Source organism: Gossypium hirsutum, chromosome D10 (genome assembly GCF_007990345.1).
Source record: "Gossypium hirsutum isolate 1008001.06 chromosome D10, Gossypium_hirsutum_v2.1, whole genome shotgun sequence".
NCBI classification, from domain to species: domain Eukaryota; kingdom Viridiplantae; phylum Streptophyta; class Magnoliopsida; order Malvales; family Malvaceae; genus Gossypium; species Gossypium hirsutum.
In genome coordinates, this window is record NC_053446.1 from 22,368,688 (window position 1) to 22,440,776 (window position 72,089).

At 34.4% G+C, this 72,089-nt stretch overlaps 4 protein-coding genes and 2 long non-coding RNA genes across 8 annotated transcripts; 1 reads left to right on the forward strand and 5 right to left on the reverse strand.

Moving 5' to 3' along the window:
- Positions 1 to 1,272: 1,272 nt before the first annotated feature.
- Positions 1,273 to 5,446, reverse strand: LOC107914642 (conserved oligomeric Golgi complex subunit 5). Of its 2 annotated transcripts, XR_005919243.1 has the most exons (4): positions 4,078 to 5,446; positions 3,351 to 3,824; positions 1,389 to 2,466; positions 1,273 to 1,301 (listed from the first exon to the last, which is right to left on the reverse strand). XR_005919243.1 is itself a non-coding variant. In XM_041102205.1 (3 exons), exons 1-3 carry the CDS (start codon positions 5,188 to 5,190, stop codon positions 1,528 to 1,530), a joined length of 2,526 nt encoding a protein of 841 aa, XP_040958139.1. In that variant the 5' UTR covers positions 5,191 to 5,385; the 3' UTR covers positions 1,273 to 1,527. The 2 variants fall into 2 exon arrangements, 1 of the variants encoding a protein (XP_040958139.1); XM_041102205.1 differs by having other exon boundaries at positions 1,273 to 2,466; positions 4,078 to 5,385.
- Positions 5,447 to 7,958: 2,512 nt separating this feature from the next.
- Positions 7,959 to 17,403, reverse strand: LOC107915397 (flowering time control protein FPA). Its single transcript, XM_041102206.1, is given in 7 exon segments — positions 7,959 to 8,220; positions 10,692 to 11,858; positions 11,861 to 12,012; positions 12,868 to 13,760; positions 13,875 to 13,964; positions 14,376 to 14,621; positions 16,888 to 17,403. Coding segments are annotated over 6 exon segments (2,808 nt in total). The 5' UTR covers positions 17,170 to 17,403; the 3' UTR covers positions 7,959 to 8,220; positions 10,692 to 10,713.
- Positions 17,404 to 20,117: 2,714 nt separating this feature from the next.
- On the reverse strand, positions 20,118 to 21,601 carry LOC121222178 (uncharacterized). Its single transcript, XR_005919244.1, has 3 exons — positions 21,444 to 21,601; positions 20,933 to 21,106; positions 20,118 to 20,410 (listed from the first exon to the last, which is right to left on the reverse strand). It is a non-coding gene; the product is annotated as an uncharacterized lncRNA (long non-coding RNA).
- A 9,557-nt stretch (positions 21,602 to 31,158) lies between these two features.
- LOC107914644 (3beta-hydroxysteroid-dehydrogenase/decarboxylase) lies at positions 31,159 to 44,369 on the reverse strand. 2 transcript variants are annotated; one of them, XM_016843612.2, is made up of 12 exons: positions 43,935 to 44,369; positions 42,638 to 42,727; positions 42,411 to 42,544; positions 42,141 to 42,311; positions 41,656 to 41,772; positions 41,483 to 41,562; positions 40,933 to 41,119; positions 34,519 to 34,636; positions 33,816 to 33,990; positions 32,847 to 33,003; positions 31,848 to 31,914; positions 31,159 to 31,702 (listed from the first exon to the last, which is right to left on the reverse strand). In XM_016843612.2, the coding sequence occupies exons 1-12, from the start codon at positions 44,194 to 44,196 to the stop codon at positions 31,548 to 31,550; spliced, it is 1,713 nt and encodes a 570-aa protein (XP_016699101.2). In that variant the 5' UTR covers positions 44,197 to 44,369; the 3' UTR covers positions 31,159 to 31,547. The 2 variants fall into 2 exon arrangements, with proteins under 2 accessions (XP_016699101.2, XP_016699100.2); XM_016843611.2 differs by having other exon boundaries at positions 31,159 to 31,753; positions 43,935 to 44,366.
- Positions 44,370 to 52,955: 8,586 nt separating this feature from the next.
- Positions 52,956 to 57,274, reverse strand: LOC121222179 (uncharacterized). The gene is made up of 2 exons (XR_005919246.1): positions 57,213 to 57,274; positions 52,956 to 53,223 (listed from the first exon to the last, which is right to left on the reverse strand). It is a non-coding gene; the product is annotated as an uncharacterized lncRNA (long non-coding RNA).
- An 11,293-nt stretch (positions 57,275 to 68,567) lies between these two features.
- LOC107915398 (uncharacterized) lies at positions 68,568 to 69,089 on the forward strand. Its single transcript, XM_016844561.2, has one exon. The coding sequence runs from the start codon at positions 68,568 to 68,570 to the stop codon at positions 69,087 to 69,089; it is 522 nt and encodes a 173-aa protein (XP_016700050.2).
- Positions 69,090 to 72,089: the final 3,000 nt, after the last annotated feature.

The window sequence follows — 72,089 nt, forward strand, 5'->3', positions numbered from 1 at the left end:
CAATTCATGGTACGAGAATAGCGGAGAAGTTTGTTTGGTTGAAAGCTAGGAATTCAATGATCCGTCTATCCGAAAACACATGTGCGAATTCAGTGTAGGTTTTATTGCTATAAATATCACAAATCAGGCCGGTGTTTAAAATTTTTATTTTCCGTTGTGCAATAAAACCTTTTTAGAACCGAATTTTTCCAACAATTAGTATCAGAACGTCAGGTTGTGCTATGTTTATAGTGTAAATCGAGACCAAAATTCTCTCTTCTTCATGTATGATTATATTTAATAAGATGTGACATTTTTTTAATTGTATGCATGCTCAGGGAAATGTATGCAAATGAATGCATAATATATATTTTTTTTATAGATGATAAAGTAAATTTACCAAAATTTTGCAATAAAAAAAATACTCATTTGATAGTAATATAACTAAAAAAAATTGACATTGTAATATACATGAATTTAGCAAAATAATTTTAACACAATTAATAGTTGAACTTAAATTTTGAAATATAAAAAAATAAAGAAACTAAACTTTAAAAAAAAATAATACAAAGACTAAATTTCAAAATTTTCGAGAAATACATAAACATAGAGGCATATTCTAACCTTTTATACGAAAACTAAAAAAATATTACACTTTCCAAATATTTACATTTTCCTATTTTCTCAAGTTTCTTTGTTCTTTTTTCTCTAATACTGATTTTAGTCCTAATAAATTGCTATACGAAAAATGATTAACATACGGTATAGAATATGATGTGATAATACAAATATTTTAAAATCTATTTATGTATGCATGTAACCCTTATAATTAACACAAATACATTGCAAACATTTTAATGGTGACTTCTTTAGAAAAGTCTGGAGTTTGTTTTAATAGCTTTTACATTGTTGTGATTTTGAATTTTGACATTCACTCCATCCATCATATTTATCATCCATAACGTTCATGTGACCCGCCAAAACAACTCAACCAAAAAGAAAGGGTGGGGGGAGGAGAGAATCCAAACAACATAACTTCCAGAACTAGTCTGATAGATTTTCATCTGATTTCAGTATCCACTAATTTTGCACAAAAACAAAGAATAGATATTATTCATATAATAAGTTTGTCAAAATGTGGTCTAAAAGTAATGAGAAAAATCTGGGAGGGAACTGTACCATATGACAAAATGATGTATAAATTGAAACCACTAATGAACATTGCGACAACAAAATTTAAAAAACTTGAAAAGGTCGAGTTGAGGGCATTCAACTACAACCAGCTCCGTAATCTGCCAAAAGCTCAATGTAGCCATCGATCCCTTTATTTCCAAGTGAGAAGTTAAGCAAATTGTCAGTTCATCACAACTACAAAAAAATCCTAGTTATGTTGATGAAACCATGCTTACCTAAAGGTTTGAAGTAGATCTAGCAACACTTTTGAAGCTTTTTTCCATAGATGCTCATTGTGCAATATTTTGATTTAAGGCAAAAACATGGCCACTGCTCGTTGATTTATAGTTTACACGAAGCATTGCAGACGATTGGTCATTTTTGAGATGCAGCTGCAGTTTCACTCAACGATGAGCCTAATCGAAGCATAAGAGGATACACAGGACTGAACTCCTTGTCTCCCCTAACCCTAACCTTTGTAGCATAATCATCTAGAGTTGCCTTGATTCCTTTCCAGATCTGATCTTCCCCTTGAGAATCCAGCCACAATGAATATTGCAAATGAGTAAGCTTGTTCCTCTGGAGTGGTGATTGCAAGTCATCAGGGCCTCGGGAATAAAGATGATGAAGTATAACACTTGGAGGTAAATCTTGGAGAAGAGGAGATGCCCCTAGTTGAGACGTTTCCAAGAAGATAAGCGGTCGGAATGCTCTAAGAGCTCGGTATGGTGCACCTAGTTGTTCTACAGGGAACAAATTCTGGCCCACAGCTAATTCTAGCTCAGCCATGTCTCTGGCCATTCTCAGCTTGCCTGATTCTGAAAGGGGTCTGACAAGAGAAGCATGCCTGATAAAGAGTATCAAAACCCTTGAAGCCATGCTCCTAACAAGCCTAGTGCATATGGTTTCTGTTCCTGCAGTTGTAGCGTTGGCTGAAGATGGCAACAGCCTTGATAGGAACTCACGACGAAAGGGAAGAATGCACTTTTGCAACTCCTCCATGTAAGGCGAAGCATTGTTGTCCATAGCAGCATCCATGCCAAGGGCAGAAAAGTTCTGGTCATGGATTTGCAAGATGCAAGACTCCAGCCGATCAATCATTGCCTGGAACAAGGATGTTATAGAATCACAAGCAACGCCATATATTGCACCAAGTGAAGGTGACAATACATCTGCAGCTATAGTTGGAAGCCCCATAATCATAGAAGTTACGCGAGTATGAATTTCTTGTAGATGCTGACATAATGCAAAATTCTTGACCTGAGCTGCCGTAGCAGGACCAGATACTTGGCGTGCTTCAGGACCAGTGGATATCTGCCAGTATAAAACGTAACACACACATTATTTATATGTGTGTTTTCATAGTGAAATTTATGTACTATGTAACACAGGCACACAGTTCTACTAGTTGATATACTCCTATAAGATTTGTAAAGGCTTGGGTTTTGAGGAAAGAAAACCTTGAGAAATTAAAAAATGGGATTAAACCTGTCACTAACAATCAAATCAAGTCCTTGATTACATCAAATAGTGTTCGAGAAAATGCTAAAGGCTTATTATGCATTACTATCACTTCATGCCTATGATATATGCCTAAACAAATTACCACACAAAACAGAGAATTTTGTACTTGGAAGACACAGAAGACATGACAAACAGTCAGAAAAGCTGAAAAAAAGAAAGGGAAATGTTTTAACCAGTTAGCTTCAGTAGATAATCCACCGTAGTATTGCATAAAACATTATTGGCAGAAACACATTGTATGCTATATATATTTCTCAAGTTCAGACTTTAGAAGTAATAATATCAAATAGCATTGTAACTTTTAGTGATTTTTGTTTATTTGATGATATGAAATTTAAACATTGCCCCATTTAGTTAGGTCATGAATTGCAAAATAAGATGCAATAAAATCACATTGGGACTGTATTTCCCAAATATAACAAACTACTTCCTATGACACTGCAGGGATGAAATACTAACAATAAGTTCTTAGGCATAAACTTGTTGTATATATAAACCATAGCAGATTTAGGTAAGGCAATGAGGCAGTAACCTCCTTCATCCTCCTCTGTCCTGGTACCAATTCCAAATCAAGGCTATAATGTATTTAGTATATGCTAATGAATAATTTCTCACATAACAGATATTCTATTCAGTAAAGACAAAAAGATTTTGCACACAGAGAAATGGGATACCAGATATTCAGCTCGTTCTGCAATCAGCAGCAAAACTTTACTAATTTCACGCAGCACAAGAAGCGTTAATCGAGCATCCAACTGCACAGCTTCGATCTCTTCCTGAATGCGAGAAAGAATTCTAGAGATCTGTTCCTTGGAGGGAACACTACCACGGCTGGAGACTGGAAAAACAGAATTAACAATATCTGACAGCCGGCTTAAGCAGCTACCTAAGAAAGCCATCTGGAATGTTTCAATAGCTGCAACCATTTGGGCTTTTCCTTCTAAAGTTATTGCTGGTAACACCCCCTTGACATCAGTGTCACGTGAAATTCCATCAAGAAGGTTTTCCATCATAGAGTAGAGCTTCGGATAACCATTTGTGAATATCTCTTTGACAAAACTTGATGCAGTAAAAGCAGACTTCATTTGAGTAGCAAAAGCCTTAACAAGAGCTTCCCAAACTCGATCAGTTGGCATGGGATCACCCTCCTACACGGAACAGCATAAATAATTACAGTCAGGCAGGGAACAGCAGTTTCATGATGTGCCAATTCCTGTGTTGTTATGACTCTTCTTTTTCATGAACGTAGAGATATACACATAGAAAGACTTGGAAAAAAAAACAGAACATACCCATGTAGGACTCATAATAGTATCTAACTCTAAAGTAGTCTAATTCAATTATGAATAGAATTACCAAGACAGAGAATAAAAATGAAATGAAATTGGGGGGGGGGGTTACCTTAATGACTTCATCAAGCAGCAAGACATGTGTAAAAGGGTCTCTCTTCTTAGACAAAACCCTCTGCAAATGCCAAATTGCGACCACTATCGAATGCAACTGATCCATACAACTTGCCATCCTCTGCCACAACGCCTCTCTTGCCTTCCCACTGCCCCCAATCTGTGGTGTTCCACTCCCTCTAATACCTCCAGGACCAAATCCGCCACCTCCACCACCAGCTGAAATGGCCTTCATATCCAACGCCACACTCACACTCTTCACACCCATTCCCTTATATTTACTCACCAATTGCTCCACCGTCGCTCTCAACTCCCCAAGATTGTAAAACACTTGCAACCCAGTTCCCACTTCAGCCTGATTCAACCCTTCCATCCCCTTTTCCAAAACTTTCATAGCTTCACTTCTTAACTTAGTCCCTATCTCTTTGACCGCATTGATTTCCTCGTCGATCATATCAATACCGCCAAGATCATATTCCTCGTACAAGGTCAAGATATCATTATGCAACTGAGCAGCCTTAGCAAGATCCAACTTATCAGGCTCAGCTTCAGCAGAAGCCATAAGGTCCCGTAGCTTTTTGGAAAGGCGAATAGCACGTATGGAGTGGGAGAGAAGCTCGGAAATCCTATGCAAATTGGAGAGCTGGACAGTTTTGGAGAGGATTGAATTATGGGGTTCAGAGAGCTCAGATCGGACACGACGAACCGAAGATTGAAGAGAAGAGATGGAGGATCTAAGAGTGGAGAGGGAAATCTCAGCGTTGTTAAGAGAAGATAACTGTGTGAGGAGGAGAGGGTGGTTGGAAAGGACGTGGGAACGGATTTGGGAATCGAGTTGGCGGATGGCTTGGAGGAGGTGTTCGGCGGTGGAAGCAGGGGATCCTGAGGACAGTGCGGCAGAGGAGAAGGAGGTGGAAGAAAAAGAAGGGGAAAGGAAGGGGGAAAGGATTGGATCTTTGGCGAAAGAGTCAAGAACGGAAGATGGGGGAGGAGGAGGATGAGGAGAAGCGGCGGTGGAAGAAGCAGGAGGGGGTTTGAAAGTGGAGAGACGGTGGAGAGGGAAGGAGGATGTGGTGGTGGGGGATCTTTGGAGTGCGGCTGGAGAAACCATTTTCGTTTTTCTGGGGGGGGGTGGATCTATCAAATGAGAAAGGAAATTTAGGAATGGGTGGCAGGAAAATGCAGAATCAGAGTGAAAAACAACGGCCGTCGAAACGTATCTCCGTTGGCAGTGGCCAAGACACCACTTTCATGTAAAACGAAACGAGTCGTTTATTTCTTAAGTAGGCTTAGATAACCACCTCACTCCTCACTTCTGCCTTCATATTTACCCATTTATTCAATTTTATTTTACTAAAAATAAATTCAATCTTATAAATTAAATTAAATCAATATATATAATAAAACTATTGAGCCTTATTGTTATTACAATATAATTACAACTTTCCTACTTTTTTTTTAAGTTATTTTCAATAAATTATTTTTTTTTCACCGGATTCTAATATTTATTTATTGGTATCATTTTCGTAATAATCTTTTGTATTTTGAGTGATATTCTATTACAACCGTCTTATTATTTTTATACGAAATTAGAAGTAGAGAATGGGGTCACACAATTTAAATTCACATCAAGTAAGTATTTGACAAAAGTTTTAACTATCACCCCATATAAGTTGGGGTTGGGTAAAATTATTTTTTAAAATAAAATTACAATTATAATTACAAATAATACTATCCAAATTAATTATAATCAAAATTAAACATTACAGTGATAAAACCAATCATGTCGTATGTGTTTTAGCTTATGTCTATATATCACTCTAAAATAGGATTTTTCCTATTTTGCTCACTCTAATTAAGATAATTGTTTAAACCAATTACCGTTGTTAAAAATTCTATTAATCCACTAACAGATTGCTGACGTGGCACATGAGCCAATTGAATAACATGTGACACTTCTGACTGAACTAACCAGGCCACTCACTCTTTGTCACCCCATCTGACTGCTTTATTTCAATTTTCAGTTTTTTGAACATTTGTAGGTTGGGTTATATGTATTAAACATGTAGCTTAACTTCAATCACCTTGAAATTGGTTATCTCCCCTTTTCACTTTACAAGTAATCTCACCATCTTTATTTCAATCACTCAAACAACCTCATTTGTAATAGTATATATGTTGGGTTCATTATTGTAGTATGCTAATTCTCACTACATCAAAGGATTGATTCTTATACTGCTCTACAGTGTTTTTGGAGCTTGCTTTTTTATATCCAAAACTCCTCTAACCAAGAATAAATTAGCATATCACTTCAAACTTTCATTTTTAACTTCACATCACAAAATTAACAATTAACTTCAAAGTCTAGAAAAGTAGGTAAATTTTTTAGATTTTTTTTCTTCTTTCACAACTAGATTCCAATATTACGGAACTAAAAAGTTAATGAATACATGATTTACTAGAATATGATAAATTATTGTTTGAAACTTTCAATAGGGATGTCATCATATACATTTTATTTTGTATGAGGTGTTTGCTTCTTGATATGAATAAAGAAGGGAGTGGAGAGTGATGATAAGCTCTGAGATAATCTAAATAGAGAGTGGCAAGACAAAGAAAGAAAGAAAAAATTTAAAACAATTACAGAAAGCATCTTAAGCTTTAGTCAAAAGTTAAAAAAAAAAAAAAGGTCACGAGTCATGACTCAATTGCTTAATGTGTCACATTCGCAATCCATTAGTGGATTAATGAAAATTTTAATGATAGTGACTAGTTCAAACAATTATCTTAATTAAAGTGACTAAATTGAAAAAATAATAAAGTGATCAATTTTTAAATGCCAAAAAAATAAAATATTTACGAGACTAGACCAATTGAATGAAAAATGACGGGAATGGGCCAATTTTTAAAAAACACTTCTAGCTGCAAGTTTTTTAAGGTGATACGCAAAAAAGTGCTTCCAGCAAGAAGTTATTTCTGCCAAGTCAGCAAAAGCACTTCCAACAGGGAGCTATTTTCCCCTGATTCTTCCAATGTCATTTTTTATACGGTTAGGGTTTTGCTTATTTAGAGTAGGGTTTAGCGGGTTTTTTGAGATTTTTAATTAATTATTTTGTAATAATTTTTGAGATGTTACGTTATAATTTAATTTAAAATTAAAAAACATCGTACTTTTACACCAATCGTATATTCGATTCCCGGAAAATTAAATTGGATTCATAATCGAAACTCCATCTATTTTGTATTAGAAAAAAATATTTTAGGAAAATGTTAAGATAATTTAAATAAAATTGAAAGAGAAAAAAAATTAGAGAAATTAAGTGGATTTTGAGAGAAATTTGAGAGAGAATTAATAATATTAGAGAGAGTTGAGATTGAATTGAAAAAAAAATGGAATGGGGAGTGTAGAATATTAATTAAATAGCCGTTGAAAGTAGGTGACCGTTAGGAGAAAAGAGCTTCCTGTTGGAAGCGCTTTTACTAACTTGACAATTTGTTAACTTGGCAGAAAGAGACTCCTAGAAAAGCACTAACTTGACGGTCTATTAACTTGGCAAAAAAAGACTCCTGCTGGAAGCGCTTTTGCTAAAAAATGGCGAAGAAAACTTCCAGTTGTAAGTACTTTCCTAAGTATCTCTTGAAAAAGCTCTTAGCTGGAATCGTTTTTCAAAAATTAATTCCTGTCATTTTTCATCCAATCGACCTAGTCTCATAAATATTTTATTTTTTTGACATTTAATAAAAAAAATTAGTCTTGTTTTAGAGTGAATTTGAATGTAGTTTAATCATTTCACATTTTCTCAAGTCATGTATATTTTTAATTTAAGACTATTATTCTTTGTATTTTTATCGAGTTAAGGAAACCAAAGAAAAACGAGATAACCGAAAATGATATAAATTCAAACCGAAGATTCGATAACAAAAAGACAATTTGTACATCTCATGAAAGATGAAACAGCTAACGCTAACAATGGATGATTGAGGGGGAAAACCAATTTACAGAGCAACGAAGCGAAGCCATTATCATCGATGCAAAATGGCAAGAATCAACTTCACTTTCTCAAATACAAAACTCTAGTCGGTAAAAACGAACGTCGACGACGTTGAGTAAGCGCGGTCATTTCGGACACAACAAATTTACCTACACAATCCAAACAAGCCTTTTGTCACGTTGCAGATTTAAGAAACAAATTGAAATTAATTTGGATTTTATGAAGCATCAGTGAACCAACCAGATAACAATATAAGACTAAGATGCCTTGTGTTGTTAAGGGTTCGAATTATCAGATTGTAGAGCAGCCAACGCTCGAATTTGAAGGAAACAACAAAAGTAAATGGGTCGATAACGATATTTTATTTGTTTTGTTTTGACTATGAATATGGGAATTTTCAATCAACAATCACCAAGTCGCTTTGGGTGTTCAAAAGTTGAGATGTCCGCGCATACCAAGAAGAGATTTAGGCACTTGCAAGCTTTGGATTCGGATATTGATATGTGCCTTCGTTCACATGTTTGGATATATATATGTGAAGCACTAGCGTAGAATAAGGTACTTTGAAAAGTTGGATTAACATACTCGATGAGAAAGAATCAATCAGAAGGGAAGGAAACGTGTGTATGTATATAATGTACTTCATACATACATAAACACAACATAAACCCCTTTTCTCTTTTAAACATTCAACCCTTTCCCATCAAACCAAAGCTCAACACTGTTTTCCATTTTTATATATTTTCAATCCATCATTCTGACCATCAATATTTGACATCCTTGAAACCAAAAGTCTCCATGATCTTGGAGAAGCTATTTATCTAAACCCGATCGAATGAGTTGCAACTGTATAGAATGGAATCAATTCGTGTTTACGAAACGTCGGATTTCCAATGTTTTTAAGATTAAAACACAACAATAAACAACTTCCTTCTAACCTCACTTATCTAACCCTTTATACACTTATATCACCAACAGAGTTTCATGCCGGTTAATCTATCAAGTAGGTTTTGGAAGAATCTATGTTACCTGGACTCTAATTACCGGGTATCATATCCCGTACCTATATTGGAATATGTGTTGGACATGGATAAGGATGAGTCAAGGTAAAATAATATTTACATTTTTACCATTTCAACATAGTCTTTCAAATTTAGTAAATACAAAGTAAAATTACAAATTTAAATCCCATAATATTTACAGTTCAAGAATTCTAAGTTTTATCCTATTGTCTAGTGATAAGTGCAGAAACTTCAAAATCAATGCAACAGTAAGATTATAATATTACATGAAATGCACATGTATATACCTTGGTAAGGCTTGCAAACAAAAGAATAACTCAACTAATATATATATACCGATTTGCAGATACATACATATGTAAAGAAGATAAAACAGTGGGAGAAAAAAAAGGGCTAAAAACAACCGAATAAAGTTTCATGCAACCAAAACAGTTGAGAAAAAGCAATTTAACATCAAACACGTAGAGCAGAATAGCACTGAGCAAGAAAAACTGAGCAACCAAACCGAATTTTTTTTATTTAATTTTACATTTTATGATCTAAAAATAAATATTTTATATTTAAAATAGTGAAAATAACTTGAAGTTTTAATATAAAAAATTATTTTTCAAAAATTATTGATTATTTTTATTTACTTGAACTTTTTTTTCCTGGAAATATTTATGGAAAAGATTTGAAAACTTTATCAAATAATGCCCAAAAGTTATAAAACAAAGCTCATTTTGTTAAAATAAGTCCAAAAACCCAGTTCCGAAAACTAGTATAAAAAACCAAGAATCGAGCTGAATTGTCAAACCTTGATTTAGCTATAAAATAATCACTGTTGTACCTATTCTAAATACTAAAACTACAGAAACCATCTGCAATAATAAGGCATCAATAATAGGTTCATGGCTGACATGGGAAAGGCTAAGAAGAATGTGATGCATATGTATGATACTGTGTAGTAAGGTGCCAAATACAGTTCAAACAAAAGCAAAGTATCAATTTAACATTCTGCGAGAGCATTGAAAGTAAAAGAAACTTCAACCTGAAACCTAAAAGACTAGAAGTTTTCGACTTTAGATTACATGATTCCTTAGCACTAGCTACAAAGGAATCAGCTTCAAACACCTTATGATGATGTCTATAGGATACAATGGCTGATGTAAATAAGCCACCATGGAAATAACCTCTTCAAATGCAGAAATCAGATTAATTAAACTCGCATATCATTTTTGTCACAAACAAGACTATAACATACTTAAATACCTTGGAACACTTCAACAAACAAACAAAAACTTCCAAGCACCTCATTACATCACATAACATTAAAAAATTCCAGTATTTATGCCCCTTTTGCTATTCTCGAAATAGTAAAAGGTCTGATAAACCCCACACATACTTGCCATATGCACTACCACTAATATTTCTAAGTTCTAAACCCACAAGGTTTTACTTATATGAAATTTTAAAATGCATATGCAGTGATCTAAAAGGATAGCAATGGTCAACTAAACAACTAGCATCACACAAACAAACAAAAATCAAGACCATTCCCTAAATTAAGTACTTAAGCACGTAACAATTCAAGAAAAAGTCATGGCAAGAAAACTTACCTAGACTGAAGGAGCTTCACAGTTAACTCCCAGTCCCTTGTCCATCAGGAGTATTTGTCTGCTGCTGCTGCTGCTGTTGCTGTTGCTGTTGCTGCTGCTGAATCTGGAGGAGCAAGCTAGCAGCAAATTGCAAAGTTGACTGGTATCGCTGATTCTTATCAACCTCCACATCTGATGTGCCCTGACCAGATCCAGAAAACACGGATTGCAGTGGCTGAGCTTGACTAGGAAGCTCCGGATTTTTTCTGTCAGCTTGCATCACATTTTGAGGGTGGGAAACATTAGCACCATGAACCTGATTAGACAAAACATTAGGATTGCTTGGCTGCTGAAGAGCTGGTGCACCGTACAACCCAGAAGTATCAGTTGCATGCATCATTCCATAGACTTTCTGTATACTGGGAGGAACTTCAGGCTGATACTGCTGGCTAATAGGGCCAGAGAATCCACCACGATCACTTTGAGATGGGGTATTGAAATTATTCAATGGCATTGATGACGCAGCACCTTGCTGTGGCAAGCTAATGACAGACTCCTGAAACTGAGTGTTGCCAAGGGCTTTTTGGGCAGAAGAATGGATAGAATAACGCTGAACTGGTGACAATGGTACTGAAGGATTAAAGTGTTGGAAAGATGGGGCTGCAGGCTCAGAAGCTTGCTGGTCCTGGTTCCAAATTTGTGCAGAAGCTCCTTTAGGTGCTACTGAATGAGCGGATGAAGACTGTGTAGTTGACGTCATTAATGGAGGCTGAACACCTCCTACAGCAGCAGACTGCGAGGTTGTCGGGAGAAAGGAGGCTAGCGAAGCAATCAGATCAGGTGTTAAAGCAACACCAGTTTGTGACAGTGCTGCCGAACTATTGGGTGGTTGACTTGGCATGGTAGCTTGCCCAAGTGGTCTTACAGGAGGTTTGGAGTCCTCGTGCAAAACCCTTCTATATTCCATCTGCAGAGGCAGTTCTTCCTTCAAGTGACTATAATCGCGCTGAGAAAGAACAGGTGGATTCGGTAGCGGTGGTGCAGCATTCGGTACCTGTGGAGCCAACTTTAAAACAACACCATAGAGCCGTTCAGGTCCTAAAACATTTAGAACCTTTGTTAAGAATTCAGATGGAGGCACCAAAAATAACGTAGTCCCATCATCGAACTTAGCAACACCAGCTCTGTTTTTGAACCAAGGTAGCGAAGGAATTCAGTGTACGATGCAAAATCGTCTTCACTGTCTGGTAAGAAGAAAACAATATCGAAACCAATAGCCTCACGATAGTGTTTTGCAAGCATATCCAATCCTGTTCTGGCTGAACAGTTAACAACTTCAGGACTGAAGAAAACAGGAAATTCAGTAAGTGACAACTTATCTTATACCAGACTACAACGAAATCAAACAAATACAAAAAGGAAACACTCAAATCTAACACACTTTGAGGAAGCCAGCCTTCAAAATAGAGGACTGTATTAGGCAATGCCTCAACCACAGAAACAGAGAAAAATCCTTAGCAAATACGAAACTTCACTCAAACCCTGAGATACTAAAGGTGTTGGTGACCAGTAAATGTCAAAATTGCACCTAAGATGTAAAATGGCCTTCAAAAAATCCAAGAGGAATTATGTTATCCAATAAATTACAAGTGGCACAAAATAATTCCAAAAAGGCAATCCAACTTTAAGCTACTTTATCTTTTTTCAGTTGATGTGTATCTGATATGTCTGAATATCTACTAAATTCCCCCTTTTTCAAATTTTAATAGAATTTTACTCAGACTCGGGTGTGAGTAGTTAGATATGGATGCATATATGACACAGGTATGTTCACTTTTTAAGTAAGTTATTCCATGTGTGTGGAGGGTCCTTGGAAGGTCATGTCACCATAAAGTCAGTATATGAATCAGACACGAGTATCAGACACAGCTACTTCAAGTAAAATGGACAGTCTGAGTAACATAGAATAGGATACTAACAATAGGTATAAAGTAAAATAAATAAATGCGCATGTCCAACAAACATTCTATAAAAAGATCCATCAGGTAAAAACCACCATATGCTATGTTGAAACATTCAAAACTGAAAGCAAATCACATTTGATATCTACACGGACCAAACAAGGAATCGAGCCTTTTCTTTACACAATGGAAAATCCACAAAGCTGGTGAAGTACCAAGGAAAAAATAACACTTACATTTCTGTCTCCAACCCCTTTCCGATGGGAACACATCGAGCATGACAAACAGGCGTTCCACCCTTAGCAATAATGCCTCTCCATATGTAATCACTATCAGGAGGGGACAGTCCAGGTCCACCAGCAGTGGCCATTCCAGGAGTTGGACTTACACGACCCTTCCCCTGGACATTCACAAATGGACCTGAAGCACCCCCACCAATTACTGGTGCAAGATCATCTACAGGCATGGCAGCCTCTATCCTCGAACGTTTTGCATCTCTCTGAAATTGGTTCACGTCATAAACATCCCATGAACCAGATGCTTGTCTCGGTGAAGGCCTAAAACCTTGAGCAGAAGGAACAGGAGATAGCCTTCTCCGATTATGCTGTGCAGACAAATCATTGTATTCTTGACCTGAAAGCAAAGAATCATAGCTACCTTGATGACTAAAAGACCTGATCGGCACATTTGATCCAAAAATGCCACTAGATGGTAATGATCCAGAGACCATATTTGGTAGTAATGGATTATTTTGACCAAGAATGTCCATTTGTGAAGGCCTAAATGGATGGTCACCAAACAGCATGCCAGGCCTTGGCCCCTTTATGCCTGAATCAAAGCCATATTCTTTCCCAGGTGCAAGTTCACTACTTGAGAACATAATAGTGATCCTTGGATCATTAAATAAACGACCCTGTAAACCCTCCTTCGCACGGCGAGCTTCCTCCACACTCCTAAACTCCACAAAGGCATAGTGTCTTGAAGGGAAGCTTTTCATTTTCTCGATCTCACCAAAGAGTATCATGGCATTATGAAGCATTTGTTCATCAATTTGCACAGAGGGAGGATATCCTACCCACAAAACTTTGCTAGGCTGACCATCAACTTTTCGGCCACCTAATTGAGAATACTGCAAAAATTATTCAACATATTAGAATGCAAAAATATTAAAGTCAGGTGGCATAGGAAAAATGAAGAACATTATGCAAAATCTAGACCAAAAGCTTTTTGGTTTAGAACTCACTGGTCTTTTTGCAATGGAATGGACATCAGAAGACGCCATCCTACCAGAAAAAGTCCCATCTCTAAGGTCATGAGAATTAGGCCATTGTTCCTGTCAAAAGGATCAATGAGAATATTCATTCAGCATAACAACTAGCAGCACATTAAAGCATTCAAAATGAGTGTTTCAAGATACATGGAAGGAACAGGAAACTGGTTCGAGATGCATTAAGCACAGGAAAAAGTCCAGGAATATATATGCCAATTCTAACCAATAGGTAATTCCTATGTTGTTTTGACTCCTCATTTTTCTTGATGTAAACCGTGTTAGAAACATATCAAAACATAGTTATAGGGATATGGCCTTCCAAGGCCCTCAAAATACATGAAAAAAACTTAGAAAAAATTGAACACGCCCGTAATAGGCACATACTTAAATCTAACACTCTCACACAACTCCAAGCAACATAAGGTAGCTCCAAAACTTAATAGCAGACGTAAAATTCCAAATTCAGGTACTTACTCTTCTTGAAGGGTGGGATCTCAAAAAATCAACACGTATCTGTTCACCACCTATTCGCTTCCCTTTCAAGCTTATCATGGCCTGGGAAGCATCTTCCATTCTAAAATATTCAACAAATGCGGTATTACGATCTCTAAGGAACTTGAAATCTTCAATTTTACCAAACTTTCGAAACTCTTCTTCCAATTCTTCCCTCGAAATAGTTTGGCTAATTCCACCAACCCATAGATTCTTACAAGGTTTTGCCTGACGAATTTCACAACAAACCCCAAAAAAATACAAATGTTAGACATGGTTTCTTACATAAGGCAGGACAATGTGGGAGGGGAAAACGCATTAAAAATATTGGAGGAATATAAATCATAAAATTGCAGAGATAAATTACAATCTATTCATCTCTAATGCTAACATCCAATTGCTTAAATTTTATATAATTGCAAATTTGATCAACTATTCATTCTACTGCAAATTATGGCATCCTACCATCCTTCAAGTTAAGAGAAAAAAGCAAGGAAGAAAAAGAGACTACTTTCTACATGAAATAATTCTAATCTCTTACAAGTCAGCCGTATTTAACAAACAAAGAAGAAAGAATGAGGCAGGCTCTAGGACCGTGTCGCAGCGAGTTGTAATTTATATAGAATGTACTCTCTTACAAGTCAGCCATAATTGAAGTGGTCTCTTTCCACATGAACAAAAGAGACCACTTTCTACATGAACAATTTCTACTCTTTTTAATGTCAGCCATATTTAACAAACCCAAACCAGCTTGGGACCAAGGCTTAGTTGAGGTGAGTTTAACTTACTGTCTTCTTCAACCCTAAAATGATATTTTGATCAAAATGCATCAATAGATATTTTTCTCAACCTCCAGAATGAAAAAGGGATATATGGTTGTAAAGTTCACATAATCATTTCAATTAATAACCTAGGCAGTAATTTTGTTAAATTCCTTTTAATCACCTAGTTTGTTTAATTTCCACCGAACTAAGATCAATTAGCATCCATCATACAAGAAAATTGCCAAAGCAGTGGTGGAGGCACAATAGCTCATGAAACCAATTTGATCAAACTCCATATTATACAAATATGACTACCAACCTTAAAGCTTCATTCTTTGATCAAAATGTTTTGCATGGAACGGTAACGAAAATCAATTATAAAAATCAAATCAGTTTTAAAGGAAAATTATAAATTGTTAAATGCCTTGACCCTATATTGCTCTGGATTTTCATTTTCTTTTTAAGTGCCATATATAACATCCTTGTTTACATATTCGAACATGAGTACAAAGATAAAATCTTCCTAAGAAGATTAAAAAATTTAACAGAACAAATTGAATATACTGGTATCAAACATACAACTCACACTCACACTCACACTCACACTCACACTCACACTCACACATAACCGACATTGTGTATCAAGAAAAGAACTTTGTTCAATTGAATTAGGTTAGCTGATAATTTTATTTCTCAGAGGTTCCTTGTTATTGATACAAAAGGCTTCCTTTATTGATAAGTCATCAATTGGTAGTTTTGCCTCTCATGATTGGACCAAGACATTACTGGTACCAACGTTGTCAAAAAAAAAGTAGGAAGGAACCCTGATTATATTTTCTAATCATTGGTCCACATCGTCTGCCAATTAACCCATCACCGGTGGCATTGATTTGACGGGAAGATTTTATTTTAAGTTCAAAGTTGGAATTCCATTATTTTCAAACATTTTCCTAATTCTACCTCTAAAAAAACAAAATTTTGCTTGATCAAAACTCACTTCGAATCCGAGAGCGAAAACGAAAAACCTGAACATTTTTCAAGTATAATTCAAGGTACAAACTTGTTTAGAGTGATGAAATTATAAAACATACAGCAGCAATGGCATCCATTGTGTCTATATTGAAAGATTGATAGCAGGAAATATAATTCATCCATCGTGTAAGATTTTTTGCTGTTTGCTATAAAGTAACAAAGTTCGATGTTTTGGTCTTCTAATTGTACATTTTTTTCTTTTCACTTTAGACGAAAATCAAGTCATATTACAACAACCAAATTTGTGTTGCAAATCTTGATGAGTACTCCACTTTCAACCCTTATAACCGTAGATTTTGAAAGCCTTTAGCCGTTGCGAAGATATCCCAGTTTCATGATAGATAAAATTATCAAAATCTCACGATCTCTAGACCTAATTTGGCTTCCATCATCTATGACCAAATTAACTCTTGATTCATTTTTAATTGGTAAAAAAATTATAACAGATTGAGCTCGCATTAGTTTCATGTTTTCGGCTGCATTTAAGTTCCAGAATATATTTCGAGTTTTCATGAGAAATGGGCGAATAGTTTGTGAAAAAATTTGTGCAAAAAAAAGTAAATATACGAATTTGGAAGACCAAAAACATCGATTTGCCCTCTGTTTCCTTCAAAATATAAACAGGAATAATTATACAAAAATTGCGAACAGGATGAAAAACCTAACGAGACGGAAAAGAAAAGAACAACGAAACGAACCGGTCGAGCGAACTCAATCTTGATTTGGTTTCCGTGCAAGGTGGCTCCTTGGAGAGCGTCCTTCGCCGCCTTCGCATCCTCCACGCGCTTAAAGTAGACAAAAGCATAGCTTCTAGAAGAGTATGTGGTGACGCTATCGAGTGCGCCGAATTTGTTGAACAACTCCATCAGATCCGAATCAACCGTCTCGCCCGACAGATTTCCGACCCACAAATGGTTCGACGGCGTTGCGGATTCCTCCGATTCTTTCCCTAGCTTATGTAGATTCATCGGCGGCCCCATTGTAGCTTTAAGAATTTGTTAGAAAGAGGCAGAGAGAGGGAGATATGAAACCCTAAAGTGTTAGAAAATCGACTAAAAATTAATTTGAAAAAGAACCATGGAAACAAGGAGAGATTTGGGGAAGTATATTTAACGACAGGCAAGGATAAAGGATAGGGCAATCTGGGACGCTGTCGTTTGGAAACAGAGAGCCGCCCCACGTCGTTTTGTTTTTATAGGATTGTTAATCCCTCCCCTTATTGTTGTTTTGTTATGTTACAGGGGTGTAAGCCAAGTTGGAGCTCCAGTTTTATTTATCATTTTACTTCAGTTGAATTAAATTTGTTTATCAATTTTTATACTCGATTCAATAATTAAGCTTAAGATTAATAATAAATATTAAGGGTACTAATGTATTTTAATAATATAAAAATATGAAATGTTCGATAATGGTCAATCGAGTACTTTGAGCTCAGCTTGATAATTATCGAGTCGAAGTCAAATTTCTTTCAAGTCGAACGCAAATAGCCCTAGGCAGAGACAAATCTGAAGGTGGAGGCAAAGCCTTGGCCCTCCCAAAAAATGAAAATCTTCAATTTAGTCCTCTTATAAATAAAAAAAATTATAAATTAATATAAAGCGAAACTACACTTCACTCCTCAAAATGAAAATTTTTCAATTCAATTCTCTTGTAAATAAAGAAATTATAAATTAATATATAATAAAATTACACTTTAACCCCCTAAAATAAAAAAAATCTATTTAGTCCATTCAAAAATGATAAAATTATAAATTAATACATAATAAACTTATATTTTGATCTATGAAAAAAATATAAATAAATTTTGACCCTTGCTAAAAAAATTTGGATTCGCCTCTGCCCTTAGGGTAAACTACATTAGTAGTCACCCAGCTATAAAGGTTTCTTTTTAAAAGTAACCTAAATTTTTTGATTAATTACAAAAATGACCCAACTTAAAAATCATGTACGTAAATAACTTGATTTCTATAGTGCTTGTCGATGTTGTCAGACATATCGGCGACATCTGCCCCCATCATCTGCCAATGATTGCATTTAAAAATAACAATTTTTAGTGGTGCCGCCAAATAAATTGGTAGCACTTTGGCAGCACCGGACTGAAGTGTGATTATATAAAACGTTCAAGGTCCTAATGAAACAATTACCCTTTAGATTGGCTGAAAAAAAAGGGTGCCGAGGAACTAAATTAAATGCTTTTCAACTTTTGTTCTATTTGCATGTTAGGTCTGTCCATTTTCAAAATTAAATTTAAATAGCCCTTAAAAAATATAAGAATAACAAAAATAAACGTTTCTCATTTTTTATTTTTAAAAATATAATAAACTTAAAAATAATATAAAATTCTTATTTAAATTACCCAAATACATCCGTTAAAATTTTCCTCAAGTTTATCTAAATGTAAACATTTTCAATTTATTCCCTAGCCTATTTGAATTTAGATAAACTTGAGCAAATTTTTGTAGGGATATATTTGGGTAATTTAAATAAGAACTTTTTTATAGTTTTTTAAGTTTATTATTTAAAAAAATGAGAAGGGTTTATTTTTGTTATTCTTATATTTTTAAGGGTTATTTAAATTTAATTTCAAAAGGGGGCAGACCTAAAATGCAAATATATCAAATTTGGAAAGTATTTATTTTGATGGCACCTTTTTTTCAGTCAATCTAAAAAGGATAATTGATTCATCAAGTCTCTAAACGTTTTATATAATCACACTTCAATCTGATGCCGCCAATTTATCTGGTGGCACCCAAAATTTAAAAAAAAAAAAGCTGATGGTTGCTCAATAATGACGGCACCGGTGTGTACTGTAGGAAACGGATAATTTTCATACAATATTTTGCACATGGTCATTTTCATAATTAATCAAGTCTTTTGGGTCAATTTCGAAAAAAACCAACTATAAAATTTTTTTGGTCATCTAAATATGAAAAGTTAGGAAATATCACCCAACTATTAGTAAATATCTTTTTGGTCACTAAACTACGAAAAGTTACAAAATAGTCACCAAACTATTCAATTTGTCTTTTTTGATCACCAACTGGCTAATGGTGATAGCTTTTAAATTTTATAAAATAGCAACTTTAACCCTCAACATTTTTACATTATGTAATTGGTCATCTTTGTAGTGTTGCTTTTCTTTGTGACCCTTTCACATAATTTATCAACTAAATTTTATTGAAATATACAAAAAAAAATGGAAACACCCAAAAATCCAAAATAATAATTTTCTTATTTTCTTATTCTTTTAAAATTAACCCTCAAAGTACAATTACAAAAAAAAAAGAAGAAAATTTCACAATGTGCAAATGTTGAGGATTAAACTTTTTTAGAATCAAGACTAAATTGACATAATTTATAAATGTTGAAGGTTAAAGTTGTTATTCCAATTTTAAAAGTTATCATCGTTAGTCAGTTTGTGACAAAAAAAATAAAATTGAATAGTTGAGTGACCATTTTGTAACTTTTCAAGTAGTTGGGTGACAAAAAAAAGAAATTTATTAATAATTAGGTGACTTGTGGAGCCCCAAACCTAGCCGGAACGAACCGACCCGAATCCGAAATGTTAGATTAGTCACTTACATGACCTCCTTACCAATCAACAATTACACCAGACACCACCAAAATCACCGATCACACCACATAAATGCATGCATAATCATCAATTATTAAGTAACATAAGCATAAAAAGGAAACCTAAAACATGCTTTTCTAGTAAAAATCATCAAATAACATCCAGCGGTAAAATTGTCATTTAACACATGTCGTACAAAACAATTATAGAACATTAGTTAAGCATACATACAGTTATAATGTTTTACTCGAGAAATTTTTTGAAGAATCAGCTAAAATCGACAAGTAAAACTCATTTGAATTTAAAGACAAAGTTTAAGGACCAAATCATAAATTTAGAAAAATATCCGGAAAACCTTTTTACAAATTTAAAGATAAAATTTTTAAATTAAACATATGATACTTAATCATGCAAAATTTTAAGACATTTCATAATATTTAAGGACTCCAATTTGATTGTATAAAAGTTAGGACTAAATTGCAAAGATAATAAAACAAACCCAAAACCATAGCGTGCCACGTCATGATGACACGATTATCACATCAAAACGCCATCTGGAAGTAGGCTATCGTCCCTACAATGCAATAAACGGTGTCCCAACAATGATCCATCGTCGCAACGTCGATTATGGGTCGTCGCGACATCGTCTGCAATTTTTGCAAAAAAAAATAAACGCAGCAACTTGCATATGACAATTTGACACCAAACTAGACATACCATTTGTAACACCCCTAACCCGTGTCCGTCGCCGAATTAGGATTACTAGGCATTACCGATCAAAAGACAACTCAGATCAAACATTCATTCATATAAATCTATTCATTAACTACTTTCCAAAAATAGTATTTATAAATATGCACTCTTTACATTTTACTAAGTCAAACCAAACCACATAATTTATTAAACATTAATATATATATACATGACATTAACAACATCACATAATGGTCAAGTATAAACTTTAGTTTTTACCAAATTCTGCACACTTTAACAAAATAATAACTACCAATTTTATACGTAAGAGCCGACTCAAATCATACCAAAATTATAACACCACTTGACTAATGAAATATCCAAAACACCTATCTATCATTTACCAAATTCATAAATCACATATATGGCACATTTTAAACTCAAGCATTTAACTTAACAATTTAACCGTTAATTACCAAAATCACAACCAAAACATATTGTAAAGCCCAAAATCTGCCCGGGCCCACACCAGCAAACCCCCCCACTTGCCCACTTGCGCCGTTGCCCCATGTGCGCAACCACTCAACCTCGCACGCCTCTGCTCCGCGCCAACCTCCACGCATGCCCATCACCGTCTGCACCCCATGCCTCTGTCACCTCCATCGTGCCCATCCCAAGCAAAGAGACAAAACAGAAACAATAGGAAATTAGATGAAAATGGGTTATAAAAACCCGAATCAAAAATTGTACGGGGGGCTTTTTTTTTTCTTTCTTCTTCTTTTCTACTTTGTAAACACTAAAGAGAAATTTACAGTCTTCAATAAACAGATAGCAGTGATTGTTAAAAACAAAAAGAAAAAATAAAAGGTTGTATTTTTTTCTTTGTTCCTTTCGATTTTTACATACATATACATATATTTCTTTATTTTCTATCTATTTAACATAAAAATATACAACAAATAAAAAAACAAAAAATAAATTTTTTACCTTTTCCGGCCACCGCGTGCGGTGGCCGGCGCCGGCGCCGGCGAGCCTCCGGTGGCCGTCCGGTGACCGGCCCCCTAGCCGGATTTTCCTTCCCCCTCCCTTCTCTCTTCCTTCTCTCTTCCCTCTCTCTTCTTTTTTTTTTCTTTCCCTCTCCCCAAATGATTTTTTTGGTTAGTTTAGGCCTTATATAGCCCTCCAAAACGACGTCGTTTTGGGGGCTACACTTAAGCCCCAAAACGACGTCGTTTTGGTCATGCCCGACCCATCCGACCCGACCCGCTAGAGGATCCGCGTGTTTTCGTTTGAATGAGATATTTATGCGCGCAGTCCTTCCGCTTTTCTGATGCTTCACAATTAAGTTTCTTATGGTTTTTAATTTGGCCCTATAATTTCTCGCGCTTTTCGATTTAGTCCCCGCCAATGTGCTGCGTTTTAATGGAAAGGAATAATTGTTGTTTCGGTCCCCCAACATTTCACGCGCGTACAATTAAGTCCCTTTTCTTTGTTTTCATTTCAAATTGGCCCCACAACTTTGTTTTTAATTCAATTTTAGTCCTTTTTTCGTTTATTTTTATATCTTTATTAAATATCCTTGTTATTTTTATATTATTAGTATTATTAGTATTAGTATTAGTATTATGTATTAGTATATATTTTTATTATGTACGTGTATACATATATATATATTTTCATATTTAATATTTTTATTTCATTTTTATTCTAATATTTTATTAATCTTATGTTTGTTTCTTTTATATTCCAATGTTATCATTATTATTATTATTATTATTTTTATTAGTTTATGCTTTGTTATATATTTATATATTTATAATACGTATATATACTTGACATATTTGTATATACCTCGGTAATATTATTACTAGTTTTTAATATACGCATATATTACCTAAATATTTTAGTATTATGTATATTCTTCATGTATTATATATGTGTTCTTAATACTATACTTTATTTGTGTCATGTTTTTTTATGTCGTATTATTATATTTTAATATTATATTATATAATTATATATACATATATCTTTTATATATATTATCATTGTATATATTTTAATATTATTAGTTATATTTTACACTATTATATATATTTTCTAATATTATATTGTATATACTGTCGTTTATATATATATGTGTATGTATTTATGTAGTGTAGAAAATAGTTTTATTATCATTCTTATCATTTCTAAGGTATGCATATACTATATATGTTCTATGTATGTTATATGGATTTTTAATATCGCTAAATATATATGTCATCATCTTATATATTATTTATATTAAAATATTTTAATATTCATAATTTCAAATTGTTGATACATTTTTATAATATATTTACGTACATACTTTTCATTTATTATAAATATACTTTTTTATATTTTTATATCTCATATTTTTATGTATACATAGGTATAAGCATAAATACATACATCTTAATTCATATATATGTATATATACGTACTTATACATACTTAAATATATTTTTCATATTTCATAATTCTTATATACTTACATATATTTATGCATATTTTACATCATATACATACTTATATATATTCTTTATATTCTTAAAAATGCTTTTTGTATATTTCACATATTTTATAATTCACATACATATATTTTATATTATCACAATTTGTAAATATATATAAACACATTTACATTTTTATTTTTATAATACTTACCGATTTTATATATATGTATATATTTATCTATGTTTCATATTCTATAATTTATATGCATTTCTTATTTTATGGCTTTAAATTATACATGCATATACATTTTTACATAATTGTATTTATTGTCATCATTGTTATTTGGTGTTTGTTTATTTATTCGTGTACACTTGTGCTTTTTTTTAAATGTTAGTTCTATTTATTTATTTGTATGCTTTGTTTATGTAATCGCCTCGTCATTTCATTTTGCCTATTGCATTGTTGTTACTCACTTTACTTTGCTCACCTTGTCGTATTCGTTATTGTTTTGTCAAGCATTGACACTAAACACCAAAAGGAAAATTTTTCTAAATAAGGCAATATTTCGCGTTTGGAAACTCGAGAAAACGTGCCCTAACGTGCTGGGTTTCGATTTCTCGTTTGACTAAATAGCCAAATATCCTCTTAAAGCTTCAAAGTATGGTTTCATTAAACTATAAGGTGATCTTGGTTTCGATGGTTTAGAGTATCGTGTCCTAACGTGCTGGATGTGATATTCCTTCGGAACAAGAGAATCTTATGTTTCAATTCACGATATCAGATTTTCTTTTAAGGATCGTATTTTTTAAAACTCTTCAAATTTTCAATTTTCGACACTAAGACACTAATTAATCAACTAGGTACCAATTTTGGGCGTATCGAGGGTGCTAATCCTTCCTCGTGCGTAACCGGCTCCCGAACTCATTTTTCTGAATTTCGTAGACCAAAATCGTTGTTTTAATAAAATTAAATCATTTATTAAAAACAACCACTTTTTGAGGTGACCCGATCACACCTCGTCAAAAAAGGATTAGTGGCGACTCCCGTTTTCATTCTTTTTTTAAAATCCAAGTCGACCCCGTTTTCATCAAAAAATGGTGTCAACACATATCATAGACATGTATAAGTATATTTTACCTATTGTTAGCCAAATATAAATACACATCCTTTCACCACTTCCAAAATACATATGTACTGTCGATCTTTAACTATATATTCAGTCATAAAATTTATCCTCTGATAAACCAACCAATTTCACAATCTCGTATCAACGCTAATTGTAGCATTTATAACCGTACCTAAATGACCATCTAAACAATTACGAAAACATGTTCATATTTTACCATCATAAGTTGTCTTTTAACAACCAATATGCAAGCTATCACACATATATAACTTAACTTATGTGAGCATAAGTATTATATCAAAAACACATTATTTACCACTTTCAAACCTTTACACAAGACAAATTATACATCCAAAATAAATCAATAATAAGCCACAACCGAAATACATCCATCAACTATATTTACTTCACTTAAGCCGAATTATATAATCAATCATCGCACAAATACGCTTATAAATTATACTTCCAAAATGAGCTATTTTCATGACTGATTATACATTATCATAGCATCATTAACAAAACACAACCAAAACAAATCCATCATCTTTATATCAAGCTTACCAACATGAACAAATCATAAACCATATATACATATATTTTTTTTATCATACTGAATTCATATACCAAGCATACTACACATATATACCATGTCCCAAAAATTACTTAAGCATTAGCATATCATCATTAAATCAAGTCATTTTTGCATGGCTAAATATCTACAATTTTCAAGACCAACCAAAACAAATGCTAGCCTATACATGCCATACGTTCGAAATTTCTAGCTTTCAAAATACCGAGATAGAGTTTGATAGTGTGACGGACTTCCTTGACGATCCCCGAGCTCGTAACTGGCTTTCAAAATCTATACAACAATGAATGAATAAACACACCGTAAGCTTAATAGCTTAGTAAATTATAAGCAAATAGTTTTCAAAGAAGACATATAAGTTATACTAATAGGCCGAATTCAACTAATCTTGAACACATATCTATATATACATACTCATATTTAAGTGATTAATTCATCTTTTCATGTTATGCAAAGTACTTACCTTTATCTCCAAACTTCGTATAACTTAAACATACCTGAATTGTTTAATTCAACTCACATTTGATTTTGCCATATAATTTCCTATTATACCATTCGGAATCAAAAATGATATTCAGACGGCTCTAAATAGCTCGTACAATGCCAATGTTCCAGACGTGGTCTTACATGTATTCAAATAACGATGCCACTGTCCCGGACAGGGTCTTACACGAAAACATATACGATGCCTATGTCTTAGACATGGTCTTACACGTAAATCTCAATTCATTTCCAACGTCCCAGACGTGGTCTTACACGATATCACATATCAGAATTCATGTAGCTCGTACTGTTTTTGAATGTCGTAAATCAATTGAATTAAGCTCTAGATTAATCATATTAAGCTGAATTCAATTCGACATTGAAGATATACATATAAACAATTTAATTCGATTACGTATAAAATAAATACATTCAATTTAGCATCAATTATTCACTTATGAACTTACTCGAACGAAGACGAACAGATGAAATTGACTACTCGACCACTTTTGACTTCCCCTGATTTAATTTTGTTTTCTTTTGTTCTTAATCTAAATAAATTCAAATGTAACTATTTAATAACAAATTTTATTCAATTTAAACCATAGACACATGATTATGGTAATTTACACTTTAGCCCCTAAAATTTACATTTTTACAATTTAGTCCCTGTTTCACAAAACACAAAATACACAAAATTCATCAACATCATGCCTTAGCCGAATCTTCCTATGGTCCTTAGCAATCCACATATTTCTTTTATTTCACATTTAAGTCCCTAAATTTTCAAATTTCACAAATAAATCCATAATTTAGATTTTTATCAAAAATCACTTAATTAAACATGATAATCAAACATCAAAGATTTATTTTTCATCATCAAGCAACAATTTAATTACATTAACAACAATGGTAAATCTCAAATTCATCATCAATTCCAAAAATTAAAGTATGGGCTACGTAATATTCGAAGCAACGATCTCAAAAACGTAAAAATTACCGAAAACCAAACAAAGAACATACCTAATTTTAATATTCAAAGTGTCGAAAATACAAAAGCTCAACAGTTCTCTTTTCTTTCTCAAGTTTCGGCAAAATAAAGCTAATTGCATGGCCATTTTATGTTTTATTTTATTTAATAACATGTTATTTACTTTTTACTATATTAACCTTATTAAAAACATAATATAAGTCATTTGAATCATGGACATAAATGTCCACTAACCTTATAATGGTATAATAACCCTTTAAAGGACTTCTCATAAATCAAATCATAACAACTTAGCACTTTAACAATGAGAATGCCACTTTTACTTTTTATGCGATTTAGCCCTTTTTTTCAATTTAAGCACACAAACGGATAAATTAAATCACGAAAATTTCACACATATCAATTCACATACTAAAACTACGGAAAATAATATTAAAATATTTTTTTGACTCAGATTTGTGGCCCGAAACTACTGTCCGACTAGGGTCTAAACCGGGTTGTTACACCATTTCGTGATTTTATGCCACAGTCTTTATTCTAATCTATCATATAGCATACATAAATCATACAAAACATGCTTAATTACATTAAATCATTTAGAAACCTAACTTAACAACCTAGGTAAATAACTATGCTAGCATGAAATCCTTAAGTAACAATTCAATTACTTAGCATACCAAAATTAGTATTTCATGCATTTCTAGTAGAGCAATGATGGTTCACTTTATACCAATTGATCATTTTAAACATGTCTAATTCTACAGCATACCAGTCTAATCATCATATCAATTATTCAACCATTCTCATGCATTTTAAACACACACGCTTAAACATCACATAACATGCATTCCAAACATAATTTCCAATCATCCAAACAATCACAAACTAGTTAGAAAGTCCTTTTACACCATCAACAAAAATAAAGTCTAAATCCCTTACAAAACAGTCTCACATTGCCATCTTTTTGCTAGTTGAAAAACTAAATCACATACTCGATAGAATGCCTTAGATGGATCAGTTGCTTGCACACTTCCCTTCCTTAAAAAGCTACTTCTTTGCAAAAATGTTCATAAAAGGAGTGTGAGCTTAACTAGCTCAGTGAGTGTTTAAAGATGCCACAACAAGCCACAATATCAAGGTTAATGGTTAGCATACTATCACATTATTACATGGCATTGCACAAGCATCATCCTTAGCATTTTTTAATGATATATTGGCATTTAGTGTCCATGAAACATGTATAAAACATAAAGCATTGGATACACAAATCTCCAAACATAACCAAGGACTCAGAGTCTAGCATATCCTATGAAGTTTAGCACATGGCTAACACTCTCCAAACACACCAAACATATCTCGATAAATTGAGCTATGCTCGACATTCCCTTATCCCTCCGACATATCCCGAGGTCTCATCGCCCAAACATAAACATATAATCATGAGTACTCACAATCTTATGACATGTCAACCATATCCAATGGTTTCAAGAGATCACAATGCCAACATATTCATTTTAAACACATACACTTACTGTTTTATGCACACTTTCACATATCATTTAACTCATGTTCATATTACATTATCAAATCTCATATAATGTACTTTCAAGTGCTCTCAAAATGCTCAAAAAGCCAAATCATATAGATCTCATATAGTGTGCATAAAATTAGCAGGACTCATATCATATTTAGTCAAAATACATAACATTTTCATTGACATTTCATGATAAACCAGATAGCATAACTCATCTGATAAACATGATTTTGCATAACGATAATAAATTGAATAGAGATACTTACGCTCGGAACTTAGGATAGGTGTTTAGGCTAACCTAAGCTTCCTAATAACTCATTGAATTGTGCCTAGAAGTACCAATTATGATCACTTATCGTATTGCTTTCGCCCGAACGTCAAAGGCTAGGGAAATTTCTCTTTGCCCTTTGCCTTGCTCGTAGAAGCTCCTGATTGATCCGACTCTTTGCATACATAATAAATACATTACACACTCATTATTTATAGCCTTAATCACATTCAAACCATAGCAAAATCGTTGATCTACAGTCTCCTTTCTCAATACCGAAATCTAACTCGTTTTTATCGAAATAGAAGGTTTTATCACTTAATTTTCATTTTTAATCATCGAATTTGTTTCTAAACATCCTAAATATCATGTAATTACAGATCTAAGACATCAGTTTCATCTAATTATTTGAATTCAACTTTTCCAGAAAACTTAGCTTTCAAGAACATTCTATAATAAGGAAAACATTCGATTCATAAAATTTCTTTAACAATCTATAAAATTAACTTTACAAAGCTTTTAATTAGTTCAAAATAAGTCTAAAATTAATCTAAAACAACAAGTTTACTTGATATTTTAGATTTCACCATTTTTAAACCATGTTTTGATTAGAAAGCATTAGGCCTATCAAAATCTCATTATAATAAATTAAAATTCGATTTGAAATAACAACATGCTTAACTTTAACAATAGAAATAAAAAATTACCTCAATTTTAAAAAACTATGACTTGTAGATTCTAATTCAATGATGAACATGAGAAGAGATTGAAGAAATTGATGAAGGAAACATGAATTTTCTTTAAAATTGGGAGTTGATTAGGTGTTTGAGAGGTTAGAAAATCTAAGTTGTTTGACTAATTGGAGAGAAAAGCTTAGATTGGGGAATTTAAAAAAAAAATCAAATGGAAAAGATGATGAAGGGAAGTGACGGGTTGTTGCTTAAATAGCCAACTAATTTTTAAAAATTGGGCAATTGCCCTTTTAATCACTTTGGATTTTCACTCTTTTTCAAATTAGTCCTAATTTAATTAAAAACCAATTTCTTTAATTATTTTCAAATCTGGTTTCGTATTTAATATTTGTTTTAGATTAATTAATAATCAAATGTTTAATTTTAATTTCCTTATCTAAATTTTAGCTTCGTTTATTATTTTAGTATTTTTACCTAATTATTACTACAAACCTAATTCTGACATCCGGTCCACAAACCGATTCTACTAACCCAATTTTTAGGATATGTCATGACTACTAGTGTAGTTTACCCTTGTTTGCCAAGGCTTGTGCTTTCAAAAAAATGATGTCATGATTTACTTAGAGAATAGGTTAGAGCATTGGTTGGGTATCTAAATGACATGAGTTCAAATTCCGTCATCTCTTTTCTCTTCCTCAATATTATAATGATAAGAGATCAACAATCATGCTAACTAATTTAAGATAGGGGTGAGCAAAATTCGATTTGATTCGAAAAACTCGATAAAAATTTCAAATTTTGAATAAAATAGTTCGAGTTATTAGAGTTAATCGAGTTTTTCGAAATCAACTCGAATAAAAAATCAAAATTTTCGGTTTAAATCGAATATGCACTACACAATTCAAGGTATCAAAAAATTCTTATGAGAAAAGGCAAAACTATGTCGTTTTGATAAATGTTTACATTTTCTAAAGTTAAAAGTCAAAACCATTAAGTTAAAAGGCAAAATTACGTCGTTTTGATAAATATTTACCCATAAAGTTAAAAGGCAAAACTATTATATTTATGTAATTAAATAATATTGTATTTCGTCTACTAGTTAAATAATCGGTTCATGTAAATGCAACAAAGTATAAATAATAGGGATTTATTAACTCGACTCGAAATTTTTTGACCCGATTTGATTTGAATAATTTCAAATTGAGTTCGGTTGCTAAAATAGGATTCGTCAACTCGACTAACCTTAAAATATTTTGACTCGATTCGACTTGACTCGATCAAATGCTCACCCCTAGGTTGAGCCATACCATCTCTTTAATTAAGGCCATTGTGTATTAATATGTTTATTATATTGAAATTTAGGATTTAATCTTTTTTATATTTTTAAAGTTATAATCATAATTAATACACATCTCAATCAACCATGATATGCAATATATCCTAAATTATATTAGAATAGCTTTAGAAAAAAACCTACACATAATGAAATTGCACATCCAAATCAACCATAATTCAAAAATACCTAGAATCAAATTAGAATAATTTTGGTGAAAACCCCCACAGCGTGGATTTAGGAGCTCATACATTATTTGCACATAATGGAACTTGAATTGATGCGCTTAATGTCTCAGGGCTTCAGCCTTTATCAACAATGTCAAAGATTTGTAGGTAATCTTTTTTTATTTTAATTTGTCATCATTTGATCCTCTACTCTTATAATATTTTTAATATTTTTAATATGTAAAATTAGTAGTGTCATTGGGATGAGTTATGTTGAGTTTGGACTAATTTATGTATCGCGTTCATAATATATATTGTTGTTCAAGTCTAATTTTGTCCAAAAATATTAACCTCAAAGTTTACCCATATTTGTAAATTGTTAATTAAAGTCCATTTAAACTTGATTGAGTCTCCATTTAAACTTGATTGAATCTTAATTCGGTTGGCATTGATATTTTTGTCAGTGCACAAGGATATATGTTTGAGTACGCTGAAACTCATTTATAATCCTATTTATACGAGGGCATCTTCTTCACTAGGAGAAACGTTGGCCTTTACACTATTGTTTGCCTTGATTTTCAACATTCCCTTTCCCTCTTTAAGGCTCCTAGCGGCAGGGTTCTTATGACTTTCAACGAGGTTATCCTTTGTGCCCATAGTAAGGTTTGGATATGAAATAAGGCAAGATTCCCGTCTGTGCCCTATTCTCCCACAAGAGAAGCAAACCTTGTCAATACCTTCATATTGTAGCATTTGTTTCCTTCCTTGGATCACTATGAACTATCTAAGGGGATCCTCAATATTGACTTGAATACAAAACCTAGAAACTTTCCCCTACTCACGAAACTAGTTGCATTATCGACTCAAAGAAAAGATGACCCATGCTCTGGGCAATTTTAGCTTGTATCTCCTATTCATAGTATTCTATGGGAAGCTCTGGCAGCCTTACCCAAACAACCACCAAATTAAAAGAGGCCTCCAAGGCTCTAAAGTTGGGTTTCCATTTCCTCATGGTGAAGAAGCTATAAAGCTGAAATATTTGAGATAACTTTAAGCTTTTAATATGAAATATCGAAAAACAAATGTTTTAAGTATCTTTCTACCTTAAAAAAAGGTATTTTTCTAGTACACTCAGTATGTGTTACCGATGCAGATACGTATGTGCATGTATCCCTGACTCGCTTTAAAATGAACCATTACTTAGAAGTGACAGACTTTACGTGCACCTATGACTACTTCTCTAGGAAAATAATTTCTATGACCCGATACTACATATGATCCTTCAAGAACCTTCCAAATACATGAATAAATTTAGAAAAAAATTAAACATACCCACGCCGGGCGCATACACTCATGCCTATATCTGAGCAATATAGGTTTGATGCAAGTCAGTGATGGAACTAAAAAACTACCAGAGCATGATCCGGCTATTTCCACTCCTTTACTCGAGCGGGAACTTTTTCTTGATGTAATACATTGTCGTGTTGAGAAAATGACGAGATGGAAGCTGGTAGTTTCCTTAATAACAATCCTTTTAACTCCACCATACCACAGAAGATAAGAATCCTTAATGCATCAATCTCTGCTTCATATTGATCATAAACAAAAAATGCAGTGAAGGCAAAAACCAGTACTGCATTACGGATTATTTTTAATGTCAATACCCACAATTAAACCAAAGGAAATGCTCATTTATTAGTGGAAGTAATTGTTAGTTTTTTCCTCACCGCTGCCAAAAAGCACAGCCACGGAATAAGCCTGAATCGACTTGAAGAGATAAATGGAAATCACAACCTGAACAAGTTACATGCATAAGTGAGAAATTCAATGAAAATGAAGAAAAGCTTGGATAGGTAAACCAAAATTCACCATAGAACTTAGTATTATGCCCATAATTGTTCATTGTATGGACTCATGAATAGTTTGTACAGATTAATCAATCAAAAAAGTTGTGTATTTTCCTATTTGGCAAGTTTGATACGAGTCAAAATGTGCAACAAATCCACATTGAATATTGGGCAAAGTTTATGCATGTAAGCTAGGTTGCTACTCTTCATTATTATTTTTTAGGTATTTGTATCTGATACATTATCTAAACATGAGAAGATATGATTCTCTAAGGGCCTCTAAATACATGAAAGAACTTCAAAAAAATTGAATATACCCATGTTAGATACATACTCATACTCGATACTCACACACACCCAAATAGCATAGCATGTAAGGCTAATAAAAGAATCTAATCCTGCAAAAGAATCTAATCCTGGATTTAAAGGTCCAACAAAAGCAAAACCTTATATGAGGCGTCCTGGATTTGAACCTGGGGAAGTGCAACTTCAGATGCCAAAATCTTGAGAAATTATGAGTGTCCAAAGAGTACAATACCGATTATAAGCATGACATGGTGCTACGTAGAAAATGAGACTATCTAGTCAATCGGTCATGACAACATTCATACCTTTCATGTGTATGGGAGGTCTTAGGTCGTGATTTAAAATTTTAGAACATATAAATACAACCCAATAACTTTGGAAACATAAGTTTACCAGAATGCACCTGGAAACAAGATCTAACCCGAACAAGGAGGATTTCAAGAGGACAAGTATAATAAAAAGTTCTAGATTGGAGATTTCATATTCTGCATGTTCTAGAATAAAAGCCCTTAAAACAAATAAACACTAAAAAATGCATGAAACCGTTGAAAGAATTGCCATAAAAGTACATACCCTGAAAAACTTGCTCCAATCCTCTCCCTTCGCCAACGATTTGATTCTACGTACTCCTTTATTCCATGTATGTGCTATGGATCTCATTGCCTGTTGAGCTTCTGATTCTGTGACTTTGAAACGAGACGAAGGTATCTCTTGAACAGCAAAACCACATCTGTTTCAAAGGCAGTTATAACTGAGAGACATTTATATATGCATATTTGTGAGTGATCATTTGATTGAAAAACATATTTAATAAAGAAATTACAAAATTCAAATTCAACAGGTTACCGAAGGAAAAGTAAAACTTGCAGTTTATAAGTTGATAATGGGAGTGTAAATACTTTAGAGAGAAAAATGTTCTGGTATGTCAAGTGGTCTATGCCATGTACACAACTAAACCACATTCTTTAATTGGAAAATCACGGCATCTAATATTCTGGTTTTATTGTATGGGAAGAAAGCCTGATTTAGTTATATTGACAGAAATGGTAAAAGTGCACAAAGGGAAACATGAAAAGTACTGCATAGCATCTATTTAACTATAAAAACTCAAGAAAACAACAGCAAATCTCCCTTCTCTTCCCCTTAACTCTGATGGCCCATGCGAAATTGGAGCATAAGGAAATTTCTACATTACTCAGATTCGGGTGTGAGCATCACAGATGAGTCGGACCCCAGTACCCTCAAGAAAAATGAAGAGCCAGAGCAATTTAGCCAAAACAGTGAAAAGGAAAGAAAGATATGTCCGAGAAAAAGATAATATTAATAGAAGAGTTTGGCATAAAACATGGACAGAGGAAAAGAAAAAGGATGAAATGGGAAAACCAAAATGGGAATGAGGACTGAGCTACTGCTTCAAGTTCCAGATAAACTCAGTCAATGTGTAAAAATGGGGCTCAGCTGAACTTCAGCAAATTGAGGGTGCAGTTAAAAGGCCCAATGAAATGCCATCAGACAACCTAGCATATTATTACCAATACTCACATCTTTGATGATAAAATGCCATGTCCATAAAGAGCGACTATAACTAGAAGCAGAAGGTCGGCTAAAGATGATGCAAAAGTTCTTCCACAGAGAAAGAACCAGCAATATACCAAAACCAGAGTAAAGAAGCATGCAAATGTTCTCCTTTCATCTCTCCACAGCAAGATGTCTGCAACTGAAACAAAGTAATTTAAGGTCATTACATAGTTGCATTATCAAGCCTCGATTATTTACAGTAGCATATTTGGATGCATCCAAGGAAAAGATGCTGAGTCAAGCGTAATGTCTTAAGTTTTTAATTTGATTGTACAGTTTGCCACGAAATGTTGGCCTAGGCTTCAGACTAAAGTCAACATGGACTGTATAGCAGCCTGTTGGTTACAATTACAAACCCAAAAACCTTCATCAACATTTGAAGGAAGAAAGAATTGAATTTCAACTATTCCTCCCATAGTACAATCTTATTACATAGCATGCATCAGAAAGCTCCTGGGCTTTGAAAGTTAGGTATAATACTGGTGACCTAAATAGTAATCATGAGAAATAAATAGTTCCAACATTAAAAATATACTAACAAATTGAACATGTGCTCAATCATTGAAAGAAAACCACTTGAAATTCTTTGGCCAAACATAAACTTCAAAGAAAATGCCTATTGAATGCTATTATGAAGTTCTGCATAAAAAATCAAATAATAGATTACCTATCCCGCTGCCCAGCATCTTCTCTGCTTTGGATTGTTCATTAAAATTTCCGTATTTCGTATAAAATGAGTCATTGGCTAAATGAGAGAATGATTGAATCGTTAACTTGATACCATCCTGTATTATCAGCAACAAGAAACAAAAAAGACGTCAAACTTTCAGATAGAAAAAAAGCTAGCAGTCTCTGTGCAGGATCTTGAAAAACTATTTCCAGGTAATCAGAAAACGAGAAGTAACAGTCTTCGAATCAAACACTTCTATGTGCTAAATTCAATCAGCTAGAGCTTGAACCTAACATTAATTATCTCTTAAGGTGGGACGGAATGTAAGAAGAGTGGAAACCGCATAACAGAGAATGAAAATGGTCTTCTGCTTCTCAACTAGGAAGAACGAGGATAACTGCATGAGGACAAAAGATTTTACTGGATTCCGCTAGAAAACTTACTCTGAAAGGCTATATTTTGCTTTTTTTAATTTCACGAAGCGACAAGGATACCCAATTCTACAAAATTCCATTCTTCCTATCAGTTCTGTTCCAGGAAATAGGCGAAATTAACCCCACTCCATTTACCTTGCCATCAAAGACAAATACATCTGTCCCTCTCAAGGGATATAGTAAGGAACTAGAACAAGAAAGCACTACCATTATTACCTATATGCATTACAGCTTATCAGAAAAATAAATGGAAGCCAAGAATGTTTAATTTACTGTAGAAATCAACTGATGAGTTATAATCTGGTCAATTTTTCAGAAGTGGAAACAAGGAGTAATGCTTCAACTCTATAAAGAAGTACATTATGGAAATAAAATACCGAGAGACGAAAAGAAAATACAAAATCAGAAAAAGAAATTGAATGCAATATATACATACATTGGCCAATCAACTGATAATAAGAATTCTAGTTTTGTAGAACTCTCAGCATAAATTATGAAAAAAATAGGCTAACAGAAGATCAATAAAATATTCTATATAATATAGGAGTGCTAAAAGAATGGACAGATGATGGGTACATTATTTAGTAGAAAAGAATGCATTTACTGTTAACATTAATAGGAGACAACATTAATGGCAAACAATATAAAGTGGTGCAAGTTTAGCACCCTAAAGTTGACTTTGAAAAAGTGGCATGGGATAATTTTTTTTTGGTCCTTGAGATAATGGGCTATTTATTATTTGGTCCTTAAACCTCAACTATAAATAGGCCTTCTCATTTCTCATTTCAATTCATCCCAACCAATCTTTCTCTCTTAGTTTTCTCTCTTCTCCCATTTGAGAATTCTTAAGGAATTCTATTTGTTTGTAATACTTTGGAGATAGTAAAGTTATCATCTGGTGTTAGTGCCCGAGGACGTAGGTATAATTTACCGAACCTCGTTAAAACTCTTGTATTCTTTCTTGTCCTATTTTTCTTTCAATATTTGAGGGTATAATAGTAGTATTTAATTGTGCTATTAAATTACTATAGAAGGGATATTCTGTCTAAGGAAAGACTTGGTATTTAAGAGATCCATGTGATCCACCTCTCTTCCCTGGGAATTGAACTTTGTGTGATTTTTTAGTACAATAATTTACACGCTTCCGACCCTATTGGAACAACAAGTGGTATCAAGAGCCGAAGGTTAGTCGTAGTATGCTCTGTGGTTGCAGTTTGAACTGATCTTCCACATCAGAAAAGATTTCCTTAGGTATATTGAAAGATTATGGAGAAAACGGTCGGTGTAGGAGCTTCAACATCGTCCATGTGGACAAGACCGACAATTGCAAATGCAAGATTGGCCGTAGAGATCTTTGATGGCACGGGCCATTTTGGTATGTGGCAAAGTGATGTTCTAGATGCCCTTTTTCAGCAGGGTCTAGACATTGCCATTGATGAAGAGAAACCAGATGATGTACAGGAGAAAGATTGGAAGGCGATCAATCGGTTGGCATGTGGCACAATTCGATCATGCCTTTCTCGAGAGCAGAGGTATGCTTTTTCAAAGGAGACTTCTGCAAATAAGTTGTGGGTGGCACTTGAAGAAAAATTTTTGAAGAAAAACAGTCAAAATAAGCTCCACTTGAAGAAAAGACTGTTTCGCTTCACATACGTCCCAAGTACCACAATGAATGATCACATCACCAAATTTAATCAGTTAGTCACTGATTTGCTGAATATGGATGAGACATTCAAAGATGAAGATTTGGCTTTGATGCTATTGGGGTCACTTCCTGAGGAGTTTGAGTTCCTAGAAACTACTCTACTTCATGGCAGGAGTGATATATCTCTGAGCGAAGTCTGTGCGGCCTTATACAGTTATGAACAGAGAAAGAAGGACAAACAGAAAAACTCAATCAGAGATACAGAAGCTTTAGTAGTCCGAGGTCGTTCATACACTCGGAAGAAAACTCAAAAGGGGAGATCAAAGTCAAAGTCCAGACTCGGGAAAGATGAATGTGCTTTTTGTCATAAGAAAGGCCACTGGAAGAAAAATTGTCCAAAGCTGAAGAATAAGGGAAAAGCTGCTGTAGATGCTTGTGTTGCTAAGCATGATACTAGTGACTCTGAACTATCACTGGTTGCATCATCATCGTCGTTCCATTCAGATGAGTGGATATTGGATTCGGGTTGTACCTATCATATGTCCCCTAACCGGGAGTGGTTCTCTGATTTAGTAGAACTAAATGGAGGAGTTGTTTATATGGGCAATGACAATGCCTGTAAAACTGTTGAGATAGGTTCAATCCAATTAAAGAATAAAGATGGATCAACCAGAGTTCTGACTGATGTTCGGTACGTGCCCAGTTTGAAGAAAAATCTCATCTCATTGGGAGCCTTGGAATCCAATGGTTCAGTTGTTACTATGAGAGATAGGGTTTTGAAAGTAACATCTGGCGCACTTGTGATATTGAAGGGCATCAGGAAAAATAACTTGTATTACTACCAAGGTAGTACAGTTATTGGAGTAGTCGCTGCAGCTTTCGGTAACAAAGACTTGGACTCAATGCAGTTGTGGCATATGAAGTTGGGACATGCCAGCGAAAAATCCTTGCAAATTCTGGCAAAGCAAGGATTGTTGAAAGGTGCAAAGGCTTGCAAATTAAAATTTTGTGAGCACTGTGTTCTGGGAAAGCAAAAGAGAGTGAAATTCGGCACTGCTATCCATAATACAAAAGGTATTTTGGAATATATTCACTCATATGTGTGGGGGCCTTCCAAAACACCTTCGTTGGGAGGAAAACACTACTTTGTTACTTTTGTTGATGACTTTTCCAGAAGAGTTTGGGTGTATACCATGAAAACTAAAGATGAAGTGCTTGGAGTTTTTCTTAAATGGAAAACTATGATCGAAAACCAGACTGGCAAGAAAATCAAGCGGCTTAGGACGGACAATGGAGGGGAATATAAAAGTGATCCGTTCTTCGATGTGTGCCAAGAGTATGGTATTGTTCGACACTTCACAGTTAGGGATACACCACAACAGAATAGAGTGGCAGAGCGTATGAATCGAACATTGCTGGAGAAAGTTCGATGTATGTTGTCAAATGCTGGGTTGGGCAAGCAATTTTGGGCTGAGGCTGTGACATACGCTGGCCATCTTGTTAATCGTTTGCCATCATCTGCATTAGAAAGAAAAACTCCTATGGAGGTATGGTCTGGAAAACCGGCTACAGATTATGATTCCTTACATGTGTTTGGAACCACTGCATATTACCATGTGAAGGAGTCAAAGTTAGATCCGAGGGCAAAGAAAGCTCTCTTTATGGGAATCATTTCTGGAGTGAAGGGATTTCGTCTTTGGTGCTTAAGCACAAAGAAATTGATCTGTAGCAGAGATGTTACCTTTGATGAATCTGCCACATTGAAAAAGGTAGCAGATAAAGATATTCAGACGAGCAATACTCCACAGCAGGTGGAGTGTACTCCAAAACAGGTGGAGTTTGAGCAGATGGGGATTTGCCCAGTTAATAAGTCTAATTCTCCAGCCACAATGGAGGAATTAGAGGTTGAAGAGGTTCTGACCCAAGAACCACTAAGTACACCAGAACCAGTTGCAGTTGCAAGGCCACGGAGAGAAATTCGTAAACCTGCTCGATTTACTGATATGGTGGCCTACGCCCTTCCCGTTGTTGATGATATTCCTATCACTTATCAAGAAGCAATGCAAAGCTTAGAAAGTGATAAATGGAAAAGCGCCATGGATGAAGAAATGCAGTCTCTCCGGAAGAACAATACTTGGGAGTTGGCGCAATTACCGAAAGGTAAAAGGGCAATCGGATGCAAGTGGGTATTCGCAAAGAAAGATGGATCTCCTAGCAAGAAGGATATTCGCTACAAGGCAAGATTGGTACCTAAAGGCTACGCTTAGAAGGAGGGAATTGACTACAATGATATATTTTCCCCTGTTGTGAAGCATTCCTCCATTAGAATTTTGTTGGTCTTGGTAGCACAGTTGAATTTGGAGCTAGCTCAACTTGATGTTAAGACAGCTTTCTTGCTTGGTGAGTTAGAAGAGGAGATCTATATGACTCAGCCCGAAGGATACACAGATGCTGGTGGTAGAAATTGGGTTTGTAAGCTGAACAAATCGCTATATGGATTGAAGCAATCCCCGAGGCAGTGGTACAAGCGATTTGATAGCTTTATGAGAAGGCAGAAGTACACAAGAAGCAAATATAACAATTGTGTATATTTGCAGAAGCTACATGACGGATCTTTCATTTATCTACTCTTGTATGTTGATGATATGTTAATCGCTTCGAAGAGCCAAAATGAGATAGATAAGCTGAAAGCTCAGTTGAATCAAGAGTTCGAGATGAAAGATCTAGGTGAGGCCAAGAAGATTCTCGGCATGGAGATAAGTAGAGATAGATTGAGAGGCAAGCTCTGTTTAAATTAGAAGCAATATCTGAAAAAGGTATTACAGTGTTTTGGTGTAAATGAAAACACAAAACATGTAAGTACCCCACTTGCTTCTCATTTGAAACTTAGTGCTCAATTATCTCCGAAGACTGAAGAAGAAAGAGAATATATGGCGAAAGTCCCATATGCTAATGCAGTTGGAAGTTTGATGTATGCGATGGTGTGTACGAGGCCTGACATTTCACAAGCTGTTGGAGTTGTGAGCAGGTATATGCATGATCCTGGAAAAGGACATTGGCAAGCTGTGAAATGGATTCTACGGTATCTTCGAAAAACCGTAGATGTTGGTTTAATTTTTGAACAGGATGAAGCACTTGGTCAGTTTGTAGTTGGATATGTTGATTCCGACTTTGCTGGTGATTTAGATAAACGTCGTTCAACTACGGGGTATCTGTTTACTCTTGCGAAAGCCCCAGTGAGTTGGAAGTCTACCTTACAGTCTACAGTAGCTGTGTCTACTACAGAGACAGAATATATGGCAGTTACAGAAGCTATTAAGGAGGCTATTTGGCTTAATGGATTGTTGAAAGACTTAGGAGTTGTTCAAAGTCACATAAGTTTATATTGTGACAGTCAGAGCGCTATTCATTTAGCGAAAAATCAAGTCTATCATTCAAGAACCAAACATATCGACGTAAGATATCACTTTGTGCGGGAAGTCTTTGAAAAAGGAAAAATTCTACTTCAGAAGATTCCGACAGCAGATAATCCCGCAGATATGATGACCAAGGTGGTAACAACAATCAAGTTTAATCATTGTTTGAACTTGATTAACATCCTGAGAATTTGAGCACCTTCAGGTGTATGGCGCTCGAGAGTGCATTTGTAGGCACTACAAAAGATAGCTTTATCGAATTTGGGGAGTTGAAGAAAGTGTGTGAAGATGTGATTATCCTAATCAAATCTTCAAGGTGGAGATTGTTAACATTAATGGGAGACAACATTAATGGCAAACAATACAAAGTGGTGCAAGTTTAGCACCCTAAAGTTGACTTTGAAAAAGTGGCATGGGATAATTTTTTTTTGGTCCTTGAGATAATGGGCTATTTATTGTTTGGTCCTTAAACCTCAACTATAAATAGGCCTTCTCATTTCTCATTTCAATTCATCCCAACCAATCTTTCTCTCTTAGTTTTCTCTCTTCTCCCATTTGAGAATTCTTAAGGAATTCTATTTGTTTGTAATACTTTGGAGATAGTAAAGTTATCATCTGGTGTTAGTGCCCGAGGACGTAGGTATAATTTACCGAACCTCGTTAAAACTCTTGTGTTCTTTCTTGTCCTATTTTTCTTTCAATATTTGAGGGTATAATAGTAGTATTTAATTGTGCTATTAAATTATTATAGAAGGGATATTCTGTCTAAGGAAAGACTTGGTATTTAAGAGATCCATGTGATCCACCTCTCTTCCCTGGGAATTGAACTTTGTGTGATTTTTTAGTACAATAATTTACACGCTTCCGACCCTATTGGAACAACATTTACATTAAAAGAAAGATGGCAGAAACATACCTTCATGGAGACAACAGGTGAGAATCCAAGATGATTTTGAGCTGCAGAGCAGTCAAAAGTTCTGGTGCGTGAAGCTAGTTGAAGCATGTAGTGAGGTGATACGCTGTAATTGTACAATTTGTCATTTCTACATTGATGAAGTGAGACAATACATGAAACCATCCAAGTAGGAACCTTTATGTAAGGTCTGCAATACAATTGACAACTTCAGTTAGGCAAAAAATCATTAAAAGACTCGCACAATCAAAACAAAGGGAAAGACTATTTTTATTGCTTCAGCAACCAATGCAGCAGAAAGACAAAATCACACAAATTTTTACTAAAGCAACTAGAATTCAGAGAAGGAAATCAAACAGGATGGTAAAACATATAACAACAGATTTTGTATACCATAACGGTAGATATCATCTGCAATCCACTGCTAAACAAGAAAGAAGATTATTCCTATGTAAAGATCCTTGCTGCTAATGGTATGGCAAAATTCAGCGGCACCTTGTGCTGGTGAATGATATATCATGCTTCACTTATTATGAAAATCAGGAGGCTTTACCTTTGATACCCTAAGCCTCCAAGTATGAGAGACACAAATTCCCAGAACATTATCGGCTCGAGATTTGTGATGAAAAAAGCCTGCATATTGGGAACATCTCCCTTATACAAAGATTCAATATAAATTAAAATATGAGAGAATTTTGCATATCTAATGACACTTTTAAGGAGAACCTTTCCAGCCACAGATACCACCCGAGAATCTAGAGTTTCTGCAGCACAGATATGAGCATGAGCAACATTCTCAGTATAGGTAAAGTCAGACATATTTTCACCGCATCCTGTAATAAACTGAAATAAGAAACCCAGTCAATGTAAAGAGAATTAAATAGAAATATTCCACGTTGCATCATAACATAATATAGACATTTTTTTCTTTTTTTGAAAAGAGCAAGAGAAATAATAGAATTTTACAAACAGATATCCTCCTGCACCAAAAGCATAAAAAAAACCTAAAAGGCATAACAACTAAGGTTCTTATGTGAGATAAATCCAAAATTGAAAAGTTAGGATAAAAATGAGAGGTTCTTACAGGTAGGCTGTTGTATTTCTGTTTCAGCTACTATTGATAATAATCAGGAAGTTTCCAGATAAATAAGATAGTAGTAAAACTGTAGCTCTATACAGATAAAGTTATATTGTTGAGACAGTTCACAAACCTTTGCCAAACCAGCTTTGGCTAGATTCACTAGCAAAGGCACAAACCGTGTATCACCTGGTCCAAAGACATTGCTAGGCCGAAGTACACATGTTAGAAGACCATCAATATTGTTTGCTAACCTGATTAGTCCTTCCGCTTGAAACTTAAGGTCAATCAGCATATCCTTAAACTGTATTGGTACGTTGATAAAATAAAGGACAGTTAGCAAACGACAAATAGTAACCAAATTCCAAAGTGTTTCATCAGATTGCAGCAATAGAAAACATACTTTCCCCGGGCAAATGAAAGACAAATCACCATCAAGTATATCCCGTGATCCATCAAAAACAATATCTGCAGAACTGTTGTATACAAGTCGTCTAACTTTACATTCCCGGCATGCATTAATGACATTTTTTGCACCTGAATATATGATCTCCACAAGGGTATCAATTAGAAATATAATATATAATTACAAAGCTAGAATATCAGATGAGGGGGGAAAAGATCCATTACCTTGAACTATGATCATGTAACAATTATAGAAATCACGTATGTCTAAATCAGTTGGTTCCATGTAAAATACAACATCTGCACCTTTAGTTACTGCAAGTGGTGCATTGTCAACACGGAGTCAATTTCTCAAACATTCTCAATGTTGTAAGGAAATTTTAAAACTGAAAATAAGACTAAAGATACTATATTATGAATTCAATGTATTTCCTCATCATATCAGTATCTTTCAGTTTCCTAACACAGAGAATTCAGAAACTACTATATTTTAGCTAATCTTCTTGCAACCAAACAATACCAATTCCATAAGTCCATCGTTGGTAAGTTTGTAAAGGAAAAATAAATAAAAAGGATTGATTAAACTCTAACATTTTTTTTCAACTTTTCAATTATCAAAATATGTATTCCTCAGGAACAAAATATCGGTACCATAGACCTTAATTTTCCATTCATTCCAGCTAACTAAATCATCCGGTAAGACATCTTTGTTACCATTTTCCATTTTATTTTTAATTTCTAATAAAAAGAAAGTTAAAACAAAAGGTTCTTCATTTCAATTAAGAAAGGACAATGTAAAACTAGTAAATCTGGAAAGTTTGTTTTTCCAAACAAAAAAAATAGGTGTTTGAATTTAAAAGCAAACAACATTTTTGCAAATGTAGCAAAAGAAAAGCTATTTCAGTTACTAAAACATAGGACTTAACTTCTTTAAACGGGTCAGTTTAGCATTACTTCTCTCACAAGTATTTAGAGACAAAAAAATACTTTTAAGATAAAAATATTGTTAAACAAAATATTTTTAAATTTTTTAAAAGTACTTTGAAAAGAAACACTTTAAAAAACACTTTTTTTTTGCTAAATGTAAAAGCAAAAAATTTTAACTTTTTTTCAAAAATACTTTTTTATTTAAAAGCACTTTTAAAAAATAATGTTAAATTAGCGGATATAATTAGTGTTACTTTTTGACCATTTTCATTTTAAATAAACTATGAATATGCTTTTACTTTATCGCAACGTCATTAGAAAGCAAAAGGGATCAGCTAAACCTTAAAATAAAATAAAATAATTAACTCTGGCAAACATAATGATTAGCGCAGACTGGTTTCTCAGCTAAAATAAACTTAAAATCACCCTAAATTTGAAAATATATAATAAAAAAAATAGATAACTGATCCAGTATGAAATGCTTATACATAAAGAGGTCTATATTCGCATATTGAACGTATATTTCTTTACATACATACATATAATATATAAATCATTTTATTTTCAAAAAATATATGAATCATTTTGCTTTTACCTATAATGATTTGAGATGTGTCGCGAACGTCGACATGGCAAAAGGAGGCTTGACCTGAGCAAAGAGCATTGGAGAGGAGAGAGTCGGAAACGGAAGGATCGGTGAGCAGCGAGTGAGAAGATGAATCGGCGACTCGGACGATCCAACCTCCGAGTTGCAGCAGCCTGGCAACGAGCGATCTCCCTAAGAATCCTCGGCCCCCGAGAACGACGCACGTCCTCTTCTCGGTGGCCACGTCATTCGCCGTCGTCTTCACCACCATTGTAGGGATCGCCAATGTGTTCGATTGGTATGCGGTGGATTACAAATATGGGCGTCGTTAACTAACGCGGTGTTTGGCGGGGAACCGTTGCATTAATTTCTTTTTCCTTGGCCTTCCTTGTTTCAGAGAAAAAAAAAGTAAAAGAATAAAAAAATAAAGCATATATATGTAGGAGAAGAGGGGGGGAAATAAAAGATAGTAGATAAAATGGATCGTGGGGGTTGGGGTCCAGCAATCGGTGGCGCCTTCAGGTGAAAACTACAACTCCAACTAAATGTAATTTATTATTTATTTATTTGCCGCATTTTTTAAGGAACAATTTTCTTATTTTTTTAAAATTTTTTATTTTGATTTAATATATAACATGATTTAGATTTGGTGAAATCAAACCCTGGAGTTGTTTTCTCTCTTAAAAATGTGTTGAATTTAAATCATTTTCAAGTAAATATAACTGTATCAAAATAAAATTTAATTAATATATTAAATTATAATTTATATACAAGTATTTATTCTAAAATATAATAAAATATAAAACATATTATCACTTAGTATTAATATCAATTGATTAAGTCTTACCTTAGTAGATAATATTATTGTTATAATAATTAATAAGATGTGAATTTGAACGTGCTTAAACATATTTGATCCTCCGATTTAAAAATAAAATATACGAATAATTTAAAACTTGTACGAGTAACTTGTGTTGCACGTCTAAATGCTCCCTAAAAAATGTTAGCTTGATTGAAGCTCATGTTGGAAGGCTTGTTGGACATTCTAGTGGAGAAAAGACTTATGGTTTGGTGAAAGATAATTTTTATTGGCCAAAAATTGTGGAAATATGTTGTTAGAGTTGTGGAGAAATGCAACACATGTCAACAGGCCAAGATGAAAGCTCAAAATACAGGTTTGTAGACACTTCTTCCTACTCTCAACTTACTTTGGGAAGATGTGAGTGTGGACGTTCTCTTGGGACTTCCTAGAACAAAAAGGAGTTATGATTAGCGAATCGATTTTTAAAGACGAATTTTCTTTCATGTCACAAAGCTATGGATGCTACTCACATTGATTATTTGTATTTTAAGAAAAGTGTTTCTTGTGTCAGCTAAAGATGTGAAGTTTCATCATTTTTTGAGAACTCTGTTGAGGAAGTTGGCTAGCGCTTTAAAATTCAGCACTAAGTGGTGAATCATAACTTGGGATAGTGGGCGAGTAAAACATGATTTGATTTGATTTTTTTTTGAGTTAATCAAATCAATATTTTTTAATTAACTTGAATAAGTAATTCAATTAATAGATTGATATTGATATCCCTTTGATCTTTGTCAATTTCGAAAAATAGTAAATTGATATCTTTTAACAAAAAATATAAAATAATTCAAAATAAGACTAATTTACCTATAAAGGCCCATTTCCAAGTATATTTATGGAAATGAGCCAATTTCTGCATTATTTACCGGAAAGGGCAAATTTTGGTAAAACGCGTCTACGTAAGAGCGTTTTAGGGTGAAATTTCAGCAAAACGCGCCCCTGGGGGAGCGATTTTGCCATGTCAGCACAAAACGCGCTGATGTGGACTCGCTTTGCTGACGTGGCAAAATTGCTCCCCTGGGGTGCATTTTGCTCCGTATTTTTTCTAAGTTAAGGCTTTTGCATGTTTAGTCCCCAGGGTTTTTTGGTTTAGGATTTTAGGGTTTTAGAGTTAGGGTTTTGTTAAAATAATTTAGGGTTAGGTTTGTAGGGTTTAGGGTTTTGTTAAAATAATTTTGGGTTTTGGGTTTTAAGAATTTTAAAAAATAAATTAGGATTTAGTGTTCTTTTTTAAAAATTAATTAAATTAGGGTTTAAGGGTTTTAAATAAATAAATAAAATTAGGGTTTAGTGTTTTTAAGAAAATTTAATTAAATTAGGGTTTAGTTTTTTAAAATAATATTGTGTTTAGGTTTAGGGTTTAGGGAAAATTATATTGACAATAAGGATTTTATTTTTTTTTCTACAGTAATTCCTAAAATATAATTTTGAGAATACGGCTCTGAACAAATAGTGTGAAAAACACTTCAAACAGGATGCACTGTCAGCAAAATTATTGAAAAAAGCTCCCACATTGACTCTCTTTTTTTACAGTTGTTCCTGAAAAATAATTTTGAGAAGACGTTTCCGAACAAATAGTGTCAAAAATGCTTCAAGCAGGATGCACTATCAGCAAAATTGATGAAAAAAGCTCCCACGTCGACGCTCTTTTTCTATAGTAGTTCATGTTTGGCCTTAGGCTATAAATGAGCCAAATTTCATTCTCAGGTTGCATAAGTTACAGTAAGAAAAATTAGACAGGCTAAGCAGAATAGAAATTGAAGATGAATAAACGTATTAGTGTTGTTATTTACTATGATGGTGAGGTCTATGACACCGAGAACGGCGTTATTTTTTTATCGGAGAACACAACGCGACTAGTTTTTAACTAGACTATAGATTTAACAGAATTTCGTAAAAGAATTAAGCATAAAATTTTCGGAACGACGCCAATGAGGGTTTCTTCTATTAAGTATCGATTTTGTGCTTCGATTGATCCTGTGACATATGACTCATTTGATATCAATGTGGTCGTAGCTTTGAGGCGATGGTGCAGACTCATCTCGTTAGTGGATCATCCCATCTTGAGTTATATGTACAATTTTCATCGCCAAATGAAACATTTGCGACTTCAACATGTACTTCTGTTCGAGAGGAATACACTACCCCTACCCGACACTCCGTTAGTGGGAGGTAGAACACAAAAACACTCGTGTTTGGTGGTAGTATGAAATACACAACTCCTGCACGACACTCGGTTTGTGGATAGGGCATGCACATCGGTGGGTCGATGTTCGATGCTGGAAATACATATTGGGGAATGACATCAACTTCTAATGGTTGGCAATCCACATCTAATTGGGGACGTTACGAAACGTCCATAAAAAGGGATGATGTACTTTCTACGACGTCCACCGGTGAGGGGACCTCGTACGTTGCAGATGATGGTAGGTTGAATGATGAGTCCAATATGGATCCACCTTAAGAGCCCGACTCCGATAGTACAGAAGTTGCATTATTTTTTGAACCGGAGCCTGTTCCATCCGAACTTAAAGACGTTGAAGGGAGTTCAGATGAAGAAGAAGATCTGTGATTCAGGGTGTACTCGCCTTCAGTCCACATGCATAATGTCGATATATCAACAGATGATGCGTTGGAGTTTCTAGATCTACCACACAGAAGGCGTGACTGTACAAGTTTGTCATTTGATTCGGGTGAATTGGAAGTTGGTAAGGAGTTTTCCAGTAAGGATAGTTTTCTTGGTGCATTGAAACAACATAGCATCAATCACGGGCTTAACTACAACATGGTTAAATCTAAATCTAAAAAGTTCGAGGCCAAGTGTGCAGTACAAGACGATACTTGTTCATGGAAAATCATGGCTTATTTTAAAAAAATGACAGGCTTGCGAAAGATAAAAATGTACAAAGGTCCACATACCTGTGTTGCCGGTACAGTATCATTGGGTGTTTAGGGTTTTTAAATAATAATGTTATTACTTAATGTTACATTATTTAACGTACTTCGTTGACAGATGTTTTACAAGATCATCCCAAGATGGATTCAAGTATGATAGCTAGCTTAATACTATCCATGTTGAAGGCAGATCCCAGGACTTCTGTGTCAGTCTTAATTGTCAATATTTGTAGTCAATTGAGGTACACGCCCTCTTACCGCAAGGCTTGGATAGCTAAGCAAAAGACGTTGGAAAAGATACAGAGTGAGTGGGATGCTTCATATAATGAGGTGTGGTAGTGGTGTCAGGTGCTGGAGAGGTACGTCTCAGTTTGCATAACAGGCCTTGAAACGATCCCTGCGTACTACAACGACTGATTTCTCAGTGGATGCTAAGTGGTCAAGCGTCTGTTATGGATTTTTAAGCAATGTCGGGATGCATTTATGTACTGTAAACCATTGGTACAAATTGACGATACGTTTATGTATAGTAGATATACCCATCGACTATTACTAGCTGTGGCACAAGATGGCAGTGGTAGAATCATTCCAATTGCGTTTGCAATAACACCGAGGGAGTCAGGTGATTACTATGATTTCTTTCTTTCTAGGTTAAGGTGGCACGTATGCCCCCAACTTGATATCTGCGTTACATAGGATCGAGGCACTGCAATACCAGCCGCAATTGAGCGACAGAGAAGCCTATGGATAGCACACACCATCGGTATTGTCTAAGGCACATTGCGTCTAACTACTACAGATAATATCGGTTTACCATTGAACGACGGCAAGTGACCAACATGGGTATTTAATCTTTATTAATATAATTTTATTTGTAATATTCAATTTATTCTGAATGGAATAGTGGGATGTAATTTTCGCTATCAACTTATATTAGCAGGGTACGAGATCAATAAGGACTGTTTTCATGAGATGTTGGGAATTTTGTGTTCAGTTAATGATCAAAGCGCAGACTACCTCTATAACATACCTTTCAAACAGTGGATACAAATATACGACGGCAGCCTACGATATGGTCATATGACCACAAACCTAGCTGAATACATAAATACTATTCTAAAATGAACGTGTCATTTACCGATAACCTCGGTTGTGTGAGAGATATATTTTTGTTTGGCAGCACTATTTCCAAAGCGAATAGCGAGTTATAAAGGCCAAATACAGGGAGGCCATGTATGGTTCCGGAAGGTATTGCAAGAAATTAACAAGGCAAAGGCGCGGGCCAACACAATGCACACAGTGTGTCACAATCGCGACAACCTATAGTTTCGTGTGACGGAGTTTGACAGGCTGAACCAATGTATTATCGGCGAGTAATATTGTGTACACCTGAGAAATATGACTTACGACTATGGGACGTTTGACGCACTTTATTATCCATGCGCTCATGCAATTGCAGCTTGTCAGAATCTCTATTTAGATCCCATGAGATATGTCGACGAAGTGTACAAAATAGAATACATGTACAATGTGTAGAGACACGTATTCCCACAGGTCCCAGATGAAAGTAAGTGGCCGTCTGTATCACTTGCTCTGTTTAAGTTGTTATCGGATAGAGAATTGAGTTGCAAACCAAAAGGTCGACTTTACTCAAGTAGAATACGTAATAATATGGATATCCGGGAAAGAACGAACCAACAGAAGTTGTGCGGATGGTGTAGGAACCCAGGTCATACAATTCGATTATGTCCGAACCGAAATAGTTGGTAATTGTTGTAATGAAACTATGTTGCATTATTTCTATTATTTTATTCAAAAGAACTTCTATTTTATTAAAAATATAAAAATAATTTACTATTAAAATATTAAAAACAATCTTTATTTTATTAAATGAAACAATATAAAAATATTTTTTACAAATATATTAAAAAAATAGTGTATGTGCCGGTCGGAATCAGTGCCACATGGGGGTGGTCGACGATTACACGTTGAATTCCTCCTTAGTTCAGCTTCTAGCGGGGGTTGTGGTTGCTCCGGTTGTGGGTGTTGGGAGGATGACCTACCTTGATAGAATAAAGAATGTAAAGGAGTTTGCATCACCCACAGTGGAAGTGTTTGAATCCCATAAGGCGATGAGGATTGGTAATGAGATGAGCTCCTCAACGGTGCCTCGTGCAATCCCTCCAGCGACGATGGCCTATATATCGTCGGTTGAGTCAGAGTCATCGAGAAAGGAGATGCACCGGGCCATGCATTCTAACCTAGCATAGAACTGGAAAAGGAAACATATAAGGGTTAGGATATGCACCTAGAATAATCTAAAGGGGCTGTGGTGTGGGTGTCGTCAGTTGAGGCGTTGGGCTTGGTGATTGTGTGGGCGCTGTTGATATGGGCCCGTGCCGTCATCTCTTCTCATTAGATTTAAAAGGCCCCATCGTTCCCTTTCGACACGGATTTACTGACGCCTCTGCTCTTTCGATAACAAACATGGCTTGCCATAGATCCTAAACCATGGCATGTAACCCGAAGCACACGTTAACTCTGGAACGATGACTAGTTCGTGAGTAGGTATATGATCATACTGATTTCTCCAAATTTCAATATATTTCGATAAGAATACCAACTAATTCGTATTCATTTGTCGTAAGTCAATTTTGTGCTCTTTATCGAGCACCTCAGGTGCCTCAAGAATCAGTTGTCTGAATCTAAATTGCCGCAACAGTCTATCCGTCTAGTGCATCTCGACAGTAGTATAGTTGACCAAAGGAACCTTAACATGCCAAATGTTCAGATTTGGAAAGAATTCATCCGGAATTACTGCCCGAATTGCCAGATCCTCGTATGGTGTCCATTAAAACTATATGAACGTGATAAAAGTATTAGTTATATACATAATACTAAATACTAAATACTAAATACTAAATATGAAACGACTATTTTATGTATATATATTATTTAATACTTACTTGCGCTTCCGACTGTTGGTGTAATAGAAACCATATATCTTCAACAGCGGTAGGTATTCCAACATAACTCGCTGGATGGTTCCACCTAATTAAATACATTTTTAGCATACAATTTTATTTTAAATCTTTGTAATAATTGTAAAATCAAATAAAAATTTTACCTCGTTATGAGTGTGAATATATATGGGTGGTTCACTCGAGGACGTAAAAATGGAAGGCGAAACCGAGCCCATGATTGTAGTAGTGATAGACAACATATGATTTTGGCTTTATTTGGTGGCGTTGCCCCGTACATCTCCTGGTACAATGTTGCCAACATGGCAGACCCCCAACTAAATTCACCAGTTACTCTAAAATCAATGAGTTTCAGTAGCCACCTCAAATGTATGAGGTTTCGTGACAAGTCCAACATTAAATAACCTCCAATCATCTCAAGGATGTATACCTGAGCATATTGTATTCTTTCTACTTCAGTCGAATCATTCCCCAGCTCCTGAAATGTGTCTCATAACTAGCCCATCTCGACCTTTGTAAATATTATCCGAAATCGCACCCAAAAGATCGTAGCATATGGCTCTCCAATCCGCAGATTGAACGGACCCCGTGAGTGCAGACCCATCCACTGGTAATCTTAATTGTAACTGTGTAACACCCCTAACCCATATCTGTTGCCAGATTAGGGTTCCGAGGCATTACCGAACAAGACACAGTTTAGCACAGTCATTTATCACCTTTCATACACCAAAGAATAACGATACATTTATAACATTATCAAACTTGAATATCCTTAATTCAATTATTTTAAATTCAAATATATATATGATAATTACAATTCAAATCAATCATACCTTACTAAGCATGTATTAGAAATAAACACATTACAAAATTTAAATTAATTCAATTTAAACATACATCAAATCTCAATCAAACATATTCTATAATTAACAAATTCGAACCAAACTTGTATATATCAGAGTCATGTTCAAGTATATAATACTTTCAATATTCGATTTCCCTAAATCCATCGTATTAACGACATTTTCATAATTAAATCATATTCAAGCATATATCCTCACTTTTCATATACAGGGAATATGTACGTACATAATTTCATTATCTAAATATCAAACTTTGCATTTCATAACTTCTGCATATGTACATAATGAAACCAATATGTATACAACTTAATGTCTAATCACAAATGCAACATTAGTAACATTATATTTTAGCCTTACATACCTTTAATGTCATTATATTATACACATAAGCCCATTTCAATGAAATCATTCAATCATAAACTATACACACTCAATACAAATAAACTTATCCTTTAATCGACTAATCCAATAAATTTATAAAAGTTAAATTCAAACTTGTATTACTCACTTAACTATCATTACCCGAATTTTATGTATCTTATTCATAAATTTTAAGCCTACTTTAAAAATCATTTATATATATCATTTAAAAGACCAAAAACATGCATATTTATCTATTACAAGTTTGCGCATATGAATACACCATTTTAGCCATATCCAAAAATCCATACAATTCATATCATTTTACAAATACAAAATCGAATATTAAGTCCACTTGCATGAGCAAATTGTAACTTTATTAAATACTCCACGTTCCTAATTTATTTCATAACAAATTGACATCCATAAATAACCTCATAAATTGTACAAGATTTAGCCATTAAATCATAAGTCAAAATATATCATTTCCTAATCAAACCATATCGATTCAAATAATAAAATCATACATATCACTTCACATTTTCCAAACCTATATCCATACACCAATTTATAGCATAAAACACACTTCCAAAATAGGTCTAGATCATGACCAAATATACACATGTTCTTCCATACCTTATAACCGTACATACACATGCACATTACTAGTTTCTTTCAAATCAATTTATTAATGTAAATATACTCTTACAAACCAAATTTAACTATCATTTCATCTATGATTTACTTAGCATTTCACCTATATGCCATAACCGAGTTCTCTTAATTACTAAATTACATAACAATACCTTAACAAAGCATATCAAACAAGATTCACATATATTTACTTATAAATAAACCATAGTCGAAACACCAATACCAAAACCAAACATATCACACATATCATATATATATATAACACATAACTAAGATTAATTAAGCTTGAATATCATTTACCTCATTGCCGAAGCACGTGACTAAAACACCATAACATATATATACCAAACTCACTTCACTTATATGCTTCATCTAAGCTCACCTATGCCGAATTATTTACCACATTCTTAACAAAACATATCAAACATAATTCACATAAATAAATATGCCATAGCCGAGATACCAAAATCAACATATCTAACACTTGTTCAAAAGCATAAAACATGCTTAACAAAATAAATAAGCCATTTTCGCATGGCTCATATTAACATACCCGAAATCAAACATATTAACTAGACTATACATGCCATAAGTTCAATTTCAAACTTAGTAAAATACCGAAAACAGTACTCGATAGTGTGATAGACTTCTCTGACGATCGCCGAGCTCATAACCAACTTCCAAATCTATAAAACAGAAAGTGATTACACACAGTAAGCTATCAAAGCTTAGTAAGTCATAAGCAAATAAACATTTAATCATTTACGTAAATTAAGCTAGAAAATTAGTAATAAACCATTATAATTTCACATATAATTCAATTTATCAACTTATATATCAAAACTTATATAATTTGTAATAACTTCCCTCTTTACCAAATAATCAATTGATAATATAACTAATCATCACTTTCCTCAATACACATATACATCAAAGGCTGAATACATATATATTCAAATATGCAACCACATAATTCATATTTCACATAACTTCATATCATCAATTCAAGTATACAACTTACCTTATTTTCAAATAGATAATCAATTATCACATACCTGGTCACTTAGCCTGATTTAAACATTCGTACACAACTTATCTTTACCCGTTGAACCATTCAGAATTAAAAAGGATACTCGGATAGTCGGAAGGCTCGTACAATGCCAACGTCCCAAACGTGGTCTTACATGTAATCACATATCGATGCCACTGTCCCAGACAGGGTCTTACACAAATCAAATACGATGCCAATGTCCTAGACATGGTCTTACACGTATACACAATTCGATGCCAACGTCCCAGACGTGGTCTTACATGAAAATACATATCGAAATTGTAACACCCCGAACCCGAGACCGACACCGGAGTCGAACACGAGGTGTTCACAGACTTTAAAAAAATAATTTCCCAGACACTGCCAATCTGCGTACTAGTCGCTTTAAAAATCATATCTTGAGTTCAGAAACTCGGAATCCAGTTCCGTAAATTTTCCCTGAAACTAGACTCATATGCCCATCTACATATTTTTTTCTAGAATTTTTGGTTGGGCCAATTAGTACAGTTTATTAGTCAAAGTCTCCCATGTTACAGGGATCGACTACACTGACCTTTGCGCATTACGACTTGGATATCTCTCTGTACAGGGCTTCAATACTGATGCCGTTTGTTTCTATAGAAACTAGACTCAGAGAGGAATCTATACATATATGGCTTGACTCCTAATTGTCTCTGGTTAATTTGTAATGAATTTCCAAAGTCGGAACAGGAAATCCAGAAACCGTTCTGGCCCTGTCTCACAAGAACCTGAATATCTCTTAACATACTGTCCGTATGATTGTTTCGTTACTTTCCTATGAAAATAGATTCATCAAGGTTCGTTTACATAATTTATTCACTATTTAATTCCATTCCTACTATTTTTAGTGATTTTCTGAATCTACATCACTGCTGCTGTCAGCATCTGCCTTTAAGGTAGACTTTACCTATTTCATGGTTTCCATGATTCAACTAGCCCTTTTTGCATAAATAGCACAATTTATGATAGTGATTAACCATTCCCATGGCCAATCCTTGTCAAGCATATCCACACCAATTGATTATAACATTATACTCAAACACATATAAGCCATTTTCGCATGGCTATCCAAAATTATACAAGTCCAAAGGGTCTATGACCCACAACAAACGGGTAGTCCTATACATGCCATTTCGAAGTTCAACCAAAATTGTACCAAAAGGGGGGGCTTTGATAGTGTGGGCGACTTCGACTTCAAAATCCCGAGTCCGATAGCTGGAGAACCAAAATCTATAAAACAGAGGATCAAAGAAACGGAGTAAGCAATTTATGCTTAGTAAGTTTTGAGCAAGGAATTCCAGCACAGCAAAAGTATGGCATTCATATAGCTAAACGGATAATTTCATATGCACAAATTTTCGATATCATACTTGCTTCACATTACCGAACCTTATGTACATACACAAAAGATCAACTTAGCCAAAGGCCGGTAGCTCGTTTATCAACTGAGCGAATACTTATTTGTAAGGGCTCAACTAAATTCAAGCACATACGAAACATACCTCAATGTTGGGATGTTTCTAGAGTATTTACTGAAATTTTTACAGCAAGATCATTCATTCCCAAATCACGTACCTTCGGAATTTAACCGGATATAGCTACTCGTTCAAATGCCTTCGGGACATAGCCCGGTTATAGTAACTCGCACAATTGCCTTCGGGACTTAACCCGGATTTAGTAACTCGCGCAAATGCCTTCGGGCTTAGCCCAGAATTAGTATCTCGCACAAATGCCTTCGGATCTTAGTCCGGATATGGTCACTTAGCACAAAGCCTTCGGGACTTAGCCCGGACATCATTCAAATAACCATGCACATTTAACAATAAATCATGGCACATTCGTATTTCGTTTTCGTTAGCAAAACTCAAACACAAGACATTTATCATTCTTGCAATTTCGGCTCAATAGCCACACAAAGAGCATGATTTTGGTTTGCTTAAAACATGATCTAATCAAATCATAATTTAAGCTCTTTTACTCAAGAACTTACCTCGGGTGTTGTCGAACGATTCCGATAGCTATTCGACCACTTTTTCCTTCCCTTTATCGGATTTAGTTCCCCTTTGCTCTTGAGCTTAATTAAACAAATAAATTGATTTAATCATTTGAGCATCGAAAAGAGGAACACAAGGCACTTAGCCCATATTTATACATTAGACATTAAAGTCACATATGTACGGAATCATGAATCAAACTCAACATTTTAGCTAATTTTTCCCCCTTGGCCGAATTTTCTAAGCCAAGACAAAAGCATCAATATGCTTGCCTCTAACCGAATACATGCAACACCAATCTCCTTCCTATGGCCGAATATGCATGTCTATGTTGGGGCCGATTTCAACACTTAATACATTCTACAAGTATGGTCACTTGTATTGACTAAACACCCTTTTGTTTCAAGTTCAAAACTTGGCTAATACACACATATATACACTAGTAAAGCATCCTCTCCCTTTCCATCAATTTAACACATGCATTACTCATTAATATACAAAAATTATATTCGGCCTTAGCACACAACTTGCTAGCCGATTCTTCTCCATCTAGCAACCAATGCACATATGTGCTCACTCAAAAATGCTAAAAAGAAGATTCAAGAATCATCAATCCACCATCACATGCATCATTAACAAGCTTCATATTTAGCATGCAATGGCATTAACACAAAATCTACCTAGGCCGAATATCATCCCGATGACATAGCAAAGATTTGAACCATGGGCTAATTAGAACTCAAGCTAGCAACTAAAAACATGCATGAATCTCATGGCACAACCTCAAACATACCTTGATCTAGATACAAGTATGGCCAAACCTCCTCCTAATCCTCTTCCAAACCAAACATGAAGCAAGAACTCCTTCCTCCTTCCTTAGAATTTTCGGCCAAATGAAGATGAAAAAGGATGAACAAAATTTTCTCTTTTCTTTTCTTTAACTCACGGCAATGGGGGGGGGAAACAACCACACACTTTTTTTTTTTGTTTTCATCATATTCCCTTTCATTATTTTATGCCCATGCTCCTTATTTTATTTTTTTCCACCCATGATGCACCAACACAACATGTCTATGACATGTCTTGCCCATCACACTTGGTCTACCATGCTTGTCATGGCCGGCCACTACTAATTAGGGGGGAATTTGACATGCAAGTCCCCCCTTTTTATTTCATGCACTAATGGGTCCTTATGCTTCGACCTATCACATTTCAAAAATGTCGCACATAAGTCCTATTGACTAAATTCACATGCAATCGACTAAATCGAAGCTTGAAATTTTCACACATTCATAATTACATATTCTAGACAATAAATATCACATTCAAATATTTCGGTGACTCGGTTTAGCGGTCCCGAAACCACTTCTCGACTAGGGTCAATTTTGGGCTGTCACAGAAATCCTATGTCATGACATATGTATCCTAACTATTCCTAAGGCTTATACGGGGCTTTCGGACGTCGTAACTCAGTCGAAACGAATTCATAAACATAGCTACCAAGCTTGTACACATTCAGCTAATACATATATTTATTCACATATTCATTTCAGCACATATAATTCACATTTAATTAAAAATTATAACATCTATTTGCTTATAAACTTACCTCGGATATCGACGGACGGAATAGACGACTATTCGATTATTTTTGTTTTTCCCCGATCCAAATCCATTTTCTTTGGTTCATGATCTAAACATATTCAAATTAAACTTATTTAAACATAATTCCGTTCAATTTAATCCAAAAACACATGAATGGGCAAACTACCATTTTGCCCCTGACATTTTACACTTTTTTACAATTTAGTCCCTATTGCATAAAACATAAAATACACAAAATTTGCATGTATCATGCTAGGGCCGAATATTCCTATAGTCCATCTAAGTCCACACATTTCATTTATTTCACATTTTGACCCCTTAATTTACACTTTTCTTAATTTAGTCCTTAATACACATTTTTATCAAAAATTACTAATTAAAACATGAAAATCTAACAACATATATTTATTTTCCATCATCTAACAACAAAAACAACAAGCTCTCTTCAATGGCATATGACAAAATACACAACCAATTCAAAAATTTAAGCATGGGCTTTGTAGTACTCGAAGCAACGATCTCAAAAAAATAAAAATCATCAAAAACCGAAACCGAAATATACCTTGATTGAGCTTAGTAATGGCCGAATGCTTCAAAGCTCTTTTCTTTTCTTTTTCTTTAGCAACTTTCGGCAAGATGAACATGATAATGCTTTTAATTTATGTTTTGTTTTATTATAAATACATTATAATATTTTATTTACTAATTTAACCTTTATAAGTTAATATATATAACATATAATATAAGGTCATTCTTGACCGTTTTCATCCACTAACTTATATAGTGGGCTAATTGCATCATAGAACCTCCAAATTATAAAGACAACAACAATTAGGCACTTTCATAATTAACCATTAAATTTTTATTTTACGCGATTAAGCCATTTTTTCAAATTTAGCAGACAAACAATAAAATAAATTCACGAAACTTTCACATATGTAAATTCACACATAATTAACAAAAAAAATAATATTAAAATATTTTTTAGACTCAGATTTGTGGTCTCGAAACCACTGTTCCGATTAGGGTCAAAATCAGGCTGTCACAAACTGCACATCCTCCAAAGTGATAGTACACTCTCCGCATGGAAGATGAAATGTGTCCGTCTCGGGTCTCCACCTCTCTATTAACGTGCTAATAAGTTTCAGATCCAACTTGCACCCCCGGCCTATAGTGGCCACATGCCAAAAACTCGCTTCCCTCAAGTAATTTTCTATTAACGGTGATAGAGGACCAGACATATTACAAATATAACATTATAACACCCGATCTATAGACTATTATAGAAAAATATAAAATACAAATTAATTAAAATTACATAAATGAAAAAAAAATATTAAATAATATTCAAAAATTAAAATTAACCCTTATCATTTTCATTTGTTTGACGGAGATATGTTTATGATCGAGACAAATTAATTCCCTGGTCATTGCTAACACGATAAAATATTTTTTAAATTATAAAAAAATAATACTAATTTAGAAAAAAATTACAAGGAAATAATTAATTAAAGAGAACTTTGAGATATTTAAAGAGAAATTTGAGAGATTTGATAAATTTAAGGAGAAATTTGAGAGTTTTTTGGCAAAATTTGAAGAAATATTGTGTGAAATAATAGGAGGTGGTTTTATAGTTTTTCTTTTTGACCATTGGACCCCCAACGGTCAAAAAATAAAATAGCCGTTGGGGAAAAAAACATGGAGCAAAACACGCCTTTGGGGGAGCAATTTTGCCACGTAAGCAAAGCGAGTCCAAGTCAGCATGTTTTGTGCTGACATGGCAAAATCGCTCCTCTAGGGGCGCGTTTTGCTGAAATTGCACCCTAAAACGCTCCTACGTGGACGCGTTTTTCCAAAATCGGCCCTTTCCGGTAAATAATGTAGAAATTGGCCCATTTCCGTAAATATACTTGGAAATGGGCCTTTATAGGTAAATTAGTCTCAAAATAATTTTCAAAAAGTCAAAATTTTAACAAAATTTTATAATTTTTTAAAATTATAAAAATAAAAATTCTAAAAAATCAAAAGAATATATAAAATGTTTTTTTTTAAATCGAAAATAATATTTGAAGACCTAAAAAAGTAAATTACAAATTCAAGTTTATTGTAACAACTCAATTTTTAGTGATATCGAAAAATGTGCTTTTAAAACTTCATTTCTGTAAACCGAGTCCGTAAATATTAAATATGAATAATTACAAGGATAGCATAAAAATGTATTAAAGATTGATACAATAAATTTGCTAAATTAATAGTTAATTAAGGCTTAGAGACTAAAATATAAACTTCCAATCGCCATAGATTTTTAATTAACAAAAGGATTGAGGATTAATATAGCCATTAGCCAAAGGTCCTAAATGAAAATGGCTCCATCTTTAAATAGGAAAAAGTGGATGATGATGGTAAAATCCACTAAAATTGATTAAAGTTAGATTAAGTTAATTAAATCATGATTATGTTAATTAAATTAGTTTAATTAAACTTTAATAAAACTATATAAACCAAGTTAGTGCGAAAACATCTTAAATCTATCATTTACCTTCATCTCCTTGTCATCCATAAGAAGAAAAACCTAAGGGAGCTTAAAAACCATTCGACCATGATTTGGAAGGTAAATTTAAGTTTTTTTCTTATAATATTTATAAATTTGAGGTCATGAAAGTTTAATTTTGCTAGTCCAAGTATCAATTTGTGAAACGGTTAAAATTTTAGAAAGTTGCCATTGTTTAACTTGAAGAATTAGACTTGAAATTCATATATTTTAAGCTTAGAATATGAAAAAGGACTAGACTGTAAAGCTAATTTAGATTGTTTGTTAACTTTGTTACATAAAAGACCAAATTAAATATATGTAAAACTTGTCATGAAATTCTATTAGAAAAAGAAAATATAAGGTCCCTAATGAGAATCTATGAAATTGGATTTTAATCCGAAGCTAGGAATCTAAAGTTATGCTTATTCCGAGTTCAAGTACTGAATTGAATAAACTATAAAATATGAGGGGAATCAAAAAATATAATTATATGAAATCATGCATATCATGGTATAATATGAAAATGTTTGGTATTGATTGGTGATATAAAATAATTGTATAGATAAAAAATTGGATCGAAGTAAAATTAATCGGGAAAAAACTAAAATTGCGAAAAAACTAAAATTGTGAATTAGTCTCTAAAGTATCCTCTCTTTTCACATTTTTAATAGGTAAGTTCACGTGGAACTTACTAGTTTGTTTTATGTTGTATATGCTTTTGTGTTTGATTTCATATATATACAAATGGTTAGATATAATTAGAATTCTAGCAAATTTGGCATGTAAGGCTAATTATGGATTGAATTGAAATCTCATGTGATTATTGGTTATTAAGTAATAGTACATGACACAAATTTGAAATTTGATTGATTACAGGACATGTAAATGAACTATATGATCATGTACAGGGATTCGTAATGACATACATATGGAAATGATGCCTGTGTGAACTTAGTAAAATGTTAGGATACATTTGACATGTCAATAAGGTTATATGTCGCTTGATCAGGGATTTTTCAAGTTATAACGTGATCTAAAATTGTTGCAAATTCTTGAATTATATGTGTTTTAGGTTTAGCTCGGACGGGTAACCTAATATAAGTTAGCTTGTGTGAGCTACTTAATCACACATATATCCAAGTTTATTTTACTATAGTTCCATCGAGCGATATTAGATTAATTGTAATGGAAAACTTGAAAGTGAATTGGAAATGAAATAGTATATGCTTATAGCTTGACATATGACAAGTGATTTCCTTTAGGTTAGTGATATTACTTATGATATGTAAACATGACTAACTTACTTGATTGGAAATGTTGATATGTGTCTAATTATGTCATTATATGCCAAGGATAGCCATGTTGAATGCCAAATGATTAGTAGATATTATACTTTTAATGATCAAGGTAAGTATGGTATTTCCATTTTGAACTTACTAAGTATTGGTATGTTTACTCTAGTTGTTTTTCCTTCTCTTATAGATCGACACCTTGTGAAACTTGCTGAATTGAATCAATAGTGGAGCTCACACTATCAAAATATGGTAGATATATGTTCATTCTGAGTCTAGACATTGTGGCATGTAAATAAGGACTTTTTTTGTGTGTATATGGTCAAATTGGAGTTAATGTCTTTGTGAAAATGTGATAATGGTTGAACTTATAATATAATAGGCTTGGTATGTGATCAAATTTATGCATGTTTTGGCATGTTAAAGGTTATAAGTATGATGGTTGGATTAGCCAAGTTGATAAATGGCTTGAGAAATGGTGGATTTGAATGTTAAGTATAAGATGAGTTTGAATGTATGCTTGTGTGATTCATATTAGAGCCATTTGAATGGTAAAATTTTAAATTGTACAACTTTTAAGTTGGATTGAATTTGAAAATGGCTTCTAGTTGATTGATTGAATTGTATAAGTTTGAATGGTTTTTAGATGTTTACATACTTGGATTGGTTTAAATGGTCATGTTTAATAACATTGCTCTTGTAAATGGTTGAGAAATATCATGTGGATGTTGATTTGAAAGCAAATGAATAGGTGATAGACACAAAACTAACTAAAAATACGACGAAGGCAAATGCACCTATCAATAAATAATATAGCTACGATGAGTAAATATATCGTATCCACATGGACTAAAAGTATTAGTAATTACCGTTTTCGTATTATTTAGTCGACAAATTGGAGTGATTGTTTTAAACTAAGATTTACTAAATTAATCTAACTAAAGAACTCAATAGGGAATGAATCAAGAAAATAATCGAATAATAACCAATGAGAGAAACAATAGCCAGGAAAGAATCCGCCTAAACTTCATCTATTATTCTGAATCTAATTTAAACGATTTATTCAGTTGGTATCTTGATCCGTAGAAATCCCTAAATTATGCTAATATCTTTTTCGAAAGTAAGAGCAACTGACTCTCAGTTGATTAACTGAAATTTCTTTCTAATTAAAACTCTTATTGTGGCATTAACTCGATCTATGGATTCCCCTATTATATTTGACTCTAATCTGGTAGATTATTGTCGTCCTATTTCTAGGATTGCATGCAACTCCACTTAATTATGCTAGATCTACTCTTAAACAGAGACTTTTCCTCCTCTAATTTAAGAACATTAAACATGAAATAATATCCCAAAAATATTAAAACAAGAGATAAACACACATAACTGAGAACAAGAATCAAATATTTATCGCATAAAACAGAAATTAAATACTAGAATTCATCATAGGGTTCATCCTCCCTAGGTATTTAGGGATTTAGTTCATAATTATGAATAAAAACATCCCAAAGTCAAAATAACCACAAGAAATAAAGAAACTCATAAAAACTTCAAGAGAAATTAAAAGGAGGTCTTCAATCTTGATGGAAATCCGCTTCAGAGTTGGCTCCAATGGCGTTCTTCGAGTTGTTTTCTTCGATATTCTCTGATGGCCTCCTTCTATCTTCTTCTATATGATATTTATAGACTTTAGAATGGCCAGAAAGCCTAAAAATTACGTTTTTTCGTGTGTTTGGGATGCAAGTCGCGAAATTGACACGGTCTGGCACATGACAGTGTGTCTAGCCTATGTGGCTCACACGGCTATATGTCCAGCCCGTGTAGGAAGGCCCATGCTGTATGACTCTTGAAATCAGCTTTATTTGTTCAATTTTCGCTCGTTTTTTTGCTCCTTTTGCTCCAAAATGCTCTTCTAAGTATAAAAACATGAATTCAAAATATTAGGAGCATAAAATTCACTAATTTGCATGAATAATAATCCGAAAATGAATTAAGAACGTGATTAAAATATGTTACTTTTATCACTTATCAATAGGTACCAAAGTGCTAAGTTGCCAATACAGGGCAACGTCACAACCTCGATATTTCAACATCGCAACATGGGTTGACAGTGAGTGACGTCGCGACGTCGAGATGCTCAAAGCCATGACGTCAATCTGAAACTTTGAAAACTTTACAATTTGATCCTAAACTACCCCTGGGTTAGCAAAAGAGCTTTTGTAAGCTCATGTGGGGCCCAAGAATGATTAAATAGAGTAATGTGAATGTGATTTATATCTAATTGCATGTTTGAATGATCGTGTCATGATTATATGATGTTAGTTTCACTAGTAATGATCGTGACATTTCATAGCTCGGACTCGGCAATCGGGCCGAGTATGTGGTGTTGCATTTATCATACTAAAGTATTCTATTTGTTCTCTTGTTTTTCTTTGAAAGAGTTCTCAAATATACATGGCTTCAAATTTATGAAATTAATTATATTGTGACACAATTTTTTTGGCATGTTTAGCTTTTTAAATTTAACTCGAACAATTTCATTCGATTCGACTTGAATTTCATTTTACTTGTGTCGATTCAAGAAAAAAATTAAACCAAGTTAAGATGATAAAATAAGACATGTCAACTCGACTAACTCAAAATTTTTTCACTCAATTTGACTAAATTCGATAAAACACTCACCCCTAACATGGGAAATATCCTTAAGAGCTTGATTAAGAATGATCTCAATGAATGAAATTTACTTTTGCCACAAGTTGAATTCACTTATAATTCTTCCAAAGTTGAACAACTCAATTCGCTTATAATTCAACGAGAAAGCTTATGAGAGGTTAAGCTTTTGAAGAAGCAACATGAGGAGGTAAGGCAAAATATTTTGAAGCATCACGAACAACATAAAAATCAAGCAAATAAGCATCAAAGGCAAGTTGCTTTTAAAGAAGAAGATTTAGGCTTCCTTTGGATACAAATAATTTCCCGTTTCAGTGCGTTTAGATCATTTTGTGAAATCAATCGCACTGATATTGGTGTTTGGATTTTACCCATTGCCACACTGGAGTCTTCTCATCATGTTATAGTATCACTGGCGCCATTGGAGGTTTTACATGCAGTGAGAATTTGCAACTCCATTTGAAAGATGGAAAGTACCTTTTCGTCCATGCTTTTTACTTTTTCTTTTATCCTTTTACATCTAATTTTTTATTTAAGAATTTCAAATAATATTATTAATTTAATATATACAATCTTAATATTAAATTTAATATGTATTTTTTATAATTAAAAATTAAAAATTAATTATTATTTTAACTTTTCATATCTTGATGTAAAGGTTTTCAATATTTTTATTTATTATTTATTGTATATCATTTCTAATCTGATGTCCTTAATAGTTATTTTCTATTCTCACCGCTACAATTGCGTTTGAATCCAAACACATACCTCACAATTGTTTCTAATCTCACTACTATAGTATCCAATCTCATCGCTATAGTAATTAATCGCACCGTCATCACTGTTTTTAACCTCACGAGAGTAAACATACTGCCCATCCTAACTAAGCCTTAGTGTAGATTCACTTGAGGAAAGAAAGATTTCCAAGCAAAATAAAGTCCAAGTTACAACCTAGGACTGAAGGACCCTTTAGAATTCTTGAAAAGGATGGAGAAAATGTTTATAAAATTACTCTTCCAGAAGATTATGTTGTTTCCTCCACCTTCAACGTTTTAGATTTAACACCTTATCATGACGTTCATCAGGAAGATGAAGATTAATTTTCCCATCTAGAAGGGAATGATGCAGGAGCATCTATCGAATTACTGGCTACTTTGGGCCAAATTGAAAAAGATGAAGTTAGAAATATTTTAGGCTTTGAAATAGGGTTGAGCAAAATTTGATTCAATCCGATTCAACAAAATTAAAAAAATTCAAATTTCGATTAATCGAATTAAGTTGTTCTAATTATTCGAGTCAATCCGAATAAGTAATTTGAGTTTCGAGTTCAAGTCAAGTTGAACTTTACAATTCTAATAACTCAAATAATTCGAATAATGGACTGGTGTAAATAATCTTTTGGTCCCTATCATTTTTGAAAATGAATAAATTTGTCTCTCTTATTAAGTTTATTATACTAAAGTATTTCTATTTATTATTTTGCTTTGAAAAAGTTTTCAAATATAAATGGCTTCAAAAGTATGTGTTATAACATGTAATTAGTTATACTCTAACAAGATTTTAATTTGGTATGTTTAATTTTTTAAGTTAACTCGAACAATTTCACTCGATTCGATTCGATTCGATTCGACTCGACTCGAATTTCATTTCACTCTACTCAATTCAAAAAAAAAATTCAAATCGAGTTAGGATGATACAATAGAACTCGCCAACTCGATTAACTCGAAAATTTTAACTTAATTCGATCGAACGTTCACCCCTATTTTAAAAACTTAATTTGGAGGAAAGATTTTTAAAAGACTTTTGAACTCATTTAATAAATTCTATGGGGTTTTTTACAAAAATATTATAAAAAATAAAAATTTACCAAAATATTACAACTTTTTTTTATTTACGAAAATATTACAATTTTTTTTTATTTACCAAAATATATCAAAAAAACCAAAAAAAAACAAAACCTGTAAAAAAAAAATCAGACTGATGTGACAATTTACTAGTCACGCCAATGGAATTGGCGGCACCAAATGTGCCAATGCCATTGGCGGCACCAATGGTGCCATACTAATTGGCGGCACCACTCGTATTATAAATACGACCTCTACCCAGCTGAAGAGAGAAAAATCAAAAAAAAAAGAAGAAGAAGAGTTGGCGCGGAAAAGAAGAGAAAAAGAGCAGAAAAAGAAGGTATTTTTTAAAAAATAATTGATTATATTGTTGTTATTATTTTGTATATTTTGTAATATTTTTTATTTTAGTTTAGTTATTAAGATTAATAAAACTCAAAATAAAAGTATTATTATTATTATTATTATTATTGTTGTTGTTGTTGTTGTTGTTGTTGTTGTTGTTGTTGTTGTTAGTATGAAGATGTTATTAATGTATTAAGATGTAACTTAGTAATATTATTGTTAGCAGAAAACTAGTATTATTATTATGGTTACTTATTATTTTTATTTACGAAAATAAACTAGTTAGTAAAAAATTAGTATTATTATTATAGTTAGTTATTATTTTTAGTAAAATTAATAATTTTAGTGTGCATTATTTTGAGTATAAAATTATTAATATTATTCGTAGTATAAAATTAATAATTTTAGTGTGTATTATTTTGTGTATTATTTTGAGTATAAATTTTTTTTAAGTAATTCAGTTACCGTTCGAGATTTTTTATGAGATTTTGTTTTTTTTTGACAGATTAAATATTGAAGATGGATGCTAAGTTTCTTATATGCGTTTATTTCGATGGAGTCATATTGACAACAAGTGTTGGATGTGTATTTGAATGTCGGCAACAAATAGCAATGAGATTTAATAGAAATGTATCGTTCGATGAAATGAAGGCAAGGATTAATGCAAAAATCCATAGACGTGGGAGAAGGATATCAAAAATTTTCTACAAGTTTCCAGTTTCGACAAACCCGGTCAAATTCGTCGAAATGGAACTTGTAGACGACGAAGACGTGGAGACAATGGTCGATCTCTACTGTGGGAATGGGAGTGAGAAGAATGCACCGATTCACTTATTTGCTGAGTTAGTCAGTATGGAGCAAAATGCATCTGATGAAGAAGACGGGGCTGAAGATCTGCGGATGGTGGCTCCAATATCATACGTTGATAGTGAATCAACTATGGGTGGGATCGGTATCGACCTGAATATTACACCCGATGTTGACATGGTTGGTGGTGAAGAAGAAGGTGCCGGCGAAGAAGAAGGTGGTGGCGATCATTGGGATGAAGAGGTCGATAGTGACGCTGATCTCGATGTGGACGATGTACCTGATGATATTGACGCTGAAGATGTCAACAACGATGAAGGCATTAACGCTTCTTCGGTCGGGGAGCAGATGCGGCGTATTGTGATACACAATAATCTTGGGCCACACATGTCGCTCATAGATCCCGACGCAGCGTATGTATCTGAGTTTCCGGAGTACCCTGAAATAGTTCATTCTCACAGGCTGGCCGTAACATCTGATGATGATGAGTTATTCATAGGCCAGAGATTCAGTTGTAAAGAAGATTGCGTATATGCCATTAAACGGTACAACATGAAGATATCGGTGGATTATAAAGTCTCCGTGTCTACTCCGACAATATATGTTGGGGAGTGTTGAAGGGCAGCAGAAGGCTGCAATTGGCAGGTACGAGCTGCATTCATTAGAAGTTCTCAGATGTGGGAGATACGAAAATTTGTTGGTCCTCATACATGCACATCAACACGTATGACAGAAGATCATGGAAAACTTGATTCGAAAACTATTTGTACGTGTATCATGCCAATGGTGAAGGATATGCCGACCATTAGAGTTTCGGTACTCATTGCGAAAATGCAAGCACGATTCCAGTATCGAGTCTTATATCGGAAGGCATGGGTAGCTAAACAGATGGCGACGAAGCAACTGTATGGGGATTACGATTCGTCGTATAACGAGATTCAAGGTTGGATAGCTGCTATGCGGGAGTACGTACCGGGAACTGTGATTGAGTTGCAGACCAGTCCATCTTACGGCCCGGATGAGCAGTTAGAGCCGGTAAAAAGGATTTTCCATCGGATGTTCTGGACGTTCGATCCATGTGTGCGGGCATTTCTCCACTGCAAGCCACTTGTGCAGGTGGATGGGACCTGGCTGTATGGAAAATATACACAGATACTGCTTATTGCAGTTGCTCAAGACGGTAACAGAAACGTGCTCCCGATAGCATTTGCTATCGTAGATAAAGAGAACATGGAGTCTTGGGAATTCTTCCTCACAAATCTGTGGAGGTATGTTATTTGGAACGATAACATTTGCATAATCTCTGATAGAGGGAAAGATTTATTTGCAGCTATTAGGCATTCCGGTGTGCCGTGGAGATCCGTTTACTACATTCGTCACATTGCGTCAAACTTCCATAAAGATTATTAGAATGCAGACTGAAAGATACAAGTCGTGGCAATGGGTAAATGATAACCTTATATTGAAAATATAAGCTGTAATGTTTGATGTTATCGACTTACTTTAACTTATTTTTCGTTAATACGTATGCAGCGTACGAGTTAGAGCCACATATTTTCCGGCAAAGAATGATCTGACTTGAGAGTGACATGGAGGGGAAGACAAACACATCTTTTCGACAATGGTTGCGCACAATGGAGCCGTGGCAGTGGGCTCAAAGTGCTGATGAGGGCTTTCGTTATGGCCACATGACCACAAACTTAGTCGAGGGGATCAACGCAGTCTTGTTGAAAACACGTCATCTTCTGATTGCATTGGTATTTTTTGCTACTTTCTACAGGCTGGCCACTTTGATGCCAAGAATGGGTCAGTAGCAAGTCGACCAGATTCAGGCGGGACATGTGTTTGTTGAACATGTGAGGGATGCAATGGTCGTAAACCGTCGGTTGGCGAGGTCAATGAACGTGGAAATATATTCACGACGACTGGAAACGTTTCGAGTTACTGAGAACATCGGTCGTCAACCTAAGTCCTACGGAGTTGATCTCCGGAACAGACGGTGCGAGTGCAGGAAGTTCGAAACACTTCATTACCCCTGTGCGCATGTCGTGGCAGCGTGTGCTAAAGTCAACCTTGATGTTGAACAATATGTCGATGATGTGTACATGCTGGAGCGCACATTGCGTGTCTGGGAGAATGAGTTCCCCGTCCTGCCGGACCTATCTACGTGGGAGGTGCCGCCGATCACTTTCGAGCTTCTCCCAGACAGAGGGCTACGGAGGAATCCAAGGGGTCGTCCGCAGTCAAGCAGAATCCGTAATGAGATGGACATTTGGGAGAAATTTGACGGAAAGCGCTGTGGAATATGTAGGTTAAGTTGTCATAGCCGGAATAAATGCACTAACCGAAACTTTCATGTTGGACAGTCGTCGGGATCGGAGCGAAATTGAGCTAAAGCTATAAAATTTTATGTATGTTGTTATAAAAGGTAATTTTATTAATAATAATTTTTCTTATTCGGCTTATGCTTACGCTTAAATTGTATCCATATTGTTTCCAGATTAAGTTATAAGATGCCATGTGAGCGTTGTGGAATTATTAAGATTATATCGAAAGTAGAGGCATTCATAATTCGATTGAGCTTTAATATAATGAAAAAAATTGAATAATTGATATCTATACATAAAATTCAGAACATCCGAGATATCTAAAATACAAATAATACGAGTTATAGAAAAAGTGCATTAAACCCCTACAGTTGATGGTTCGATGGTGTTGTCCGGGGGGTATACCTACGCGGAGGTCGACGCTCACGGCTTGGGCGACGACCAACATCCTCATCGTCCGCAGGTGGGGGCGTGGAAAACATAGAGGGAATGTCTGTCGCTCGTTCGCCGCCGACAAACTTGAACCATCATGAGTCCCATAATGCGGTGAATACGTGTCAGACAGGCCGGGCATGCCGTACTGTGGCCAGGGGGAGCCAAACAGTTCAAAATCGTACGCATATTCGCCCTCTGCGTAGCTCGGATAATATTCACCGCCCAACAAATCCGGATGATAGCCATGTGATTCCTCAGTTGATTCTGATTGTCCGGGCTCTACCTGTTGTGGAGGATAAAATACCGTCGGATCCGGATCCATCGAGCCGTGTGCTTCCGATCCCCCAACTTGCTGAACGTACGGGAGGATTATCGTCAATTGCGCTTCAAGTAAATACGGCTTCCTGTGACTATGGTACCATTCTGTATACTGTCGAGATGGCTGCAGGTCGGTAGCCATAACTATCTGAGGAATTCGGCGCAATCGATCGTACCACAGTGCGACGTATTTCCGGTGATATATTCCCCAGTCCAATTGAACTCTTCCTCTCTTTGTCAAGCCGTGATCTTCCCCCAACTGGCACGACGGATCCGGGATAGGTTGGATGCAGCCAAACTGCCGAAGCACCCGATCGCCGTGATACCACTCGACGACGTTGAAATTTATAATTGGTGTGTTTGTGCACCATGTGTGGGAATCAACGAGTGCGGACGGGGGTACAACATTTGTAATTTTCGGCCTCCGGTACGGCATCCATATAAACTGCATGAGTAATAACATTGTAACGAGTTAGACCGATAATATGTGAGTAACATATAGAAATACCATGTATGTTATGAATATTAGAATAGAAACTTACCCCTTCCTGGACATGCTGTTCAATCCTCATGCAGTATATCGGGACATCACACGACTTCCCGATGCCTGGACGGGTCGTCCACCTACCAAAAATAGTATAGGGTTTAGGGTTGGTAACATTACTCAATATATTATGACTACAAATAATGACAATTTTTATTTTATCACCTGAGTGGCAGTGGATATAGATAGGGTTGGTGACTAACGCGTGCCAAAAATGGCATCCGATAAAGTGCCCATGACTGCAGCAGTATGAGGCATCCGCCGATGTCTTTAACTTTCGGCTCTGTCGCCCGACAAAGCTTCTTGTATAGTGTTGCTAGAACGGCTGAACCCCAACTGTACGACCTAACCGTGGACAAATCAGCAAGCAGAGGCAAGTACGACAAATGCACACTGTCGCCGTTTGCATCAGGCATGAGTAGTGCCCCTATCAAATGCATGATGTATGCTCGAGCAGAGCACATCAACTCACCTTCACTGGCGGTCGCTGATAGTCGACAAATTTTGGCTCTTAGCCATGTAAATTTTATGCCGGAAAAATATTTATCACCATCCTTTGGTGACTCTCCTAGGAGTTGATAGCCAACTGCAGCCGGATCGGTTAATGAAGATAGTCCCGTAACGGGACTCCCGTCAACTGGGAGCCCAAGCTGCACTGCAACGTCCTCCAACGTCATCGTGCACTCCCCGCACGGAAAATGGAAAGTATGGGTCTCCGGACGCCACCGCTCCACTAGCGCGGAGAATAAATCAAATTGCAAGTCGGAGGACCGGATCAATGCTACTGACCCAAATCCGGCTAGCTCCAGGTACGACATAAATCGTGCATCCGAAGCTATCTTTAAAACACTCAAGCGACCCCTTAACACTCGGAACGAGTCCTGATAGTGTTAAATAACAGAAAAAATATTACGATTGCATAATTTATTTCTATATATTGCGTATATCCTTTTTAAATAAATAGAACTCCTGATTAACAAATAATAAATCATACCACGTTATTAGCCGCATCAGATATGTGTCTAATACCGCTTCGAATCAATTCAGCCATTGCGATGCCTGCAAGTTGAAAAAAAAGTTAGGAAAAAAACCTAACTTCGGCCATTTATTCGTATTTTTTTCTGCGCATTTTATTCCTTTAAAAATATCATAATTCCTAATTTTATATTTTTACATTCTTTCAGTGCATAATGTTTGAAATTTATTAATCGAGTGTGTTATTTAAATTAATTTGCTGTAAAAAATTAACCCTTACCCCTGCTCTTTGCTCCTATAATTTTCTCAATTTTTATTACTTTAAATAAAAATATATTATTCTCCTATTTTATTGTTTTAAATTATTTCAGTACATTTTCTTTGAAATATTTTGTATTAATTGTTTCTGAATTTTAAAAAAGTTAGTAATACACTCTTACTTCTGCCATTTGTTCGTATTTTTTTCTCCGCATTTTATTACTTTAAAAAATATCATTAACTTAGTCTTTTATAATTTTACATTATTTCAGTGCATAATGTTTGAAATTTATTAATAAATAAGGAGGGATTAAAAAGTAATTACCCACATATTAGTACCGCCTTTTTATTCCCCTCCATAACCATTTTTTTCCTCTATTCTTTTGGTAAATAAAATAAAACTTTATAATATTTTGGTTTTTTTTTGTAATATTTTGGTAAATAACCCGAAATAAACCCTTTCCCCTGCCCTTTGGTCGTATTATTATTTTTCCGATTTTCATTACTTTCAATAAAACTATATTCTTTTTGTA

What these genes read in the sequence shown, in the direction of transcription:
- LOC107915398 (XM_016844561.2), top strand. Translation starts at nt 68,568, where the DNA reads ATGGTCGTAAACCGTCGGTTGGCGAGGTCAATGAACGTGGAAATATAT.
- LOC107914644 (XM_016843611.2), bottom strand. Translation starts at nt 44,196, where the DNA reads ATGGTGGTGAAGACGACGGCGAATGACGTGGCCACCGAGAAGAGGACG. An exon ending in CACATCTCAAATCATTATAG is followed by an intron (nt 42,728 to 43,934) that starts GTAAAAGCAAAA and finishes CACCACTTGCAG; the next exon opens with TAACTAAAGGTGCAGATGTT. An exon ending in GGAGGCTTAGGGTATCAAAG is followed by an intron (nt 41,120 to 41,482) that starts GTAAAGCCTCCT and finishes ATTGTATTGCAG; the next exon opens with ACCTTACATAAAGGTTCCTA.
- LOC107914642 (XM_041102205.1), bottom strand. Translation starts at nt 5,190, where the DNA reads ATGGTTTCTCCAGCCGCACTCCAAAGATCCCCCACCACCACATCCTCC. An exon ending in TGCTTGATGAAGTCATTAAG is followed by an intron (nt 3,825 to 4,077) that starts GTAACCCCCCCC and finishes TGTTCCGTGTAG; the next exon opens with GAGGGTGATCCCATGCCAAC. An exon ending in CAGAACGAGCTGAATATCTG is followed by an intron (nt 2,467 to 3,350) that starts GTATCCCATTTC and finishes TTATACTGGCAG; the next exon opens with ATATCCACTGGTCCTGAAGC.